General features: G+C 44.1%; 1 long non-coding RNA gene across 1 annotated transcript; it reads left to right on the top strand.

Annotated features, from left to right (window-relative positions):
- Positions 1 to 43,833: 43,833 nt before the first annotated feature.
- On the top strand, positions 43,834 to 65,995 carry LOC138923693 (uncharacterized). Its single transcript, XR_011437681.1, has 3 exons — positions 43,834 to 43,937; positions 46,578 to 46,704; positions 60,796 to 65,995. It is a non-coding gene; the product is annotated as an uncharacterized lncRNA (long non-coding RNA).
- The last annotated feature ends 6,094 nt before the right edge of the window (positions 65,996 to 72,089 follow it).

Below are 72,089 nucleotides of genomic sequence, written 5' to 3'. Positions count from 1 at the left end.
TATTTCAATAGAAATTTGGAAAAGGACAGGAATTCACAAAAGACAAAAACAGAATTAAAGAAAAATAACTCAGATTCTCTATTAACATTTTTAAAATGCCAATTGAAACAAAGGAAATTTTTTCCCTAACTACTGAATGGCAAAAATTGCAAACAGGACTAGGGAAATGAGTATTTTCATTTGTGTGTAAATTGAGACAATCATTCTGATTAGACATTTGGTATTATGTTATCAAAAAGTCCTAAAAATGTGTCTATTCTAGAATTTTTTGCTCATAAAGAAAAACTTGAAATAATTTTATCCCAAATGTAGAATGAAAGCTGTGGCGTCCAAGTTTCTGAAGTGAACTGCTGACTTGGAAAGGACTCCTGGTTCCTTTGAAGCGAGTGGCTGACCCAGAAGCTTCCATGAGATGGCGTGCTGCTCAAGGAACGCGCGAGGCCTTCGCTTGCTGCTGTAGTCTGAACAAAGTGTTTGGGTCTAGAGTGCTGGAGTGGGGATCTGCCCTCCTGGAAGGGTTATCAGAACAATTTCCATCATGCCTCAAGTCTGTGTTTACTGTCCCTGTCAGAAATGCAAGCCCCCTTAGTCGTCTGTTAACAGCCATGTTTTATGTCCCCAGACCTCCCCATCCACTGAACTAACCAGTCTTCCCATCCCTCCAAAACTGTCCCGCTGTGTCCATCACGGAGGCCAGTGCTTGGCAGAAAGCTGGCTTTCTCTCAGGTCCCTCCTGCTTAGGGGCCAGGCTTGAGCAGCTGGACCCACCAGAAAGAAAGGGATCCGTGCTTTCGTGCAATACTCTGGAATGGTTGTTGAACCCTTGGCTAGAGCCATCCGAGTGTCTTGTCAAGATATTTCTCAGGGCTGGAGGTCATCCTGGCCTCTCCTTGGATAAGCCCTTCCTGTTCTCTGTTGCTGATCCTGTCCTTTTGAATAAATATGTCTTGTGTTTGATCTCACTATTCTTACCTGATTTGTAAATTTGGGATACTAATAATTTAGCCTTAACAATGCCTAGTTGTGCGTCTTTGCTTTGTAACCTTGTAACTCTCTCAACTATTCAAATCTAAATATTTATCCTTAAGGAAGCTGTTTTTACAGGCTTTGGACAGATTTTTCATTTTGCCATTTATTTATACCGTGTAACCAGCTGTACCTTTCTTTATTCAGAATTTTGATGGAGTTGCTGTTAAACCAGAAGATGGAAGGGAAAGTTTGGGTTGGGGACTGAGGTCCCACACTCAGTGTATATTTGTATCTATTTCCAGTGCTATGGGCCAGGCCATCATTTCCTGCTGAGGCTCTAACGCCCAGAGATGATTATTGTGTTTGGTATCACCTAGTGGGACTGGCTCTAGGGTCCTTTTAGGATATATTTATGGTGCTGCTTGGCCCAGAAAGAGGAGGTGCCCTTTGTTGTGCAGGTGAGTGCTGTCCTCTCATGATAACCCTTCGGAGGAAATGTGAAAGGGAACACAAAGTCCTGTGTTTCTGTCAGGCCATTTTGCAGGAAGGCCTCCCAAGCAGCCAGAAGGTGAAGATATGAATGAGACTGCAGGTGGGAGCTAGAAGTTGGTCCTGCTCAGATTATCTGTTGGGTGTTATTTCTTCCCACAACCAAGTCCTGAGCTGCAGCCCTTGAAGCCAAGGATCTTCACCTAGATGAGCTCCATGTGCATCTGTGAATTCTCAAAGTGGCAAAAGTGGACTTGGAGGTTTTTTAGGGCAAATAGTACATACTTTTCATCAAAGAGTTGGTTGACTTCCACAAAGATGAAAATGATTGTTTTAGAGCATTTTTGAATAAGCAGAGGGAGATCATTTTAAACCTTATCTTTTTATTTTGAATTAATTTTAGACTTGCAGAAAAGCTGCAAAAACAATGCAAAGAGTTCACATTTATCTTTTACTCAGCTTCCCCTAATATTAACAACTTACAGAATTATAATACAATAATCAAACCGGGAAATTAGCATTGGCTCAATATGCAATAGTAATACTTAACAGTAAACTACTGGCTTTATTTAAATTTTACCAGTTTTTCCCCTAGTGTTCATTTTCTGGTCCTGGATCTGGTCTGGGAGCCCACATTGCATAGCGTTGTGTCTCTTTAACTTCCTCCTATCTGTAGCATTTCCCCATTTTAAAGAAGAAAATAAAATCTGTTGGTAGTGATGATGTTAAAATGCAAGATAAATGTACGGACATACAAATGATCTGCTTCCTTCTCTTCCGTTTTTCCTTCTCATTCATTTTCCTTTCCAAGCAAACCTGAAAAATTAGCTTTGTTCGTATTTGCTGTAACTGAAGTAAAAAATAAATAATGATTTTTATTTAAAAAAAACGCAGTTGATAGTTTTAAAGGCTTTAAAAGCTTCAACCACATTTCAGAATAGTGAAACATATTGTACCCTGCCACTTTACTGTATTCATTAATTATTTCTAATAGTTTTTTGGTGTATTCTTTAGGGCTTTCTATATATAGAATCATGTCATCCACAAATAGTGACAGTTTTACTTCTTCCCTTCCAATATGGATCCCTTTTATTTCTTTTTCTTGCCTAATTGCTCTGGCTAGGACTTCCAATACGATGTTAAATAAGAGTGGTGGGAGTGGGCATCCTTGTCTTCTTCCTGTTCTTAGAGGAATAGCTTTCCGTTTTTTACTATTGAGTATGATGTTGGCTGTGGCTTTGTCATATATGGCCTTTATTATGTTAAGTTACTTTCCTTCTATGCCCATTTTATTGAGAGTTCTTATTATAAATGGATGTTGAATCTTGTCAAATGCTTCTCTGCAGCTATTGAGATGATCATGTGATTTTTATTCTCCATTTTGTTAATGTGGTGTATCATGTTGATTGATTTGTAGATGTTGAACCATCCATACATCCCTGGAATAAATCTCACTTGATCATAGTGTGTGATCCTTTCAGTGTATTATTGTATTCACTTTACTAATATTTTGTTGAATATTTTTGCTTCTATGTTCATCAGTGATATTGGCCTATAATTTTCCTTTTTTGCATTATCTTTGTCTGGTTTTGGTATCAGGGTAATGTTGGCCTTGTAAAATAAGTTAGGAAGTGTCCTCTTCAAGTATTTGGAAGAGTTTGAAAAGTATGGGTATTAAATCTTCTTTGAATGTTTGGTAAAATTCACCAGAGAAGCTGTCTGGTCCTGGACTGTTGTTTTTTCAGGAAGGTGTTCATTACTGTTTCAATTTCTTCATTTGTGATTGGTCTATTCAGATTCTCTATTTCTTCATGATTCAGATTGGGGAGATTATATGATTCTAAGAATTTATCTGTTTCTTCTAGGTTATTCAACTTTTTGGCTTATAGCTTTTCATAGTATTCTCTTGTAATCCATCGTATCTTGGTGGTATATGTTGTAATTTCTCCTCTTTCATTTCTGATTTTATTTATTTGAGCCTTCTTTTTATCTTAGTGAGTCTAGCTAAGGGTTTGTCAATTTTGCTTATCTTTTCAAAGAACCAGCTCTTAGTTTCATTGATCCTTTCTATTGTCTTTCAAGTCTCTGTTTCATTTATTTCTGCTTTGATTTTTATTATTTCCTTCCTTCTGCTGACTTTTGGCTTCATTTGTTCTCTTTTTTTAAGTTCTTTTGAGTGTAGTGTTAGATTGTTTATTTGAGATTTTTCTTGTTTATTGAGGTAGGCTTGTATTGCTATACACTTCCCTCTTAGTACTGCTTTTGCTAAATCCTGTTAGTTTTGGTATATTGTGTTTTCGCTTTCATTTGTCTCCAGGTATTTTTTGATTTCTCCTTTAATTTCTTCTTTGATCCAATAGTTGTTCAGTGGCATGTTGTTTAGTTTACACATATTTGTGACTTTTCCAGATTTTTCTTGTATTTGATTTGTAGTTCCATACCATTATGGTTGGAAAAGATGCTTGATATGACTTCAATCTTCTTAAATTTATCAAGGCTTGTTTTGTTTCCCAACATATGGTCTGTCTTTGAGAATGTCCCATGTGCACTTGAGAAGAATGTATATTCTGCAATTTTGGATGGAATATTATATATATGTATCTGTTAAGTCCATCTGGTGTAGGGTTTCATTTAAGGCCAATGCTTCCTTGTTGATTTTCTGTCTGGATGATCTATCCATTGATATAAGTGGGATCTTGTATGCAGTCTCTGCTGCTTGTAGGGCTGATGTTGGGGGTACTGCCACTGGAGACTGGGTCATGGGCACTACTGTGGCTCCTGAAGCCTCAGGTTGCAGGTGCCACCTGCCACTGCTGGGGGAAGGTGAGGGGCTGAGCAGTAAGTGCTGTTGCTGCTCCTGCAGTCTCTGGTCTCTGGCTTCAGTGTGCTTTTTGAAACTTCAGGTCAGGGCATGACTGCCCCTGCTGGGACTATCCACATTTTGGATGTAGCCCTTGCTGCTGGAAAGAGTGGGGTGGGAGTCACCATTGCCTGGGAAGCAGGAGGGGGCTTGGTTGCTGGCACTGTTGTGTTTCCTAAAGCATCAGGTTGGGGGTGCTATCTGTCACTGCTGGGAAAGGGGCAAGGGCTGAGCCACAAGTGCCATTGCTCCTCCTGCAGCCTCTTGTTGCTGGCATGTGCTGGTGCACTTTTGGACAACTCAGGTCAGGATATCACTGTCACTGCCTGGGGTATCCACATTTTGGATTGCTGGGGCAAGGGGCAAGGGGAAGAGGCTGTTACCCTAGTTCCACTCCCTCCCAGAGGTTCGTTCCACTCACCTTCAGATGTATAGCTGTTGGGATCTCTCAGGCATTCTGGTGTGCTGTGCAAGGAGTCCTTTGTTGGTCAGTGGGTGTCCCACTGGTTGTAACTTAGAGAGGAGAGACAAAGGGAACAACTCAGTCCACCATGAGGCTGACACCACTCTCAGTGGAACGTTTAAAATACCATGTTTAGCAGATGCTGTTGGTGCCCATCATATTCTCTGAGCTCACCTTAAGCTTCAGTGATAGTGTTCCCATCTGTGGAAAGCTTCCTCTTTCAAGAACCTGAGTTCCTTGGCTGGGGACTTTCTTTGGCCACAGGATTTTGCCTGGTCCTCTGAGTGTGGCAGGCCTTAAACACTGGGGATTTAATACTTTCAGGAGCCACCTTCAACCGAAGGGAATAGGAATTCATGGAGAAGTATACCAGCTTGCCCCCTTCTCAGCAGAAGGTTCTGAAGTGTGTTCTATACTCTCTCAGAGGCCCCAGTGGGCTTGTGCCTCATTTCCCCACAGTGGTAGCCCACCTTTCATGCACCCTTGATTGATGTTTCCCTCTCTGGCTAATTCTCCCACCTTGCCTGACTGTGCTTCCCAAACTCCTTGCCCTCAAGTCTTTGTCTCAGTGTCTACTTTCTGGGGGAGCCTAAAAGAAGACACCATATGAGCTAAGTAACACTCCCAATAGAACTATCAGTCTTATTGGGAGGTAAAAGCTCTAGGTGGGCCTCAAACCAACTTGAAGGAATGGGGATTAAATAAAATCAGTAAACCCCAATAGGAGAGGGTATATTACTAATAAATATGATGGACCAAGAGAAATGGTTGCAACGCTCCCCCCCTTCCAAATATTGGGAGAGAAGAGAGTATCATTTTAAATCAGCATTTACAATCACAGACTAAATACTAAAAGAATAGGGAGGGATGGAAAGTGGACTGAGATAAGCCCAAAATCATTAAAGTCTTACACTTCTGTAAAGGGCAAATAAAGTTTGGTGTGTTTATTGCTATTTTAAGACATATTGTAAATGAGGGCTATACTGTTTCAGGATAACAACCATGGGATCGAAACAGGGCTGTTTTCCTGCTTATCCTTGCCAAATGATGGAAGCAAGTGGGAACAAGCTCACTCATCTAAAGACAAGAAATGGATAAGGAAACATAAAGAATTAGGCTTGGATTGTGAATGTCCACAATCTGCATCCTCTGATGGTGAAGAAGCCCCCCCTCTCACCTCCCATGTTCCATCAAACGTTGTGTCCTCCCAGTTTGACTCTTAACTATATATTGGATCTGCTGCCTCTACCCCTCCCTCTCTGTCACTCCACAATATGTGAACTTTTCTATCTAGCTTTCTAGGTTAGGTTCCTAAATGTTGATTTGTCTGAAAAATACAATCCATGGGGCTGGCCTGGCAGCATAGCCGTTAAGTTCGCATGCTCCGCTTCAGTGGCCTGGGGTTCACCGGTTTGGATCCTGGGCGCAGACCTATGCACTGCTTATCAAGCCATGATGTGGCAGGCATCCCACATAGAAAGTAGAGGAAGATGGGCACAGATGTTAGCTCAGGGATGATCTTCCTCAGCAAAAAGAGGAGGATTGGTGGCAGATGTTAGCTCAGGGATAATCTTCCTCAGGAAAAAAAAGAAAGAAAATACAATTCATTGTGCTTATTAGGTATCCGATAGCTACTAAGCCATTGTGAATGCACAAAAGTGCCCAAGAGTGGACTTGGGAACAGTCCCAAGTCTGATGCTCTTGGAAATAGATGTGTCTATGAAGACATTTATGTATGTTATACATAATTTAATCCTCACAACAGCTCTATGTAGGAGGCAATACCATTCCCTCCATATTAGAGAGGTGTCCATCATGTGTCTAGGGTCTCACAACTAGTAAGTGGTCAATCTGGGATTCTGCCCAGGTCTGACTCCAAATGCCTTGCTCCTTTCAACTCCCTGGATTGTCTTTACGGGAAGTTCATTGGACTGCAACAGGTGTACCTCAAACAAAACAACCCAGAAAAGCTTTATCAAATATGAACAGAGGGACTGACGTGAATATCGATATTCAAAAAGCATTTTTTAGTCAACAGAAACATTTAACAAAATGGTTGTTACCATGAATATTAAGGACAATGTTTTTAAAACTTTACAAATTTTGTTACTTTGTGACATAAAGACATAACATTTAGAGTTAAGGAATATTTGACAAAATATGCTATTTAGAAACTTGAATTTATCTTTATCAGTTTATATCAGGTCAAGCTGGCGAACGGTAGGTATAGTTATAAAACAATGAAATAGAATGAATCAATAAAATCTGAGCTTTAGAGCTTTTCCAGTGTCTGAAATATTTACAAAGTCTTATAATTCATTATGACATAAAGAGAATCAATACATTGCAAAAAATGAAGAAAAATCTTACAGGCTATAAACCCTCTCCATAATATAGCAAAACTAGTAACAATGAATGTTTCAATAGGAATTACAATAGGAATTGTGCCTTTTGTAAACTTGCTCAATTCTCTCTCAAATAATAATTGACTAAAGTGGGAAATTAAAGAATATAGCAACATAGTGTTCATTAAATGACAACACTACATATAGAATTCTATAATATTTATCAAAGCAATACTCAAGAGAAAATTCACATATAATCTTTTTATCACCAATAAAGGAAAAAAAATAAAAGATGACAACATTCAACTTACACTTATTATAAAGGGTAATTCAAAGAAGTATCAGAAAAAAATAATACTAATAAAAGGAGAAATAAATTAGAAAACACAAATGCTGAAAATTATAAATCTCAAAAAAAACCAACTCACTAAAAAATCTAACCAAGAAAACCAGAGTAAGGTGGACACAGAATACTGTAATTAAGAAAGAGAATGATAAAGATATAATTTACTTTGTAAAATTATAAGCAAATATTATGATTAATTGTAATTCAAGTACTTTCGGGAAATTTGATAGATATTTAGGTGGCTTTGGTTTCATTCATGACCACCAGAGGGCATATTAGTTTTTAAATTTCCTTTTCCCTCCCTTTCCTTTCCTGGAACGTCTTTGATGAGTTCTGGGCTATTTTAGTGACAGACCCTAGAGAGCAAGTCAGCTTCAGGCTTAAATGCTAGAGTCCGGAAGGGATTGGAGATTCTGGCTTGCCCACCCTCCACTGGAGGGAACATCAAAATGAGAATCCTAGGGTCCTGATGGGAAATGAAGATGTGGGGTTTGTAGCACGAATTGGTAAGTTGCTATAGTTTCCAGGAAAAAAAATCACGGCTTTCTGAACAGGAAAAGGATGCTAGCTCAGATTGTTAAAGTTCCATGAGGAGCGCTAGAGAGAGAGGAGCTTTGCTTCTCTTCTCTGTGTTAACAGCGCTTCAGAAACCCGGAGCGGCAGAACTAACTGCCCCTATCATGTTGCCCGTGCCCTAAGAGGGCAAACAATCCTTCCAGAATAGCAGTGCTAAACTAGAAAAGAGGTTCATCAAAGTTCCTTTCCAGCCTAAGGATTTTCATTATTAAATAACTTCCAAGGACGATCTTTGGCCCCATGGTGGAAAGTGTGCAAATATAAAAATCACACACTCAGCATAGATTCATCATTCCGCAACTTTTGGCAGAGTGACAACAACACTCCCTGTGTCATGGAGCTGTGGAGGTTAATTCCGGTAGTAATCTTCCACTTTGTGAAAAACATAAAGCTGTCTGTGCACAGAAGAATTTTATGGTATCCAGTGGTCCTAGAACTAGTCTTTCTCCATCGGATATCCCACGGCACTTTGTCAGTGCGTATTTTATGATCCTTGTGCCTTTCTGTGCTGCATTAGCAATAACATACACGTCTTTTCTTGACTATGAGAGCAAGATCTTGACCCAGTGAATCTGTAAACTCTCTTCATTACTGAGCAGTGTCATACATGTAGCAGATATTCAAAGAATCTTTAGTAAATGAATATTTGTTCAACCATCCTAGTGCCTCTCATCTCCAATCTAACCCCCAGGGTAATCAAAGGATACAGATTGGAAAAGAAGTAGTGGACCTGCCATTAGTCACTGACATGGTTGTGTACATAGAAATTCCTATGGAATATAAAAATAAAACCACTGAATAGCCCTTGAATTTGGTAAGGTCACAGGACACATAGTCAATAAACAATTAATTATATTCATATATAATGGTAACAATTAGAAAATGAAATGAAAGTATTTTTTATAACAGCATCAAAACCATTAAATGTCTAGGAAGAAATCTAACAAAATACATATAAGATCTCTACACTAAAAGCTATAAAACATTGCTGAGAAAAATCAAGGTAGACCTAAATAAGTGCCAAGGTATACTATGTTTATGGGTTATAAGATTCAGTACAGTTAAGAAGGCATCTCTCTGGAAATGGATTCATAGACTCAATGGAATTCTAATCTAAGTCCCAGCAGGACTTTTTTGTAGACATAGACAAGCTGATTCTAAAACTTACAGAGTAAGGCAAAGGATCCAGACTAGCCAAAACAATCTTTAAAAAGAGGAACAAAGTTAGAGGACTTATCTAACCTGATTTCAAGAGTTTTTATAAACTAAGTAATAAATACACTGTTTATTGGCATAAGAATAGACAAATAAAGCAATGGAACAGAATAGAGTCAAGAAACAGAACCACAAAAATAATCAATTGATTTTCCGCAAAGGTACCAAATCAACCTAACGTAGGAAGAAAGTCTAACAAATGATGTTTAAACACTGAATATTCATATGGAAAAAAATGAACCTAAACCACTACCTCACTTCACACACAAAATTAAGATGAGTCATAGCCTTAAAATTAAAGCTAAGACCATAAAGATTCCAGAAGATTATATAGGAAATTATTTTTGTGACTTTGGAGTAAGCAAAAGTTTCTTAGTACACAAAAAAGCCACTAATCCCTAAAAAATGATAAAGAGGTCTTCATAAAAATATTTCTATTAAAAAATGGGCAAAGAACTTGAATGGATATATAGATGACCAATAAGAACATAAAAAGATGCTCAACATCACTAATCATTAGAGAAATTCAAATCAAAACCACATTGAAGGGCCAGCCCCATGGCCGAGTGGTTAAGTTCACACGCTGTGCTTCAGCGGCCCAGGGTTTCACCAGATCCTGGGCGCATACACGGCACCACTCGTCAAGCCACGCTGAGGCACCGCCCCACACAGCACAACCAGAAGGATCTACAACTAGAACATACAACTGTGTACTGGGGGGTTTGGGGAGAAGAAGAAGGAAAAAAACCATATTGAGATGCCACTTCACACCGGATGGGATGGCTATTATATATCTCTCAGAAAATAACAAGTGCTGGTGAAGATGTGGAGAAATTGGAACCGTTGTGCACTGGTGGTGGGAATGTAAAATGGCACAGCTGCTGTGAAAAACAGTATGGCAGTTCCTCAAAAAGTTAAACATAGAATTACCATATGACCCAGCAATCCCACGTCAGGGTATATACCCAAAAGAATTGAAAGCACAGACTTCAACGGACACTTGTACACCAATGTTTATAGCAGTATTATTCACAGTAGCTAAAACGTGGGAACAACCCAAATGTCCATTGACAGATGATGAATGGGTAAACAACATGTGATATAGACACACAATGGAATATTATTAAGCCTTAAATAGGAAGGAAATTCTTATACATGCCATGACATGGATGAACCTTGAAGACATTATGCTAAGTGAAATAGCCAGTCACAGAAGGACAAATATTGCATGATTCCACTTACATGAAGTACCCAGAGTAGTCAAATTCAAATAGACAGAAATTAGAATGGTGGTTGCCAGGGCTGCGGGCAAGGGCGAATGGGAGGTTATTGTCCAATGGGTACAGAGTTTCAGTTAAGGATGATGAAAAAATTCTGGAGATGTATAGTGGTGATGGTTGCACAACAATGCAAATGTATTTAATGCCACTGAACGGTATACCTAAAAATGGTTAAAATGATAAGTTTTATGTTATGTATATTTTACCACAATAATAAAAAAAGAGTAAAATATTTTTTTCATTAACACGATGTACAGATTTGTCATCACAAAGTTTGTGAAGGCAAGCCACAACTTCCGTGAAGCGTCTCTAAAGAACCCGGTAGAGGGTAGCGCATCTCTAATGGCACACTCCCAGCTTGTTTCAGGGTTCCTCAGAGGTGTCTGCAGATACGCACGGTCCTCTAACACTTGCTGGGGGCTGGGCCTGTGCGGGCCTCTTCCAAGTGCTCTGTGCGTGTTGACTTGTGTACCCTCTCCACAGCTTTATGAGGCAGGCAACTTTTATTACCCTCCTGAGAGGAGGGGTTAGTTGGGGCAGCCACAGTAAAGAGCTGGCCCATGGCCCCAAAGCCAAGAAGTGGCGCTGCCAGCCCCTGAGGTCCCTCCCCAGGTTCATACCTCTGACCACTGGACTTCCTGCCCCCTATGCCACCCCTTTCAGCTCCCTTGGTCACTCCTCAGGCTCTAGTTTCAGGTATCTGCTGTCCTCGTCTGATGCCGGCAGCCCTTTCCTCAGCAGACAGCATCCTGTCCTGTTCCAGAGGAAGGGAGGACCACCAGGCCTGAGCCCAGCTCCTCTGTCCCACTGCTGCCAGAGCAGGCCTCAGGCTCTTTTGAAAGCCCATGGAGTTTTCTTTTCGCCCAAGGTCCAGCACTCCAACCTGCTTGTCTTCTTGGGGAACTTGCTCCTTTGTACACCCTCTCATCTCCAAAGTTTCTTCCTTTTCTAAAGTAAAGATGTTTTTAGGATTAGAAGAACAATACAACATGTAATATAAGAATACAGAAAAATAAGAGGGAAAAAATTGTTACTAATTTCACTTCTATTTTTTGGATGCATTTTAAAGACACGGTGTGGTCATATTAGTAAATAAACATTTAAATGGCTATTAATTATAACATAATCATTGCCACACTGTTGGACATAAATTTAGGATGTTTCAAATTTGAAATTTAATGTAGAGTGGCTTTCTAAAGTTTTTTTTTTCCTGATTATGACAATTTTACACTAGTCTCTTGTTGCGTGGCTTCAGCTGCTGCCCCTCCCCCTAACTGAGGAGGTTTCTCAGAGGTACTCCTGCCCAGTTAGAGATTTTGGGTCGCCTCCATAAGCCGGTCCTGGCGACTTCCCGGGGCTCAGAAGCCAAGTCACTTCGGACTTCCTTCCCTGCCATGGAAAGCTTTTCTGCTGATGTGCCAGAGGGGACAGCCACGGGGGACTCCAGCGGCAACAGACCCCGTGTTCCCACATGGAGACATCTGTCATCTCCTTGAGCCGCCTTTGGCTCAGGCTTGGCGCCCCCAGTCAGATGAGCTGCTCTGTGCTCTGGGCATCTGGCGGTCCACAAGCCGGCGGGGGGGTCCCAGGGCAGCTCGCTGGACCCAAGTCACCATCTGGCCCGCAGTGATTTCCAAGAATTAAGAACGACGCTACCTAGAAGGCCGCCTAGCAAGCGTTTTATGAAGACAGACGCGTTAGCGGTGGAAGGGCGGACGCCGGGGCAAGGCTCTGAGCGCCCCCGGGCGTGCCCACGGCCTCAGACCGCTGGAGGGGCCCCGGCTGTGGACCGCGGTGCGTCGGTGCTGGGCTCTTCCAGCAGGGGGCAGTGCGGGCACGCTTAGGAACCTCTTTCCCGACAGCATGGGGCATTACCTTGCAAAATCGTTGAAAAGCTTGGAGAAGCCTGATCTTTGTTTATGGTCTGAAGTTTATTGACTTTAATTCCCAACTCAATCATTCCAATGTGAAAGAATCCTTTTAAAAAGCAGCAGCATAAATTACAATCAAATGGATCCGATGGAACTTGCTTTCCCCCTTGCTTTGGACATCTGTCACTCTGATGTGACAACGGTGGGGCCCCGGCCTGTATGGAGGGGAGGGGGAGGTGGATTCCTCCTGGTGCAGCCACTTGGTAGCGACTTAGGGTGCTAAACAGACTCGCAAATTGTTGGACATGCTTTGTAGTGGTCCAAATTTCCCAGTTAGACTTGGGTATGAAAGAAATGGGTATGAAAGTTATTTTCCGTAATTCCAGTCTAGTTTCTATTTTATGCCAGATAGAGATAAGTCAACCATTTCTTGGTTAACTCTGCCGAAGTGGTAACTGCTCAGCCATTTAGGTTTAAAACTTACTGGCTGCCCCTCGCCCCCCATCCTTGGGTTGATTCTATCTAGCAAGCACAAGGCTTGACGCAGCCACACACCTGGCACCATGGGGCGGCTGGCCCCTTCGGAGGCCTCTGTCTTTCCGCGGCCTCTGCTGACCTCTGCCTACTTCCAGCATATGTTTCACGTCCTCTGGGGCCATCCACAGAAGGAGGGCTCCAGGAGTGGCGTCCGTGGTCCCTTGATTCCCTGGGACAGAGGTCTACTGAGATAGTAGCAGAATCTTCCCCGGGGCCTCAGTGGAGACTGTCCAAGTGGGTTCCTTTGGTGCAGTTTCCAGATAGAGCCACCTGGGTATCTAACTCTCAAGTCCCACTTGGCCCTTGGGAACTTAGGGATGCCCTCTCATGCCTTTCAGGTAGGGGCCAGGTGGGGCTGTTATGATTCTTCTGATGCCTAGACACACCTAGACCCACTACTCCCTTGAGGCTGGACAACACAGGCCTCTCTAAAAGGCTTATTGCTGCTTCTTCCAGGTTGGTCTCTGGTTTCAGTCTAGATTAGATGCTCAGACTTCCAGGTAGAGTGCACTGTGTGTCCATCCCCCAACCTCCCTTACTCAGCCCAAGGAGGACAGAGGAGAGAGCATGGCCTGGGTGCTGGGCCTAAGTCTCATGCTTCCTCTCCCACCAATTCCTTCTCCAGCCCAGTTTGGATGGTGTACACACACTCACTGAGACATGGAGACACACACACACAGAGGCACACACTGACACATACAGATAGACACATACTGACACACACTGACACACGGACACATACCGACACATGCACACAGACATATAGACACACACCGAGACACACACTGATGCAAGGACACACACTGACACACACACAAACTAGATTACATATTTTCTTTAAATATATATAAAGAAGATACATCCTTAGCTTCTCATTTCACATAAATGGGTGCAATGTGAATGAGGATGATAGAGGGTGAATAACAAAGCTTTGTGTTTTTCTGCTTCATCGCCTTTCAAATCTTCAGTCTCAGACCTGGATGGTATTTTTTCAAGTGAGAAGCTAAGGGTGTATTGTCTTTGTTTTCTGATTTCACAGGGACTCCCTTTCCCCAAAGCACTGGACATGTCTGTGTCTAACTGTCTGGGGAAGGAGGCCAGAAGGAGCTCTTGGACCAGAAGGAGCTCTTCAGAGAGTGGAGGGAGCAGGCCAGCATCATCGTCCATATCCTCACGCCATCCTCTGTGCCTCATGGGGGATGGTCAGGTCAAGGGCCCAAGGCTTGACCTCATCTTGAGTGGAGGGGCTTCTCTTGAAGGGAGTGGGCCTTTATTGTCAATCATCTGGGGAGGTGGTGGATCCTAGGGCAGGACATGGGACTGGGCAGGTGTGGGTCTCTGAGCAGCTACAATAAGTACACCCCCAGATGCCTGAGTTCTGAACAAATTGAGAAATGTCCCACAAATGTGGCAGATAGAGGCCAAAGCATGGCCTTACTAATGCTGGTGGGTGGTCACCGCCGGCCACGCGGAGGGTTTCTTGACTGAGCTACGTACGCAGTTAGTCACTTGGCCCCTAGGACAGATGTGGGCTTACTTCTAAGTTATCCTCTGTTGTGCGTCCCTGGGCTTATTCCCAGGTCTTCAGGAAATTCCCACTAAAAGTTACAGCCCGAGCTCAGATTGTGGTGGTGTGTTGGGAGATGGGGAGGATGTCGTGCCTGTGGTTTTGTGAGCAGCACAGGGCACACTACCCACTTTCTGAGGACAGAGTCTCGCCTGCATGGAGGCCAAGAGCAGCTGTGCCCTGCGGACCTGCCTCGTGGGGGCTGGGGGTAAAGGGAGATGGGAGCAGTGAGAAAGGAAGGGAGGAGGAGAGCCTGAGTCCCGCTCTTGAGCCTCCTGAGATAGTTGTAGAAAGCGCTGGCGAGTGAGCCAGTGGGGCTCCCCATTCCTAATTCAGGGCCGAGTGGAATTGAACATTGGCTTATGTTTTGTGTGCCAGGGGTGTTATGCCCAGCACTTTTCTGTGCTCCAAGAAGGCAGTCTCCTCAACATGCCAGGCCCGGAGAAACCCCGTATTCCCAGATGGAAGCTTCAACATGGAAGTTTAGCCATGCTAAACTGTGGATGTGGATGAGGCAATGGAAACTAGTGTTTAAAGCTCATCAAGGGCCTTGTCAGTCCATGGCAGACACAGGGTTGGGTGAGCCCTAATACTCAGCCCTTCGCATGCAGAGTTCCCTTCCTGGGATCCTGGAGAATGCTGAAGGGGCCCCGGGCTCCAGCACACTGCCCCCTCCACAGACCTGCCTTGCACCCACAAAGGACCCATTGTCCCTACACAGGTGTCCTCCGTGCTGAGCTGCCCCTGTGCAGCTGTCATAACACTGGGATCTCCTGCCTCTTCCTCGGACAGTTTTGTTACCAGATCTGGGTCTTATGTTTGCACTTTATGCTTGACCCCCACCCCAGGCCTGACAAGGGGCTCTCTGCATCCCAGGCCCCCCGAAATCCAGCTGAAATGCACCTTGGGCTTCCTGGGGCTTCTGTCTGCACACACCTGTTTTGCTGTGGGAACTCTTGACCTGGATCTCAACCTGCCTGAGGGTGCTGGAGATGTCCGGGAGCCTGAGGTCAGGGAGAAACAGGTCACCCCCTGTTTCCTTCTTTCCTGCTTCCCTAGAGTAAATAGCAAAGGTTTGGGTTTTAAATTAGAGATGGTGGACCTTGTAGTCTTTGTAAATATCCCTTGGTCTGAGTACCTGACCCTTTTTCTGTTTCATTTTGACACCTGGGGATTTGTTGGTAGCTTCTGAAAGCCTGAAGCCATGTTATGGACTCTCCTCTAGGGTTTCCCGGTTTTTCTATTACACTCTGCATAAGTAGAACCAGACCTTTTCTTTCACCTCCCGTTCTCACTCCAGCCTGCAGGTCACAGGCTTGTGCATTCTCAGCATAATGTTGTGCAAATGTTGTTCATTCCACTGTCACATAACCTCCGTGAGATAGCAACATCTACTAGTGTTGTTCTCAAGGAAGGGACAGAGAAACAGGGAGGGGGTCAGGTGTTGTCCCAAGGTCATAGAGTCATGGAAAAGCTTAGCTCACTAGGTTCTCCTGGCTCTCAGCTCCGAGTCCTTTCAAAATTAATAGAAGCCCAGTGCTGTGTGGACTCACTGCGGCTTAGAAGGACTGTCATGCAGTGTGCTTGAACCAGCAGGTGCTAATGGCCTCTCCCTTCTCTGTCTCTCCAGGGTCTGGTCGAGGAAAGTCTGTGAGAACCCACTCACCTGAGAAAGGCTGTCTGTTTGCAAAACACCTTCAGTGTGGGGGAAAGCACTGAATAAGCAGCGAGGAGATCTCTTCCTTCCCTTTTCCCTTTTTCCTCCTCTCTAACAAATTCTAGGGAGTTTTGGAAGAGAGATCTTTTTGTCATTTGCATGACATCTTCCAGCACTCCTGTGAGCTGGTTACTCCCCTTTCTATATTTCCCGAACTGGGGGCCACTGCTTAAATTGAGCAAATGATCATTGCAGAACTCCAAGGGAGCACTATTCAAATTCACAGTCAGGTAGATCTGTATATTATTGTAGCAGTTTTCCAGCAGGTGGCAGGAAAGTGTCGTGAAGAACAGGTACCTTGTTCTCACTTGTGCGGCATCTCTCTGAGTTAGCAGTGGGCCTGCTCCAGGCACATCTCCCTGTTACAGCTCTCACAACTGACCTGGGTTCAAGATATGGAGTGGATGCCAACTAGATCAACAACAGTGGAAATTGGGGTGGGGGGTGAGAGGTGGGTGGGAAGGTCACTGGAAGGGGACAAGGCAACTAGGATGGAGAAGGATTCAGAATCCTGGGGAATGGTGGAAGGGGCAGAGTGTTTTCAGCCCAGAGAGAATTCAGGGTGAGGGTAGGGCATATGAAAACTTTCTTCTGATATTTGGAGTCTGTGTGGAGGTGTTAAGAGGTGGCAGGGGGTCCTAGAGAGAGCATGGGATCTGGAGAGCTTCCATTATTGGGTGGGGGATAAAGGTCTTTGAACCTGAGTTTTCCTGTCAGTTCCCACTTTGCAGAGTTGTGTTAGAAAGTCACGTATGAAAGGTACCAGCAAAGCTCCTCACATTGGTGAATGCCACCGCCATGAATGTGGTTGTGAGTAAATCGTGACAAATACCATGGTCTACAAGAATGGAAAACCAGTTTGGCAACTAAATGGGGGTGGTTTCAAGGACTGGGTTAGAGGACATGTACTATCATTCCACTCTTAGCTGTTTTATTTCATTAAAACAATAACAAATGCAATATTTTGGATAATTTCATGTAATTTGGTGCATAGAATGGAATTAGTATTATTTCCTATGTGACAGAGGATATAGCTAGGATATTGGAACTGAAATATTTATTATGCATTTGAATGGTCATTTTTATTGTAACATACTCATGTTGTGTGCATCTCTTTGGCTTACCTATAATCAGTAAATGGCCTATCACTTACTCCTCTTCAGAAACATGTGGAAAGATGAACAAAAACAACCACGACATTACAATATGACAGGGTCAGGGAATTTCAGAAATGGACAGGATGTTCGAAATGGTTCAGAGTGAAATTCAACATCTAGCGGGACTTAGCAGCCTCACGGGAGCCCCTCCTGGCAGTCTGCAGGAGTCTCCCATCTTGCTAAGGTGTCACATTTGGCACGCACTCCTGGAAATCTAGCAAACTTTTCCGTCTTTTTCAATTAAATTCCATGATGCTGTTCTTCTTGCCAACCTGATGTTAATTTGCCTCCCATTGCTGCACCTTCAGTGGTTTCCCATTTCCTTTAGGATACACTCCAAAGAAATTCACACTCTGGCACCAATACACCTAAGACTGTTACTTCCCTTCGTATGCCCTCATTCCAGTCTTGGCCTCAGTGTGAGCTCAGATTTCTGAGTCGGGGGCCCACAGTGCTCCCGGGCTCCGTGGCTGAAGGGCCAGGAGTATCAGCAGAGGTGCTGCCTTATCTTCAGTGCTCTGGGGTTCTACGTGACCTCTAATCACACTGTAGTGCAGTGGATGTGCGATGAGCAGGGAGGGAGGATCAATGTTACCAAACAACCATAAGCCTCTGCAAATCCAGCCAAGATCAGAGCAGCTTGCATGTCGCGGGCACTCAGTAAGCAGCTAATCCCACCCTTGGACAATCCTTTGTAGTGTAGGAGGCACCTCGTGTGTGCTGATCTATTGGGTCTTCAAATGAGAACCCCTCCTGTAGCTAAAACACAGCTCACAAGTCCTCCCATGTCACCTGTCAGCCAGTCTAAACATGCCTGCCGCCACAGACCCTCACAGGACAACTCCTTCCCCCTTCCTCGAAGTTCAGGTTGGCTCAATGTGCTCCTAAAGTGATTCTTTTCCCCACTTTTCTTAGTGTTCTTATTTTTGTCACAAGGCTATTGATTCAAGTAGAGGAAAGAAACAAACAATTCATTTTACAGTCAAATAGATCTAGACCAGCACTGTCTAGTAGAAATTTAATGCGAGCTACATATATAATTAAAAATTTTCTAGTAGCAGGTGAAATCAATTTTTAAAATATGTTTTATTTAACCCAATATGTCCAAAATATTATTCCAACACATAATATTAAAAATGATCAGAAATATTTTACTTTTTTTTTTCTGTTCCAAGTCTTAGAAATCTGGTGTGTCTTTTATACTCAGAGCATATCTCAATTTATACTTACTCTATTTCAAGTGTTCAGCAGCCACTAGTAACTAATGGCCGCTGTGTCAACACAGCAGGTCTGCAGAGCGGGCTAAAGATGGTTAGCTGTCGAGTCACATGGAGCTGGGTTTGAATCCTGGTTCTGCCGCCCATGGGCTGTTCAGCCTTCGGAAAATCCCTTCACTGTATGAGCCTCAGGTTCTCACCTATAAAATGGCTGTTGTGAAGATAAAATGAGATAATACATGTTCTAGCACAGGGTAAACATTTAATGTGTTAATTGCTGTTATTACCCTAGCTAGATTTTAAATTTGAACATTTATGTGTAAGACCAGCGATGTTACATTTTCTTGCATCAACTTCATTCCATTAAATACCTGTGGGTGATGAGGATAAGTTAACTTGCTTTGAGGACTTTTGTTGGTGGATGTTCTTTTTTTTATTTTTTCATTAAGATTATGATAGATTACAACCTTGTGAGATTTCAGTTGTACATTATTGTTAGTCATGTTTGGGTACACCACTTCCCCCTTTGTGCCCTCCCCCCACCCCCCCTTTTCCCTGGTAACCACTGATCAGTTCTCCTTGTCTATATGTTAACTTCCACCTATGAGTGGAGTCATATAGAGTTCGTCTTTCTCTGTCTGGCTTATTTCGCTTAACATAATACCCTCGAGGTTCATCCATGTTGATGCGAATGGAACAATTTTGTCCTTTTTTATGGCTGAGTAGTATTCCATTGTGTATATATACCATATCTTCTTTATCCAATCATCAGTTTCTGGGCATTTAGGTTGGTTCCATGTCTTGGCTATTGTAAATAATGCTGCAATGAACATAGGGGTGCAAGGGACTCTTGGGATTTCTGATTTCAGGTTCTTAGGATAGATACCCAGTAGTGGGATGGCTGGGTCATAAGGTATTTCTATTTTTAACTTTTTGAGAAATCTCCAAACTGTTTTCCATAGTGGCTGTACCAGTTTGCATTCCCACCAACAGTGTATGAGGGTTCCTTTTTCTCCACAACCCCTCCAACATTTGTCACTCTTGGTTTTGGATGTTTTTGCCAATCTAACGAGTGTGAGGTGATATCTTAGTGTAGTTTTGATTTGCATTTCCCTGATGATTAGCAATGATGAACATCTTTTCATGTGTCTATTGGCCATACTTATATCTTCTTTGTCTGTTCATGTCCTCTGCCCATTTTTTGATTGGGTTGTTTGTTTTTTTTGTTGTTAAGCTGTGTGAGTTTTTTGTGTATTATGGAGATTAACCCTTTGTCGGATAAGTGGCTTGTAAATATTTTTTCCCAATTAGTGGGCTGTTTTTTTGTTTCAATCCTGTTTTCCCTTGCCTTGAAGAAGCTCTCTAGTCTGATGAAGTCCCATTTGTTTATTCTTTCTATTGTTTCCCTCAACTGAGGAGTTATAGTGTCCGAAAAGATTCTTTTGAAACTGATGTCAAAGAGTGTACTGCCTATCTTCTGTTCTAGAAGACTTATTGTTTCAGGCCTAATCTTTAGGTCTTTGATCCATTTTGAGTTTATTTTGGTGTGTGGTGAAAAAGAATGGTCAATTTTCAATCTTTTGCATGTGGCTGTCCAGTTTTCCCAGCACCATTTGTTAAACAGACTTTCTTTTCTCCAATGTAGGCCCTCCGCCCCTTTGTTGAAGATTAGCTGTCCATAGATGTGTGGTTTTATCGCTGGGCTTTCAATTCTGTTCCATTGATCTGTGGACCTGTTTTTGTACCAGTACCATGCTGTTTTGATCACTGTAGCTTTGTAGTATGTTTTGAAATCGGGGATTGTGATGCTTCCGGCTTTGTTTTTCTTGCTCAGGATTGCTTTAGCAATTCGCGGTCTTTTGTTGCCCCCACATGAATTTTAGGATTCTTTGTTCAATTTCTGTAAAGAATGTCCTTGGGATTCTGATTGGGATAGCGTTGAATCTGTAGATTGCTTTAGGTAGTATGGACATTTTAACTATGTTTATTCTTCCATGTGCATGGAATGTCTTTCCATCTCTTTATGTCGTTGTCAATTTCTTTCGAGAAAGTCTTGTAGTTTTCATTGTATAAATCCTTCACTTCCTTGGTTAAATTTATCCCAAGGTATTTTATTCTTTTCGTTGCGATTGTGAATGGGATTGAGTTCTTGAGTTCTTTTTCTGTTTGTTCATTGTTAGTGTATAGAAATGCTACTGATTTATGTATGTTGACTTTATACCCTGCTACTTTGCTGTAGTTGTTGATTGTTTCTAATAGTTTTTCTATGGATTCTTTGGGGTTTTCTATATATAAGATCATGTCGTCTGCAAACAGCGAGAGTTTTACTTCTTCATTACCTATTTGGATTCCTTTTATTTCTTTTTCCTGCCGAATTGCTCTGGCCAACATCTCCAGTACTATGTTGAATAGGAGTGGTGAAAGTGGGCACCCTTGTCTTGTTCCTGCCCTCAGAGGGATGGCTTTCAGTTTTTGTCCATTGAGTATGATGTTGGCTGTGGGTTTGTCATATATGGCCTTTATTATGTTGAGGTACTTTCCTTCTATACCCATTTTATTGAGGGTTTTTATCATAAATGGATGTTGGATCTTGTTGAATGCTTTCTCTGCATCTATTGAGATGATCATGTGGTTTTTGTTTCTCATTTTGTTAATGTAGTGTATCACGTTGATTGACTTGCGGATGTTGAACCATCCCTGTGTCCCTGGTATAAATCCCACTTGATCATGGTGTATAATCTTTTTGATGTATTGCTGTATACGGTTTGCCAGAATTTTGTTGAGGATTTTTGCATCTATGTTCATCAGTGATATCAGCCTGTAGTTCTCCTTCTTTGTGTTGTCCTTGTCAGGTTTGGGGATCAGAGTGATGTTGGCTTCATAGAATGTGTTAGGGAGTACTCCGTCTTCCTCAATTTTCTGGAATAGTTTGAGAAGGATAGGTATTAAATCTTCTTTGAATGTTTGGTAGAATTCTCCAGAGAAGCCGTCTGGTCCTGGACTTTTGGGGAGGTTTTTGATTACTGTTTCTATTTCTTTACTTGTGATTGGCCTATTCAGATTCTCCATTTCTTCCTGATTCAGTTTGGGGAGATTGTAGGAGTCTAGGAAGTTGTCCATTTCTTCTAGGTTGTTCAATTTGTTGGCATATAGTTTTTCATAGTATTCTGTTATGATCCCTTGTATTTCATTGGTATCTGTTGTGATTTCTCCTCTCTCATTCCTAATTTTATTTATTTGAGGTTTCTCTCTTCTTTTCTTGGTGAATCTGGCTAAGGGTTTGTCGATTTTGTTAATTTTTCGAAGAACCAACTCTTTGTTTCATTGATCCTTTCTACTGTCTTTTTAGTTTCAATATCGTTTATTTCTGCTCTTATTTTTATTATTTCCCTCCTTCTACTGACTCTGGGCTTTGTTTGTTCTTCTTTTTCTAATTCTGTTAGGTGTCATTTGAGGTTGCTTATGTGAGCTCTTTCTTGTTTAGTGAGGTGAGCCTGTATTGCAATGAATTTCCCTCTTAGGACTGCTTTTGCTGCATCCCAAATGATTTGGTATGTCGTGTTCTCATTTTCATTTGCCTCCAGATAATATTTGATTTCTTCTTTAATTTCTTCAATGATCCATTGTTTGTTCAGAAGTGTGTTGTTTAGTCTCCACATTTTTGCACCTTTCTCTGCTTTTTTCTTGTAGTTGATTTCTAGTTTCATAGCGTTATGATCAGAAAAGATGCTTGATATTATTTCAACTCTCTTGTATTTATTGATGCTTGCTTTGTTTCCCAAAATATGGTCTATCTTTGAGAATGTTCCATGCGCACTTAGGAAGAATGTGTAACCTGCTGTTTTTGGATGAAGTGTTCTATATATATCTATTAAGTCCATCTGGTCTAATTTTTCATTTAATTCTATAACTTCCTTGTTGATTTTCTGTCTGGATGTTCTGTCCATTGGTGTTAAAGGTGTGTTGAGGTCCCCTACTATTATTGTATTGTTGTTGATGTCTTCTTTTAGTTCTGTTAAGAGTTGCTTTACAAATTTTGGTGCTCCTGTGTTGGGTGCGTATATATTTATAAGTGTTATGTCTTCTTGGTGGGGAGTCCCTTTTATCATTATGTACTCTCCCTCTTTGTTTTTCTTTATCTGTTTTGCTTTGAAGTCTACTTTGTCTGATACTAGTATAGCGACACCTGCTTTCTTTTGTTCATTATTAGCCTGGAGTATTGTCCTCCATCCCTTCACTCTGAGTCTGTGTTTGTCTTTGGGGCTGAGGTGTGTTTCCTGGAGGCAGCATATTGTTGGGTCTTGTTCTTTGATCCATCCTGCCACTCTGTGTCCTTTGATTGGAGAGTTCAATCCATTTACATTTAGAGTGATTATTGAAATGTGGGGGCCTACCGCTACCATTTTATGTCTTGTTTTCCAGTTTTCTTCAATTTCCTTTGTTTCTTGTCCCGTGGTTTAATCTGTTTTGATGGAGAGCTGCTACTCTCTGTTGTTGTCCTTCTACTTATCTCCTTTGCTCTTGGTTTTGTAGCCCCTTTCCTTTTTTTGATTTTTCAGGAATGAGGGTTTTCCTGAGGATTTCCTGAAGAGGAGGTTTTGTGGCAATGAACTCCCTTAATTTTTGTTTATCTGGGAAAGATTTTATTTCTCCATCGTATTTGAAGGATATTTTCGCTGGGTAGAGAATTCTTGGCTGTAGGTTTTTGTCCTTCAGATTTTTGAATATATCATTCCACTCTCTTCTAGCCTGTAAAATTTCTGCTGAGAAATCTGCTGATAGCCTGATGGGGCTTCCTTTGTAGGTTAATTTCTTCTGCCTGGCTGCCCTTAGTATTTTCTCCTTGTCATTGACTTTTGCTAGCTTCACTACTATATGCCGTGGGGTTGGTCTTCTTGCATTGATAAAGTTTGGAGATCTATTGGCTTCTGTCACATGAAGTTCCATCTCTCTTCCCAAGTTTGGAAATTTCTCAGCTATTATTTCTTTGAACAGGCCTTCTGCCCCCTTCTCCTTCTCTTCTCCCTCTGGTATACCTATAATCCTTATGGTGCAGCTCCTAATTGAGTCAGATAATTCTCAGAGAGTTTCTTCATTTCTTTTTAGTCTTAGTTCTCTCTCCTCCTCTGCCTGCAGCATTTCTATATTGCCATCTTCCAAATTGCTAATTCTTTCCTCCATATTATCGGCCCTACTGTTCAGTGCATCTAGATTTTTCTTAATCTCCTCTATTGTGTTCTTCATTTCCAGCATTTCTGTTTGGTTCTTCTTTATAGTATCAAACTCTTTTGTGACATAGCTCCTGAACTCATTGAGTTGTCTATCTGAAGTCTCTTTTAACTCATTGAGTTTTTTAATGATGGCTGTTTTGAAGTCATCGTCCTTTAGGTTATATATTTCATTTTCTTTGGGATTGTTTTCTGTGTATTTGTTATTTTCCTTCTGTTCTGGAGATTTAATATATTTTTTCATATTGCTTGATGTTGTAGATTTGTGCCTCCACGTAGAGATAGAGTTTAGTTACTGCTTCCACTTGTTTCTACTGGTGTGGTGGGGGAGCAGCTGTTTATACTGCACCAACCAGGAACCCTATCAGCTGTTGCTAACTGGGCCTGGGCCGCTCCTCGTAGTCACAGTGGTCCTGTGGGTTCCCTCTTCAGCTGTGGGGGCCGTCACAAGGGGGCTTCAGGCTGCTGGTGCCTACTGTTGCAGACCACCTAGACATGCTCCCTCCTTGGGGTCTGCAGTGGTGTTATGGGCTTTCCCAGCGGCCAGGGGCAGGATCACTTATATTTGCAGCTCTGTCACTGTCAGCACCCACAAAATCTCACTTGTCCACTATGGGTCACAGCAGAGCTATGGGCATCTTCTGCAGTCTGTGGTTACCTCATGTAGCTACGCCTCTTTTGTCCCAGGGTCTTCCAGCCTTGTGACTGCCGGATGGGTGCTCTCTAATAGTGCTGTGCAGAGGCTTTCGCTGAGGCTGCTGTGAGACTGTAGGGTTTCCCCCTGGGCTACGGAGCCAGGTAGCTGGAACTCCACCCAGCCCCAGTCCTCTCCCCCAGGATCTCAGGGAGCCCCTTGCCCTGTCTGGGGGATAGCCGGAGACCTTGAGTTCAGTGGCAGCTGGCCGGCTGCTGCCCTGCCTGGTATTCTCCTCTCCGGGACCCTCCTGGTGTTGTGGATGCTGGACGGAGCCTCTCCGCTAATGTTAGGTAGAAATTTTGCCTGCTGCCGGGGCGGAACTCTGGAGTATCCCCCCCAGGCCACTGAGCTGGTCGCTGGAGCTCCACCCAGCCCCAGTCCTCTCCCAGGAGATCTCCGGTAGTCCCGAGCCTTGCCCAGCAGTCGGTGGGGCCGGCGGCAGCAGCTAGTGGGCTGCCACCCCATTTGGGATTCTCTCCGGGACCCTCCCGGCATTGTGGTTGCTGGGCGGAGCCTCTCCGCTAATGGGAGGCAGAGACTTTGGCTGCTGCCCAGGTGGAACTCTGGAGCTTCCCCCCTGGGCCGCGGAGCCGGCCGCTGGAGCTCCACCCAGCCCCAGTCCTCTCCCAGGAATTCTCCAGTAGTCCTGAGCCCCGCCCATCAGTCAGTGGGGCCGGCAGCGGCAACTGGCGGGCAGCCGCGCCATCTGGGATTCTCTCCAGGACCCTCCCGGCACCGTGGTAGCTAGGTGGGGCCTCCCCACCAATGGCAGGCAGAGGCTCTCCCCGCGGACTCAGGTCTGTAACTCTGGAGCTTCCCTCTGGGCTTAGGTGTAATTGCGGGGGGCTTAGGTAGGGCTCTGGTCACCTGTTTCCACCATCGCTCCTCTGGTGTGCGCTCCCTCCTGCCCTAGGTGTGTGTCGATGTTCTGGGGGCGTCCGCTGGAAGAAAACCACTTGCAGGTACTGGGCTGTTCGGGGTCGGGGTTGGAGCGTTTTCACCTATCTCCACCTCCTCCCAGAGGGAAGTCCATCTGCCTTCCGATGTATAGCAGCGTGGGTCTCTCAGGCGTCCTGAGATGCTATATGGATACCCTTTGTTAAGCGATGAATGTCCAATTAGTTGTAGAAATGAAGGGGGAGAGACAAAGAAGACTACTCACGCCGCCATCTTGGATCTTCCTCCTTGGTGGATGTTCTTAAAGCACACATCCATGAAGTTGGTTTTAAAAATTTGTTTCTTTTAAACATTTTTATTATGAAAATATTCAAACAGAAAAGGTGAAAAAATTATGCGCTGAACACCTGTATACACCCCATCTAGACTCTATAATGAACATTATGGTCTATTTGTTTTATTAAATACCTATCCATTTTTCTATCCCTTTATCCATCCATAAATCCATATTAATGAATTTTTTTGAATTTTTATAGTTATTTGGGCCAGTGTTCATATTACAAAAGTTAAAAAGTCTATTGAGATACATTAATCATGTGGGTTTTTGTATGTCATTCAGAAAATTGCCAGAATATTGACAAACTGTGTAACAATGTAGATGATTTGAATAATACAATTAATATAATTTGTCTGCTATAATATTTAATTAAGATACATGTTCTTTTCCAACACCCATGGAAATTTTGACTATTATTACAAAAATAAGAAATATACATGCCGCACTTTCTGAAAGGCAATGACTAAAAAAGAGTCCCTCCAATCTGATCTGTTTGAAAATAAAAGCAAAACCAAGGAAACAAAGTCACTTTTCTAAACAACTCTTGGCTATAGAGAACATCAATTAGAAAGTACAGACTATTTAGAAATGAAATATTGTGTCTAACTGCAAGTCAGAAGAATGTGCCTGCCTTGAAATATATTTCTTAGATAAGAAAAAATAAGGACTCAACTCAAGAGAGAAAAAAAGATAAGAAAAACAAATTTAACAAAAACAACATTAGTAGGAAGGACTCGTTAAACAACAAAAAAGCGCAAGTTAATGAAGATTAACAAGTGAAATAAAAAGGATAATTCTTTGAAAATATCAAAATGGGTCACCTCTTGACAGTAGTCAGGAGAAAAAGAGAAGAATGAGAAACTCAGTGTGGTTCATGAAAGATAAGATGTTTTAAAATAAGAAATCGTTTATGAATGTGTTTAAACAACCTAGATGGAAAAAAAAATTCTGGGAAACTAAATTTCTAAATTTGATTCAAGAAGGGTCCAAAAAAATCCCAATAACTATGGAAGATATTGAAAATGTGTTCTCAAATGTATTACTAAAATAGTCACTATCTTTCAAGGAACTGATAATTTCTGTTATTTAAATTGTTTCAGAACACAGCAAAGATGAAACAATCCTCATCTTTTTCTAAACTGTGAACATAAACCTGATCCCACATTGGAAAAAATCAACAGCATAAAGAGGAAAACGTATAGGTTAATCTCACTCATAAACAAAGAAGCAAAATCTCCGTTAAAATGTTAGCAGATTAAACTGTTCTTACAGAGCAGTAGGTCCGGACCAAGAAGGGTTTGTCCAAGCCGTTCAAGGATAGTTCAACAAAAGGAAATCTGTTAACATTATTCAGCATGTTACTAAGGTGGAAACAAACAAAATAACCTTGTAATCTCCTGAATGGATGGCTGAAAACACACTTGAGAAGCTGTAGAACTCTTCCCCAGGAGCAACTGCTGAGTGCGGACCTTGAAAAGGTAAACAGATGCCCCTAAATAGATGTGACAATAGTCCTTCACTCTTCCCGGGAGAATAAATGTTTCCAGGGTTAAATTAATGTTTTCTTTAAGCTCTGATTGTCTGAGTGATTCTGCCTAAGTCAGTTAAGAAATATCTTACTTTATCTTCAGCTCTTTATTTATATCTTGGAGATATGTATGTTGTTTTTTGAATTTTAAACAAAAAGGTACAGGGCCCACAGTTGTTGTCACTCCGCTCTAGAAGTGGAGTCACAGGTTCCTGACACTCCAGGAGTTGCGTGCATCTGTGCCGATAGCTCGGAGGCTCCGGGTTCAGCTGGGAGAGCTCTCATTCCAAATGGAAGAATGTGAGCCGGGCCCCAACCCATACATCACACGTGGTCATACTTTGACCTTTCTCATTAAGTGGAGTAACTGGAGGATTCATATAAATGGTGTTTTAATCATAGCATAAGTTATTAATTTAAACCAGACAAAATCCCCTTGGGGCTTCTTCATTCTGTGTAGGGGTTTTTATAAACTTCTATGATTTTTCACCTAATTCTCCTTTGTTTACTTTTGTTGAGACATTGCACTATTTTATAATTTAGACTTTTTCACCTTTGGAAATAAACCAGACTTGGAAAAAAAATGTTTTCTCAGAATTTTGGATGAATTTAGAATGTTGTGTAATTATGAAATCAGGACTGCTAATTTGAGGAAGTATGATGGATGGAGCGTGCCCTGGGTCTGGGTCAGCACTGGATCTCAGCCCCAGGCGCTGGGAGTCCGGGGCCTCCTGGGCCACGTCTCCATTTTGAGCCCAGTGGACCAATCAACCTGGACTTTCGTGGTACCCAGCACAGAAACACTGGGCTGAAAGGGACAGGTGAGAAGCCCTCACATATCTATTTATATCACATAACTATTTAACTGTTATAACTAATATAACTATTATAACTATAACTATATAACTCTTTATATAACATAAATAGATATGTTACTATCTCTCTGGATATTTAATTAGATCAGCAAATGGTTTCTGACAGAATAGCTCACTGACCACCCTTTGGGCAGAACTGGCCCACTTGCACGTGGCAAATTTGTCTCAAAGGATCATAGACTGTGTGTATTGAACACAGTTAATTAACTAGACAGTATTTGTGTCCTGAAAAACCCACTCAGGGAGACAGCAGACCCCGTGGGGAACGATTCAGCCTCTATTATCGCCCACATTCTCTCTTGAACTTTTCCCTGTTTCCATCTTCTACCATTTGGGATGAAGCTGTACCCGTCCCAGTTCTTGCTGCGGATCAGCCCCGGCTCTTGCCCTGGCCATACCCTCTGAGGCAGGGGTACAGAGCGTGCAGAGGTGGGACTTTTCTAGGCGAGAATGAAGAAGCCTGTAGTCTGCTTTTTCATAGGCAGCCAAACTGCAGTCACGAGGAGATGGAGCTCCCACTGTGGCAGAGAGAAGGGACCTTAGAACTTTATGACACTGGAGAGTCCCTGAGTCAACCACTTCTGAAGCTGTCTTCGCTTGGACCTCCAGTTACGTATTTTACTTGTTTTTAAGCGGGGCTGGGTTGGGCTTTCTCTTATGTGCACTGTGAAGCTCCTGAGTGATACAGAATGACAATTATTCTCTGTAATTTCCTGTGCAAGACTTTTACTTCCCTTTCTGTGGATGCCCCCTCACTTACGATCTTAAAGTCACAAATCTCTCAAACTATTTCTTGCTTTGAATGGCTGCTTTTACATAGTGTCTTTAAGTCCCAAATCATGTAGTAATAGTAGTAATAGCTGCACTCACTATTTGTTGGGCTCTCTCAGAAGCATCTTATGTGTATAGCTTGTAATCTCTACAATAATGCTCTGAGGCCAAGACTGTCAATTTCCCATTTTAAAGAAGACGACGACTAAGGTAGAAAGAGATGCCTAAGGTCACACTGTTACTGACAGGCTTTGGAACCAGGTGCAGCTGGTTCAATCCCAGGGACTGTGCACTTCACCACCCCCCTGTGTAGATTTAATAGGACACAACTGGGCACGGCTGCATCATTCTCCAGGAGACTCACAGGAAGCTGAGCAGAGGGATGAGTTTTATGGTAAACATTTGGAATTAACATTTCATTTTCTTTTTGTAATTGAAAACATGATTGATATAAGTTCCCCTAAAGCACTATTCTGAAAATAGACCACAAAAAATAATGAGAGTGCTTCTGAACCAAAGACTGAGTATATTTTATTTAGATCCTTAATATCTTCATTTTAATGTACTTTATCTATTAAAAATGTCTATTAAAATAGATATGTTAAAACCTCTCAGGACACTGGTTTATTCTATTTTGTTCTTATAATTCCCGTAAGAGTTATTTTATGTGTTGACTAATCACGTTATTTGGGCCTGGAACCATTGCGCGGGTCAAATGTTCTTTTTGATTATGCCTCCCAACATCATGATATGATCCTTTTTATGCCTTTGCATCTCTTTTTTCTCCATAGAATTCTAGGTTGTGTGTGTTGCATAAAATTAAAAAGAAAAAACAATTGAAAGTTCTTAATTAAATCTTTAGTAACAGACCAAGAACAAAAGCGCAACTTTGGCTTCTGTAAAGGATTGTTTATTCCTCATTTATTCTTTATTTGCCAGCAACAAACAAGCAAACAAACAAACAAATAAAAATGAAGACATGGAAGGCCAAGGAGAAGAAAGAACCTGAGATATTTCATGGTGCAACGGTAATATGAGTGCTTTGGAGGAGCTCACAGGGAGAGGAGAAGGAGACAGGGGTGGCCCTCAGGGAGACCCAAGGTAGAGTGGTCCATTCTGGGTGGCTGGCATGAGATTTTCATCTCCTGATCTGGGTGTAGTCGAGGCATGCAGTGATGGCTGGGAGTCTGGGCCATCGGTCTGAGTTGGGCAGGGAGGGCTGTGTCCCTTCCTAAGTGTTTGTGAGGCCTCCAGCCACGTTCTACACCCACCACTTCCTCCCTGCCACCATGTTGTCCTCCCCCACTTGCTATGCTCACTGCTTGCCCTGTTCTCCAGGTCCCTGAACCTCACAGCCATCTGTCCTTCTTTGCATTACCTTTCATTTCCCCCTCTCTTCCCTGCACCTCCTCAGGCCACAATCTGTTCTTAACATTTGCAAATACTCTTTCACATAAATGAACTCATCCTACTCACACAGATACTTTTATATATATATGTATTTTTTTTTTTTGAGGAAGATTGGCCCTGAGCTAACATCTGTGCCAGTCTTCCTCTATTTTATGTAGGATGCTGTCACAGTGTGGCTTGACGAGTGGTGCTAGGTCTGTGCCTGGGATCTGAGCCTATGAACCCTGGGCTGTTTTGCACCAACTTAACTGCTACGCCACTGGGCAGCCCTACAAATACTTATATTTTACTTATGGAAATAGCTATCTACTTTACAATTTGGATTTATCACAAGCACTGTTTTTCAGACTACTCCTGATCCAGAGGGGCAATCCAAGCAAAGTGTGGTGAGTAGAAATGGGGGTAAAATGAGTTGAGGATTTCTCAAAAAATCACTCTCTTGCACAGTTTGGTATTATTATCACGACCTCTGCTTTCCTTTGATTTGCGTTTGTCCCTCCTTTGACTTGTAGGTTTTCTGAGACTTCATTTTAGGGATTTCTTTTACATTGGACTTAATTTTTTCTTTTTTGCCAAAGTATTCATGACTCTGTGATTCTAAATGATTTTTCCTGGTACATCAAAATCTGATCTTTTTAGTTGCTGTTTTGTTTAAAGCCATGGTAACATAGTTGAATTACTGGTGGGAACAGCCATTTCGCAGAACGTTTAAAAATATTGAGCCAAATCTGTTTGACATAGCACTTTACAACACTAGGATTAAATCCTCTTTGACAAATGTTTTAATTGCTGACAAATGAAATGTGGGGAGGGGTCTGGAGGAGTTTTGGCTGGTGTCCCTGTGCCTGCTGTCGGGCGCTCACACGGCTGTGAGGAGCTTGTAAGCAGGAGGTCCTGGCAACCAGAGCTGCCGATGTGGTGTGTGACTTCTGCAGGTTCCTGAATGGTCCTGTGCCTCTGTGCCCTCAGGTGCAGGCTCTGCTCCCCAGAGCTGGGTGCCAATGAACTGAGGGAGCCTTGGTGAGGGGGCGAAGAGCTTGAGACAGGCTTGCCCCCTCCCTCCCCCAGCACACACATCATTAGTCTGCGCAATTGGTCAGTCTTCTATTTAGAATTGCTTCATGTATTCAGTCCGGAATAAGTTAACTGTCGCTTGAATCAAAGTTGTTTCATTTTAACAATTAACATACAGTAAGTGTGATTTTTGGGGGGCTGTACATTTCCATGAGTTTTCACACATGTATACGTTCCGCTACAGTCAGGACACAGAACCATTCCATCCCTCCAAAAACTCCCTGGTGTTGTTCCTTTACAGTCACACCGTCCCTTCACCTCCAGCCCCTGGCACCCGCTGAACTACTCCCTGTCACTGTAATTTTGTCATTTTGAGAATGTCATGCAAGTGGAATCACAGAGTACATAACTTTTGAAACTGGCTTCTTTCACTTAGCATAATACTCCTGAGATTCATCCAAGTTGTGTGTATCAATAATGTGTGTCTTTTATTGTTTTCTTTTTAAGATTGGCACCTGAACTGACAACTGTTGCCAATCTTTTTTTTTCTGCTTTTTCTCCCCAAATCCCCCCAGTCCTTAGTCGTATATATTTTTTTAGTTGCGGGTCCTTCCAGTTGTGGCATGTGGGATGCTGCCTCAGCGTGGCCTGATGAGCAGTGCCATGTCCACGCCCTGGATCCGAACCAGTGAAACCCTGGGCTGCCGAAATGGAGTGTGCGAACTTAACCACTCGGCCACGGGGCTGGCCCCTGTGTCTTTTACTGTATGGGTATACCACAGGGTGATTATCTATCTAACTGCTGAAGGACATTTGGACTACTTTCAGTTGTTAGTGACTGTGAACAGACATGCCATAAACATTCATGTGTAGGTCAAGTTGTTTTTAAGAAGTTCCTTTCTAATTGCTTTTCTTTTAAAGAGCTTCCTTTTGAGTATTATTGCTTCCTGTGGAGATTTTAAAATGTAGCTGCAAATTCTTTGACCCTCTTCCCATTGAGAGGTGGTGTCCTTGTCCCTTCCCCTTGAATCTGAGTGGGCTGCTATGAACAATGATATATAGCAGAAGTGATGCTATGTGACTTTGAGACTAGGCCATAGAAGGCCATGCAGTTTCTGCCTTATTTACCAGAACACCTACTCCTGGAATCCTGAGGCGCCATTTGAGAAGTCCAGCTAGTCTGGGACCACCATGCTGGAGAGAGCACGTGTGGGAGCTCCGGTGGCAGTCCCAGCTGAGCGGTCCTCCATCTTTTCCAAGTTGCTATAGATGTGTTAGTGAAACCAGCTTGGCCCCTCCAAAAGGGCCCACCTGCCAGCTCAGTACCAGCACGTGATCTCTGCAATGCCATGTGGCACAGAAAAATCACGCAGCCAAACTTTACCAAATTTCCTGAGCTGAGAAATTGTGAGATATAATGAAGTAGCGATTGTTTTTACCCACCCGGTTTGGATTTGTTTGGTCCACAGCTGCGGATAACCAGCACACTCCCCAATGAGTGTGTAAGCTTCATGGGAACAAGGATCACAGTGTCCCCTGACAAACCTAAAACTTTGCATGCAGCGGTGCTCAACAGGCATCATTTTCTTTTTTAAGGCTATGATTTCCACACCATGCTTGGCAAGGTACCTTATAAATATTGTGTGACAGTGATGACAAGGAAGTGGAATTACCTTGATAATTACCTCAGTGATAAGAAAATTACCCAGTAGCTATCAAATGCTGCTAAGTATGTTACTCATGCACTCACCAACTGCAGGATCTGGAAAGGGGGTTAAAGACCGTCTACTTCAGCCCTGCATCAGGCAGGTGGGCAGTGAGGCCCGAGGGGCAGCTCCAGCAGGAGGCTGACATCTGGTTTCTGACTACAAGCCTATCCATCAAGGCCTCTGCTCACAAACATGGGTGGGCCACAAAGGGCCACTGGGTGGCTCTGTGAGCCAGCAGTGCAGAAGGACCGGGCTAGCCAGGCAATCAAACAAAGGACCCCGGCCCAAATAGCGCAGTAAACAGAGTGTCTTTACACGACAGTCTCCGAAGGTGTTCGGGAGCCACTGCTTTGATTAAACAAAAGTGTAGACAATTATGGAAAAAGGACCAGCAGGAGAACAAGAGAGTGTTCTCGGAAATAAAACTGTCCACAATGGCCCAAATTAAAACAAAACTCAGTAGAGGTAACGAGTGACAAACAGATTCTAAAATCTAGGGCAGAGGAGTGTAACTTGAGGGATCCTCACAGATCAGAGCAGAAAGAAAAAGTGGTGCGGGTCGGCCCAGTGGAGCAGCTAAGTTCACGCAGTTGGTTTCGGTGGCCCGGGGTTCACCATCTCGGATCCCAGGCATAGACCTACGCACTGCTTATCATGCCATGTTGTGGCAGGCGTCCCACATACAAAGTAGAGGAAGATGGGCACAGATGTTAGCTCAGGGCTGATCTTCCTAAAAATAAAAAAGAAAAAGTGATGGAAATTATAGGAAAGAATACATAAAGAAGGAGAGAATGTGAAGAGAGACATGATTTATTATTTAATGCATTTATTGAACAAATATCTATTGAAGCCTTCCTCTTGACCTTAGCAGTGGGCAACTGCAAGTGAATAAAAGAAAAATCCTGGCTTGCTTAGCTTCTGTGCAGTGAGGGGAGGGGTGGGGATAAACAAGTAAACAACTTAAAATGTATCAAATGGAAGAAAGTCATCAGAGCTCTGGAAACACAGTGGGAACAGGAAGAGGAGTTGGGTAGTGAGGAGGGAGGGAGCCCACGATTCTAAATAAAGTAGCAAGAAAAGCCTGCTGTGAAAGTAGCTTGAGCAGAAACCTGAAGGGATGAGGGACAAGCCAGGAGGAGACCTGGGGGAGCACATTCCAAGCAAGGGGACATCTCTATGAAGCCCTGAGATAGGAGCCCAGACCAGTGTGGGTGGAGTCAGGCTAAGTTTCCACAGAGGAGGCCATGGCTGGGGCAGATGGTGAGGGACTTCAGGCCATGGTCAGTATTTGGGCCATTTTAAGGCCTTTGAGAGGGAAAGGCATTGAGGGATTTTAGACAATGGAGTGACATGATTTCACTTGAGCTTTGAAAAGATTCTTCTGGCTGTTGTGTTGTGACTAGATTGGGGGTGGGAGCAGATGCCAGGGCTGAAGCAGGGAAAAGAGGCTCACGTTATGATTTGGGGGAGACGGTGGGGGTGTGTGCAGGTTTGGCCTGGCCTGATAGTGATGGAGGTGATGAGAAGTGCCTACATTCTGGATTTGCTTTAAGTGCAGCCCAACAGGATTTGCTGGCATTGCTTTGGAACGGAGGAGAAGGAGGGTTGTCACAGATAAATGAGATTTGTGGCTAAGCAACTGAAAGAGACTGCCATTTACTGGGGAAAAGAAGATCCAGGGGGAGCTGTTTCTTTTTTGTGGGGGGGGATCAGGATTTTGCTTTTTGCTTTCCTGTTTAAGATTCAGCGTTTGAGAGGAGCTTTCTGGTAGAATATTGGAAATGCAAGTATGGAGTTGAGGCGAGAAGTTCCATGTGAGAGGAATATACTTTGATGTATATAGGTGGCGTTTAAACTGCGAGAGTGGACAAAATCCCCAAGGAGTGCGTGTAGACAGAGACAGAGTGTAGGCAGAGAACAGGACTAAAGCTGGGCTGGCCTGTGCCAATGGGTGGCTGTGCTGGGGGCAGCTTGTGAAGGGCGGGCCTGTCCAGCGCCCTCTGCCTTCCTTTGACTCACTGCAGAAAGACTGTATAGCAAGTAGGCCAGGCTATTTTACATAGTATTGACTCCTTTGCATAAAGTCTTTGCAGGGAAGAGAGAACCAAGGCCTCTGCTGTCTAGTATAGCTCCTCACATACCCAAGCTCTTACTGGACTCTGTGGGGAATGCCCTTCTCCACCTCCACCTGGCCCATTTAACTCTTTTGCATCTTTCATGACTCGGTTCAGTGTAAACCGGTTCACCCCATGGATTTAGAGGGACGATGTCCGCCAGGAATCCTAGACCCTCTGGAGAGTTGGGATTTGCATTTACCTGTGCAGATCATTGTTGGGAGCGCTCTTTTGTGCCCCCAGGTGCGCACCCCTGGCCTGGTCTTGCTATGGGAAGAAGCTGCTCTCCCATGGGTCAGCAGGGGCTGCTGTGGGAGGGGAGTGTGCTAGGCCCCAGGAACCATGTCCTCGATGGGCCCATGCTTCATTCACCCAAAGCTGTGTCAACCTTGCTTCTCTGTCCATTGTGAACACTGCATGCTCCTTCCAGGAGTGGCGGCTCGGCCTCGCGCTTGTTCCTGTGAGCTAGTCCTAGAATTTCGGGAGTGTGCATCTTTGATGGAGACTGAGAAATTAACCACGCCTCAGGGCAGGAGAGCTGTGTAGGGTCACAAATCCAAGGTCTGATGTCAGATGGGGAAACTGGCAGGTGGGGGGACTGGCTACATGGCACGTGGTGGCTGCCAGGTGCTGCGCGAGGACGGCCCACGAGGAGTGGAGGTTCCTGGTTCCCTCTTCAAGTCTTGGCTGCTGCCAGAGCAGGAGGCACCTCCATGCCAGGTTGTTCTGCAAGGGATCCTCTGTCTGTGTGGATCTGTCATTAGGTTCCAGGCAGAGGAGTGCATGGGAGCAACATCTCTTGTTGACCCCGTGCACTCTGTGGAAGCCATACTCCTTGGGAAGGAAGCATGGGTCGTGGTTTTGGAGTAGGAAAAGGAGAAGGAAGCATTTGAATGATTTTAAAAGATACTCTTTTATTGTGGTAAAATATACATAACATAAAATATACCATTTTAACCATCTTTAAGCATGCAGTTCAGTATTAAATACATTCACGTTGTCGCACAGCCATCACCACCATCCGTCTTTACTACCTTTTCATCTTGTAACACTGAAGCTCTATACCCTTTAAACAATAACCTCCCATACCCCCTGGGATGGGAAGCCCCTGGCAACAACGATTTTACTTTCTGTCTCTATGAATTTGAATACTCTAGTGTTATAGACTGAATGTTTGTGTTCTCTCAAAATTCGTACGTTCAAACGTAATCCCCAATGTGATGGTATTTGGAGGCAGAGATTTTGAGAGGTGATTAGGTCATGAGGGTGGAGCCCTCATGATTGAGATTAGTGCCCTTATGAGGGAGACCACAGAGAGCTCCCTTGCCCCTTCTGCCATGTGAGGACATGGTGAGAAGCTGGCACTCTGTGAACCATTGGTGCCTATGATGCCAAATCACCCAGCGCCTTAATCTTGGACTTCCCAGCCTTCACAGCTGTGAGAAATAAGCTTCTGTTGTTTATAAGCTACCTATTCTGTGGTATCTTTGTTATAGCAGCCTGAATGGACTAAGACATTTAGGTTTCATATGGGTGAAATCATACCATATTTGTCCTTTTGTGTTTGGCTTATTTCACTTACGATAGTGTCTTCCAGGTTCATCTAGGTAATAGCATATATTAGAATTTTCTTGCTTTTTAAGGCTGAGTAATATTCCATTGTGTGTATGTACCATATTTTGCTTATCCATTCATCTGTCGATGGACATTTGGGTTGTTTCCACCTTGTGGCTATTTTGAATAATGCTGCTATGAACACGGGTGTACAAATATCTGTTCAAATCCTTATTTTCAATCTTTTAGGTATATACACAGATGTGGAATTGCTGGGTTATATGATAATTCTATGACTGATATTGTGAGGAACAACCATACTGTTTTTCACAGTGGCAGTTGCATGATTTTTTGAAAGCAGCATATCTTCAACACATTTTTTAAGGTAATATTTTGGACTAAATGGTTATTAAGACTATGGTGTGGGGCCAGCCCGGTGGCTCAGTGATTAAGTTTGCGCATTCAGCTTTGGTGGCCCAGGGTTTGCCGGTTTGGATCCCAGATGCGGACATGGCACCGCTTGGCAAGCCATGCTGTGGTAGGCGTCCCACATATAAAGTAGAGGAAGATGGGCATGGATCTTAGCTCAGCGCCAGTCTTCTTCAGCAAAAAAGATGAGAATTGGCAGCGGATGTTAGCTCAGGGCTAATCTTCCTCCAAAAAAAAAAAAAAAGGACTATGGTGAAGGGGTGCAAGACTCTGGGAAGATGGTCAAACGGTGGCATTGTTTTTCATTCTTTCTTCTTGTCTTCCCAAGGCCCATGCCTCTGATATTGGCTTGGCATCCACCTGGAAGCTAGGAAGGGGCCCAGACCCAGCACTCTAGGGCCTAGCATGCCCTTTCCTATAGTGTCTGCTCACTTTTTTCCGAAAAGAATTATCATTTCCACATGGGTCTCCCTCATTCTCCCAATGGCTCTCACACTAAGTTGAATGGTTTTTGCTTTGCATTGGGGGATATCTTAGGAGGACGCAGAGGAAATGGCTATAGACCAACTGCTCAATGAGAAGGAAGGGTCATGAACTGCTAGAAATTGAGGGCACAGAGTCTCTCACAGTCCTGGGCCCTATTTGACAGATAAAGGAACAAATACTGCTGCAAGGAGAAGAATGTGGAAGAAGATGGTTCCAAGGAAACCGAGCCCTGAAGGATGTGCTTACAAATCCTGGAGGATGAGAACAGCATCAGTAGTCCTGAGGTCCTCGGGGCCCAGGGCCACTGGGGGGCACTGCAAGCTGCCTGTGCATGTAGACATTTCACATTTTCCCGTTTACGTCTTAGATGACCCGACAGCTTTGTTCTTCTCTATCTACTGAGGCAAACTGGGAAGTTTGTCTATTTAGCATTTATCTACTGTGTGTTGAAAGAGAGTTGGGGGTTCAAGATTAGGAAACCTTGAAACAAAGCTTTAAGGAGAGCTATTCAACATTAGTTAAAACTGAAGACAGATGCCTGGTAATCTAAGAGTCTTGCCAATTCCCATTACAACACACATTGCGACATGCCTCTCTTCTCGTAAATGTCTTTTCAAGGTCATTCCAGCCCTGTCTGATCCCTCTCCCCTTGACCTTCTGCCAGCGCCCCACCGTGAGTCAGTAGGGCCGTCTGCTTTCCCCTTCTTGCTCACCTGCAGCTGAGAGCTGGTCAAGAGACTGGAGAGTTATGCTGTTGGTTCAAGGACCAGTGTGTGGCCTTCATGCTCCACCGCACACAGGACTCTGCCTGGCAGCTCTCCTTTCTCACTGAATGACCATTCTACCGTTACCACTCTCCTCCAGTCCCTCTCCGCACTCCCCCGGCTCAGCGTCTGCTTGCACCTCCTACTTTAAGGTAGATGAGACTTCCTCCAGCTTCCTGCCCCCAAACCCACAAATGTCCTTCCCTGCTGTTCTCGGGGCTCTGAAGCAAAGGGGCCAACCTTGCACCCAGGGATGATTCCTCCATCTCAGATCTTGACGCCTTACCTCCTTTTTCCTAGATACTTTGTTTCTTCCTGTAATTGACCCCTGCTTTCCTGAGTCCTCAATTTTTCCTTCTTTGAATCCTTCCCTGCAGATTATGAGCATGTGCAAGCTTAAAACATCAACAGCGGCAAAAGGGGGAGAGAACAAACATGCTCTTGCTCCGAAGCCTGTGTGAAAGCTGTCTGTGTCATCTTTGCACTCGAGGTTCTGGAAGAGAACCTGGCATATGTTGCTCCCCTTCCAATCTCTTCTTTAGTCACTCAGTCCAGCTCCTACTTCCCAAACTCCACGGGAACAGGGCGGGCAACCATGCCCTAAGATGAGGGCAGACAGGAGATTTTCAGTCTCTCAACTCTTTTCTTTCCAGAATCTGAAGGTGTGACTTTGCATTCTTCTTTGACAATCCTGGTGCTGCCGTCATCGTAGAAAGAACATGTGCTTTGCGGTAAATTTGAATCACATCTCTGCCATGTAACGGCTGTGTGATGATGGACTAGTCACTTAACAGCTCCGAGGCTCACTTTTCTCACCTACAAAATGGGAAGACTAGCAAAGATTGACGGTCTTCGAGAAGACTGACGAGGCTTTGGAGAGAATGCACTTGGCACACAGAAAGCGCCCTGCTGCTGATGACTGCAGGGCTTACCAGTCCGCTCTTCACTTGCTCTTTCTAGATTTTGGGATGTTCGACACAAACCAGATCTTCTTTCTCTGCACACATCATATACGTTTTCATTCTACAAACTCAGTAGGGAATATGTGTTCCACGTAGCTCTGCTCTCTGCTAATTTATCAGGTGCTCTTTCTGTGTCACTCAAACCCCTTGGGTTTTCTTCTGCCATGGACCCTGATCCTGACTTCCAGAGGAGTCTAGTCGAGTAGAGACCTGTATTGGACTGTCCCACGGTCATGATCAAGACTGAACTCATTTCCTCCCTGGAACCTGCTCTTCCTATTCCCAATCTCAGTCAGAGACACCACCTTTGGCTCCGGCTCCTCAACCCTCACACTGGGGTCACCCTTAATGCCTCAGCTCCTTAACCTCATTATGCAAGGTCTTTGGCATTCACTCTCCTTTCTTAGCTCTTGTATTTTTCCCCTTTCTCTATTTATATTGTTACTTCCTAAGTCTAATTCTTCAAGATCTTGGCATTTGCATGAGGAATTTCCTCTCTCTGAACTGCCTTTCTCTTTTTCTTTGCCCAGCCAATCCCCTCCTGTCCCCCTGACCCCTGTTCAGTGTCCCCTCCTGGGCTCGCTGGTCACCCTGGTGCTTGGTGGCTCCCTTGTCTCTACATCACACATGGGTTGTGACAGTCAGTCCCCAGGAGTCAAACTGTTCAGGTCTATAACGGCCTCTGTTCCCAGTATACATGCAGCATCCACAAGGGTTCATGGATTGAATCATTGTTTAGGAAAATAGGCCTCTGAGTAGTGCATTTATCTCAAACAATATTCAGTAAAATAAAAATTAGATTCCCTAAGGTAAAGGCAATCTCTATGGCCTTTGACCTGTGACATTAACATACATGATAACATTATCTGTCGAGGCTGAAAAGGAAGCTCTGTTTTGATGAGCTTCCAGCACCATCAGTGATAAATTTGCTTGAACAGGCTGAATAAATGATGTTTATGTACCGAAGTCCAGATCTTTCTGCTCAAGGAGAATGCCGGGTGGCCAAAGGCCCTGTCTGGCAGGGTCGCGCACAGTGAATGGCACAGCTGTGATCCAGGCACCACGCTGTGGTAGAGAAGCAGGACCCTGACCATTTAGAGCACATGGAATGGACTCCAGGGCCCCTTGTCAAGGCTTATCAAGAGCAGGTTTTAACCTTTGACCTTTCCTGGGTCTCCCCCCACTGCATACATTCCCAGGTCAACCTTTGCTACACCCCTCATCCCCTCTCCCAGCCACAGTCTGCTCTGGCCTCCATGCTCCTGAGACTTCTTTCTCTCTTCTCCAGTGTGCTTTCAACATGTAGGATTCTTCTTGGTGGCTGAATGGTCAATGTAAACGGTGGTTTGGGGACAGTCAGCCCTCTGGTGACAAGCAGAGGGGCTGGGAGGAGGGGAGCATGCACGATTGACTCTGACCTGGGACCGACACTCCTGGGTGCCCCAAACTTGCCCTTCACCCTCTCCTCTCATTAGCTCCCCTCAGCCACTCTCTGGGTTTTCCCCTTGGTGCCCATGCCTCCTCCTTAGCGATTTTAAACAGTAAGAAAGCACTGACAGGAAGATTATTGTAAAGAAACAGTATAATACATACCCTGACTATGGTCCCATCGGACTACCTCATTCCTCAAAAGAAATAATTTGATCACAATATGAGGACATGGTTGCCACCAAATAATGATGGAGTCCCAGGGAAATCAGTGTGGAGGTTAGTGCGTGTATGGAGAACTCCCAGTGATTAAAACCCAAGCAGGAAGCAAGGAGGAGATTCGCAAAGCGTTTGCTATAAGTAAAGGCACAGTCCTACCAAAGGGCAAGCACCCAGCCTGCCATTTTAGGAAAAAGTTGAAACCAGAGTAGGTTTTGGTTTCTCCAAACCCACGTGCATTTCTAGAATACTCACGCATGCATTCTGGATATCCTCAGCATCTCTTCTTCCTCACTTGGGGTTTAATGGTTTTTTTTCCCCTTTTTTGGGGGGTTTAATGGTTCTTCAACTGAGAATATGAAGGCAATATAGGAGAATTGCCGTCTCCTGTTTTTTTTTCTGCTGGTGGAACTTTCCCACCAGGATAAGGGGACTGCTGTTTTTCTCTCTAGAACTAATTTCTTGGGGATACCTAGGCTCTCTCTGTCTGTTGGCCTTTGTAAATGGCATTGTCTTGTCAGAGTTTTTTTTTTTTTTTTTCTTGTCAGAGTTTTTGACTCCTCCTTGCACTTACTCTGCCGGTCGGAAAGAAACCCCAATCCTGTCTATTGGCCTCACCTTTGCAGCTCAGCGGATTCAATCACACCCTCAGAGGCCTCCCGCCTCACTCAGTTCAGTCCACTTTCCGCATTGCCACTAGAATGTCCTCAATGAGACACAGACCTGAGCATGTCAGTTTGTGGCTCTCATCCTTCCCTGACTTCGCTTTGCCTGTGAAATAGCATTCAGACTTCTGAGGCTGGAGTTTGAGGACATACCACCGTCTGGTTACAAACTACACTTCAGCCCCTGCCTCTGAGAATGTTCACTACAGGAAGCCCTGCCATCTTCAAGTCCCACCTCGGAACTCACTTCCTCTGTAAACGCTCTGACAGCCTCACACTAGCCTGTTGTAGAGTTATTTATGGGTCTGCATTAGCTCTCCCAGCAGTGGGAGGCCTCAGCAGCAGGTTCTGCTGCATCTTATTAATTCTTAATTTCCCCATGGCAGCTAGCACGGCACTGTGAGTGTGTGTGAGTGTGTATGTGCACATGTGTGCAGGCATTAATTCTCTAGGCTCGGTCTTGAAAGTTTTGAAGAAAATTAATTCTGACTCATCAGTTTATTCCAGATAAATTGAAAGGATCTCAACATGCTTTTCTGCAATCCAGAAAATATTTCCAAAAGAAAATAGTATCATTCACACTTGCTCTTTCCGTTCATAATAGAGGGAAGGCTTCCGATAAAGTTTAATGACAATTGCGCTGAGGAAAGGAATCCATTGTATGGACAAAATTACATTTTATCTGAGAAAATTTTGTTTTGATTTATTTTGAATTTAAAGATGTAGTAATAAAGATGCACAAAAAATTTTATGCTCATTGTGTATTATGAGGTGGGTATCTTCCACGATTTCATTGAACAATTATTTTTTAGTTAAAAATCAAACCTTTTAGAATGTGGCTCTTACTATGCGTCATATTCTAAAATAGAGAAAGAGAGACGTTCCCGCACCAAGGAATCACCCCCAGGCCAAGTGGGAGGCTCCGCCATCCTGCCTGTGCTGTGCCTGCGTCTGCCAGACGGGCAGCCCCCATCTCCACAGGCTCTGTGGCCGCAGTGTGCCCCCCACCAGAGGCCCTCGCTGATGTGACGGTTAACCCCTGCAGGGACTGACTGTCACTCTTCAGGAGAAGCATGTTGTCTTCTATTTCAGTGCTCCCAGGAGCCAGTTCCACTTTGAGCATCTGCCCTTTTCCTTCATCACATTGGTTTCTCCTGTCAAAAGAATTTCTCCAATGCCTGAAAATCCCCAGTTCTACCTCCAGCACACATAGCTGTGGCTATCTGAGAAGTTTTAATGTCTATGTGAAATGTGATAATAAGATTTGAGTTTAATAGACTCAGTCTTCTAGACATGACTTTATCAGTGTTGATCATCGCTCAAGTCAAGCTAGCTGCCCTCAGGACTCCAGCAAAGTCAATGCCTCTCCTCCCCTCCCCTGTTCTCTTTCTTGGCTCCACTCTCTGCACTGACTTACCCTCTCCCTGAAGTGGGGAAGGGAGGGCATGGCTGCAGAGGACCAGGCTTAGGTCATCCATGTTGGCAAATCTACAGGGAAGAGAGCATCCGACTTCTGAGTCCCAACACAAAGCCTCAAAGCAAGACTCCAGTTGGCCAGGCTGGGGCCCTGTACTCACTGTGCACTGACTCTTGTACCCTGAGGAGCAGAGTCTGGTCACTTACCCTCTGTGGTCCTTCCTCGAGGAAGGCTGGTGTCCTTACTAGAAGAGTAGTGGTATGAGGCAGAGAAAGACAACAAGTGCACACTGTACCAGCTACATCCTACAAGATATATGTGTTCTCAAAGTCAAAATATTTGATTTTTTAAATGAACATTTTGTAAAATTACTGACTTTAAAATGGAGGGCAGTGGAGGTTAATAAACAATGTCTTTTTTCTCCACCTGGACAGGGTTGGGCCACCGCAAGCTCTCTCTGCATATCTTGATGATGACTGCTTTTTGGGGAAGGGGTCAGGGTGTGCCCCTCCACGGGGACCCTGAGATAGTTTCTGCACAGTTTGAACCCAAGCATTCTTCAGGGCTGGCTGGGAAAGGAGAGGGGAAATCCACAAGGCCTCATTTTCTGTGGTGATCAGCAAACCCTCCAGGCATTATTATTTCACCATTCCAGGCCAGAGGATTATGTAAAACACTTACTCTGGCCAGAATGACTCTATGAGATTCTGTGGAGACTCTGACCCACCCCACCCAACCCATGCCACTCGCAGAGGCCTGCAAGGCAGTAGCACATGAGGTTAACACTGAAATGGATGGAAAAGCGCTGGTGCATTTACTTCCAGGTTGGTGTGCATATGCTGTTATTGTGGTGTGTCCATGTGTGCAAAAATGTGTGTTTTATGTGTCTCGTGTGTCAGGATGTGATTGTATGCAAGTCTGCACGTGTGTTTGTGGGTCTGCATTTGCGGGTGTGTGTCTCTGCGGTGTTTGTGTGTGTATGTAGGAGTGGGTCTATGAGCTGAAGTCGTGTTTACGTCTAGACTGTGTTTGTAGGTGTGTCCGAAGAGCTGGAGGAGCAACATTCTTTTACTTACATTTACCAATTTTGTCCTTAATCTGCTTAATTTATGAAGCCACCAGCTGCCGTCCTTCCCACTCCCCCCAGCCATGCAGAAGGCAATTTGCTCCAGCTGTCTTGCTGGAATGCGTTCCGCTCTTCTTGAGCATGCTTTATTATTATTATTTTTAAAGCTTTTGGAAGGCTGTGTGAGAGAGGTGCTGGGAGTTCATCACAGATTATTTTTAATAACAGAATTCTAGAGGGAAATGGAGAGCCGTATTTTATTGGCAAGCTGTCTTCTCCATCTTTAAAGTAAACAAGACTCCATTTTCCACATTATTTACTGTGTCCTCCTTCCCTCCCTCCCCTTTCTAATCATCCTCCAAATGGACTCACGAGGCCCAGCCCAGAGGCACGGAGCCCGCTCTGTGAGCACGTGTGCATGGCCCTGTGGGGAGAGGGGCCACCCAGTGGAGTGTCTTGAGGATCCGAATCTGACACGACTTGGGTCCTCCATGGGTCCCCGCTTAGAATAGCCGGCCATGCAGAGCCCGCCTCTGGCGTAAAGCTTGTGTAAAGCTTGGGAAGAATCAGAACACGGGCAGTGGAGGGCACCGTGCTATCTACAGAAACTTCTGCGAGGTTCTGGTGGCAGCACCCTGCTCCCAAACTGCCACTTGTCATTTCAAACCAACTCAGTTTGATCCAAATAAACATGTGGAACACCTGCTCTGTCCCAGGCGTTGTGCTAAGCCTCTGTGCGTGTGTGTGTGTATGTGTGTGTGTGAGTGAATGAAAGCCGAGACCCCTATTGCCCCTTGAGAATGCTGATATGTTGATGTAATTGGCCCAAATCCCAACTCTTCAGGCTGTGATAAGACCCTGCGCATCTGTGAGCCCTGCTGCTCACAGGCAGAGCCATGGCCTCAGGTTCGTGACAGCTTTGCTGCTCTGCCGCGGTCGTGGGTAGGGAAACCTGCTCACTGCTGGTTTCCACAGCTCCACGTACAGCAAGCACTGCGTGATTTCTGCACCCTTGTACCGATGGTGTGAAGCCACCACCCGGATGCCTGTCCCCCGGCTTTGCCCATCTTGTCTGCTCCCCATTCCTGTCCCCTTCTCACACCCATCCCTGCATAGCCAGCCTTTGTGTCCAGGCAGGACCATCCCTCCCAACTTTAGATGCCCCCCAGACACTCAGCTTTTTACCCTTCATGGGCTTAGTAAGAAGCTTTTTTCTGAATAAATAGGAATTTTGAGTATCACATTCTTCTGCCTAACTACGTATTTAAACTCACAGCCAGGTAGTAGTTTTTTGGTTTTTTTTTTGTTTTGTTTTGTTTTTTGTAGGATGTGCTACTCTGAAGAGAAGAACTTATTGTATTTCCAGGATTCCAGGCACCGCTGAGGAGTTCACTATACCTGTTTCTCTCAAGCGTCTCTTTCCATCCTTCCTCTTCCTCTTCTTTCCTCCTCTTTCCCATCTTCTCTTTTCTCTCCTTGTCATGGAAATGTTGAAGCATGTTCCCTGCATCATGACAATTCATGAGACCAGCTCACACAGCTAGTAGGAGAGCTTGCAGAGCCCTCATGCTTCAGTCACTCTCAAATCTGCTGCATGTCCAGGTGCCGGGAACAGTGCACGTGCTGAGGGACTGTCACTGCCCTCGGGGGGCTGGCGGTCTCCAAGGGAGGACGACACGCTTACAAATGACCATAAAGGAAAGTATGGAATGTGCTGGGAAACCAGAGTCTGGAGGAGATTCCTCCAGGCTGAGGCACAGGCACAGCTCCCTGGAGAAGATGGATTAAACCGTCCTTCAAGGCTGAGTGGGATTTTGACAGAAGCCCCGGGAAAGGGATGGCCGATGGTGGTGCACACAGGACTAAAGCTTCACGTTACAGGGACTGAAGGGACCAGCAGGGGATAGATGAGAAAAACGGGCTGAGTCACACCTAGAAGGCCCTGAGGGTGAGAAGCAGGGTTTGGATGTTGTCATTGAGATACCTTGAGCACACACGGCTACAGGCTGAACTTTGTGCTAATGGGAAAAATAATACACCACTTTCTACAGTGACTAGAAGGCGGCCAGAGAGAATCACCAGCACACCACCAGCACTCTGCTGCTAGTTTACAAAGCCCAGGCTCATGCCCAGGTGTAGACTCAGTTCAGTGACCGACTTAACATTAAATATTTTTTAGTATTATTAATATCAGGGACATTATCTAATCCTCTTTGTCTCTTCTAACAATGTTTTGTTTTGTTTTTTTTTTTGCTATATTTGTACTTTATGCTTCTTTACCCCCATTTCTTTGCATAACAAAAATACATTTGATAGGTGGGACAAGTCTGTGATTTTTTAAAAAGTAAGATGACTTTTTTTCTTTCTTTTACTATGGGTTTGAATTTCTGTCTTTCAGCTTCTGCAGTATCTTGCACAGTAGGAAGTTTTAATTTTCGTCCAGTGTAGATGTGCGTCACTGGCACGCAGTGTGAAGATGGGCAGCTTGGAAGAGTGGAGCATAAAGCACAGAGGTGTGTTTGCAGGTGGGTCCCCTCCTAAGTCCCCCGCCCCGCCCGTATCTTCACCTTTCATCCACTCTTCGAGCTGGGGACTTTCAGAGCTCGTGAAGTCGCTCCCCCTTCTTTAGGCGTGTCTAACCTCCCTTTAAGGCGGACGTGGCATGTGCTGTCGAATAGTTCCAGATGCCCCAAGAAAGAATTATTCTCTTCTGAAAGCACATGCAGAATCTCTCTGTCCTGACTGCTCCAGGAGGTGGGACAGGAGCAGGTTGGGGACCCTCTGAGCTTGGACAGTGTTACTGAGCCCTAAGGGACCAGTGAACTGCGCGTGGGTCCTTTTGTTTGGAGCCAGTGGCGCCAAAAGAAGGAGAGCCGGTTCAGCAGAGCAGCGCTGAAACGTCATCGTTGATCAATGAACGGAGGAGCAGAGATCAGTGCCCAAACACCTTCTTTCCAAAAGGGAAGGTGAACAGGGTTCTTATGGGACGTGAAAGGGGAGGGGTGTCCGTGTCATCGCTCTGGGTGGGGGCGTTTGGGGCATGCGCAAATCTCCTTCTTGCGCACTGCACCATTTGCACGAGTTTTCTTTTGGTCACGGTCCCCCACTGCCATCTTGGACCTTTCTGGTGTGGACCGATTCCAGTTTGGCCATCTGGCAGTGTTCTGCCTTGCTTCCTATAGGCAAGCACAACTTAAAAACAAACCACTAAACATGGAAAATGTTTCAGGGACGTCCCTGGGTGACAACTGTCATACGTGGGCTGGTGTCCTGGAGAGTGGGCTGCCCTTGACTGGTGGCATGTTTTTTCTTACCTTTCTTGAAGTAGAACCGGGATGGGAGAGTTTTTCTGCCAAAACCTCATCCTCCGGGCAAGGAGAGGACAGGGGGGCAGCGTGATGGTGCGTTTGCAGTGGCCCTGCAGAGGCCGGTGCAGTTCTTGGAGTGGCAGGTGGTTTCAGAGCACTTTGAGAGCATCCTGGCTCTTCTGCTCTTCCACAGCTCTTCTTGCCTGTTTCCCCTGATGACCTGGGCAAGGGGAAGGGAGAGACTTCTCGCCTCTCTGGCTCTGCTGTCCTCAGCCCTACAGAGCAGGGGAGAGTTCAGCACCCCTGCCTCTCCTGGCCACGCCCCCTCTCCCTGCACTTGCTCTGTAAACAGGTGGGGAGGAGATGGGCATCTATAAAGGACACTTTGGCAAGACTCGTGGGCCAGGGGAGTCTTAACGATCACACGACCACAGGTTGAAAGTCTTGAGGGGGAAGGAGGCATTGTCTTGGGTAGAACTAGGACCAGCGGCTGGAACAGATTCATGGAAGCAAGGCTTATGGGAGCCTCGGGTCCCTGCATGCTGAGGAGCGCCTGTGAGGATGGAGCCTCATGCTGGAGATGTTGCAGACGGGCCTTGGGAGCCTGGCCACAGAGTCAGGGTCTCACATCCTGTGGCCTGAGGCCTGCAGCAGAGTGAGGGCATTTCTGAGCTCAGCCATCACTGACGCTCTCCCTGGAGGAATAGCAACACCTCAGAATCCCCAATGGTCCAACATCAGCTCCACAGGGACCTCTGGGCTCCTGACGCCCTAAGCTGACTCTTCCTCTGCAGCCTGCTTTACACACCAGACTCCCCTCCTGGCCTCCCTCCTGCTATCTGTAGTTTCAGACAGCTTTGGACTGCTCCTGCTCTTGTGTGACCCGTTACATCCCAGCCCTGATGTTCCACATCAGCTTCTAGTCCCAAACATCTCAGCTCAAACTCTGAAGTGTCTGTACTTTCCTCACTGAGAACCCACTGTGTGCCAGCTCCTGGGCTCCATGCTGTGGGCAAAGACAACCAGACTGGCTGTGACCTGAGGCTATTTTAGCCCCGACTAATCTATCTTCCAACTTGTCCTTAAAATACACATGAAAGTACAGAAAATGACCAAAAACAACACGAAAACTCACAGGAACGCTGTCAACAATGGTTAGCCTTGGGAGGGGTTTCCATTATCTTCAGCAACAATGAGAGGATTTCAGAAGCACAATTGACCGCATCTGCACTGTTAGTGGCTCTGTTGGCCAGAGGTAAGCGAGAAGAGGCCTTGGTGCCCCTCCCACGAGGTCTAAAGAAGTCCTTGAAGCCAGGAGAGTACTGAACAGCACCCTGCCCACTGCGTCCGGGGTAGGTGGAGGGGGTGTGCATGTCACTACAATCCCGAAAGGCAGCCCCCAAAGGTGCCATGCTGCTGGCAGTGCTGAGGGAGGAAGAGCCGTGTTTCGTCTTCTGTGCGTTGTATCCCGTCAAAGAAAACTAAGCCCTCCCCATATTTACGAGGGCATAAATTGTCCCTAAGTGTGTCAGAGAACCGGGCTGTCCTCAGCCCAGCAGACAACGCCAAATGAGCCAAATGAGTGCCTGACACCAAAGCACTGACATCAGGACGGGGCGTGTACCGATTTCGCTCTCCGGCTTCAGCGGTCCAGGGGGCATTCCCCAGGGCACCGGGGGATTCAGGAATTGGCCCGAAGGGTAAAACTGTGCTGCATGTCTTCTGTCAACAAGACCTTTATGGAGGATGAAAATACAGAAAAATACCTTTATGGAGGATGAAAATACAGAACCGCTAGCGAGTGAACGAAAAAGTTCTGAACTGAGCACACTGACTACATTTGAAAACATAACTTTTGAAAAAATTATTTTTAGGAGGGAATAAAAAGTGATTTAAAGACCCGTATTTCATGTTCTTAGTTAGCTGTAAGAATGTCTGAGATTATTAGAGGAGATCAGGATGTTGAAAAAGCAGTAGGCTGACATGAGGAGCGCAGAGGAAGGCAAGCATTGATCTAAGGGGGAGCCTTGAAGAACAGACGGGTAACGGCAGAGCTGCGGTCTGGCAGCGCCGCGAAGGGAAGAACGCAGCCAGCAGAAGAGCGCTGTGATGTTGAGGGCCAACTTGAATTGCTCTCCTGGAATTCACTGAAAGAGGACAGGAGGACCAAAATAGTAAGAAGAAATATCACAGTCACAGAGCCTAATAAAAGTAAATCGACCCTGAGTAGTATGGCTATTGTGAGGAAGAAATGAAAACAAGTGGAAAGAGGCAATAATCAAAGATAGAATGTTGGAAAACTTTTCTAAGCTGGGAAAAAATAAACTTGGTTTGTAGACTGACTTAAATAATGATATTTAGGGCAAATTTGCTCAAAAAACAACCACCAAACATAGATATATCCTAGTAATTTTATCAGTGATTTAAAAATAGGCATGGAAGCATTCATCTGAGAGCACATGTTACTCAGAAAGGAGCCAATCACTAATGTTAGGTATTCATTCACAGCAGTCAGTTTTGGAAGATAATGGGGCAACTTCTAAGTTTTCAGAGAAATCATGCTTATTGCCCCCAATTTAACTTGTATGTGTTAAGACAACGAAAACATTTTATATGCAAGGACTCCGAAAGTCTGCTAAACCTTATACTATCATGACCGAGAGAAGAATCAGACATAAGGACTCAGGGATGGGTCAATTGATAAATGTCTGCATGTTGCCATTTTGAGTGAAAAAGCCAGAGATCAGAACGAGGCTAAAGATACATAATAAATAAAAACTGTCACTTGATAATGGTGTGGCTCTTGAATTCTTGATGGATGTGTGCAGACTGAGAAGGGTCTCTGAGCAGGCACAGATCAGAAGCCCAGGATGAAGACAAATAGAAATCTTGGTTTTGTGAGGCCCGTACTCTAAATCATGCACTAGAAAATGAAGGCATTGATGAGACAATTTTCAGATGGTGATGAAGTACCAAGAAAATAATACAAAGTAATGGAGGGGGAGAATGGAGAGAGCGGAAGGCTGCCTGCACGGGGCGGTCAGGAGACCGCAAGGTGAGATTTGAGCTGCAGTGTGGGGGGCGAAGCTGCCATTCCTGTCATGATCCTGGGGAGGGACATTCAGGCAGCTGGGACAGCAAGTGCAACAACCCCGAGAGAGGAAGGAGGCTGGCACGTCTCAGAAGGAGAGAAGAAGCCATTGTGGCTGGAAGGCAGTAGATGTGGGCAGAGGGGGAAGGCAAGCGCAGATCACAGAGCCTTGGGTGTCATGGCGAGGTGTGTGGATTGTATTCTTAAGGCCACAGGACACTGTCAAAGGGTCTGAGCGGAAAAGTGACACCATGTGCAGGGCAGGCTGCCAGGGCCCACATGGATGCCGGGAGCCCAGGGCAGAGGAGTAGTAATGATGGTGGCTGGGGGCTGCGGAGATGTGGGCTGTTGTGGATCTTGCTCTGGAGAGACAGACCTTGTGATGGCTTGAGGGAAAAAAAGGACCGGGGAAGGTTTTTAGCCTTTTGGTCTGAGCAACAGTGGAGTCATGTTCTGAGGTGGGGGGTAGGGAGAGAAACAGGTTTTTGAGGGGTGAGGAATATTAAGGTTCTCTTTTGGACATGCTATGTGGAGATGCTAACGAGGATATGAGTCTAGGGGCTTGGAGGAGAGGTCTGAGTTAATATCACTTGGGTATCATCAGCTTGTGGATGATATTTTAAGTGTGGGATTTGTAGGCCTGAGCCCTATGTCAATCCAGTGTTTAGAGAAGGGAGAAGACTAGGGCCCAGCAAAGGAGGCTGAGAGAGGCAGGCAGTATGGTGGTCAAAAACAAGAGGTGGTCATGTCACAGAACTTTTTCAGTTAGAAATGCACTTGGCTTCTAGTAACAGAGAGCAAACATAATGATGGCTGGAATGAGATAGAAAGATGTTTCCCCCTGCCATGTAAAAAGTGAGATGTGTGCCCAGGGGTGACATGGTGGCCTCACTGTTGGGGACACAGACATCTATCTAAGTTTTGCCACTGTTAGCCTGCAACTTCATCTTCAAGGTCAACTGAGAGTCTGTAATGGCTGCTGGAACTCCAGCCATCACATCTGTATCCTCACCTCTAGAAAAAGGAAGGACAGGAGAGCAAGAAAGTCTCATGCCATTAGTCAGTCTCCCTCCTAACCTGCTTTCCTGGGAGTTGCACTCACAACTTCCACTTGTATCTCCTTGGCCACCTCTGACTCAAGGGAGGCAACATAATACACTTTTTCTGACTCTTACGATCCTCATCTGTGAAAGTAGGGAGTTCTTCCCTCATTTGTGCTTCATTATTCATGCCTGCGTTCGTTTATTCATGACTATCTCGAGCCTCAGGGCTGAACATACTGCTTTGATATGTGCACTTGCGCCTGGTGATGAGGCCAGTGTCCCTAGCCCTGACCACTACTGAGCACTGACTGTGTGACAGGCTAGGTGCACGGTGCTCTGGGTTTAGTGCTTCACTTTTGCTCACCGCAACCCTGAGGGCTGCATGCAGACAGCGGGCCTGCAGGGGTGAGCCCAGAGCTGGGGCACCCTGCTGCCTGGAGACAGGAGGTGTGAACGCAGCGCCATATGCGTCTGTGGGCTGGTGTGGTGAGCCTGCCTCCTCCCGCAGGCCCTGCCGCGGCTCTGCAGACTTGCTGACGACGGGGGACAGCGCTGTGCCGGGTGCAGGAAGCACCAGAACAATGAGTCGAGCAGGCTGGAGGTCTGGGCACGCCCACGGAGATTTCCCCTGTGTGTTACGGAATGTTTAGTGCGGTCGACCTTGCCAGTGATTTATGAAATACCTTAAAAATAGTTTTTACCTAGAGATAAAATGCAGCCCTGATTCTTGTGTGTACAATGACCATTGTACTTCTTGATGACTTCAGCTACAGTTGTTTGAAATCAGTATTATATTCACCCAGAATACTTAATAAAATAGTTTCCCCGGCAAGCACCCCGTCTCTAAGAAGAATTTCCTCTGGTGGTACAAGGAAACCATTCATGTCCTACCCTTAAGAGGTGATGGATAAAATTATCCTGATTACAAAGAGATTATTTGTCCAGTAAATAAAGCCCGCTGACTCTGTTGGGTAGATAGCCACATTTTTCTAAGTCTGACCTCACTCCGCGCTGGCGCAGCGATCACAGCCCCGCCTGCGCTGGGATGCCCCCTGATGTGGCCAGTGTGAGGATTTCCCCCATCTCCACCCGGTCAGGCCTTGTGTGGCTCTGGCCTGCACCTTCATCTTCCTGACTCTACTCCTCAACATATGGAAGGCACCTGATTTACGGTGTTTCAATTTCCGTTTCTCATTAATCAGCATTTCCTTGTGTGCAGATGGCCTCCACTTTTACGTTATCAGCAGACAGAAATGTGGCAGCTTGTGATGCCAGCTCCGTTCTGCATGTGGGGCTGGGCGAGTCCCTTCTCACATGTCACACGGGCACTCTGAGGGCCGCCCCATTGAGACATTCCCTTGCTCTCTGCTCAGAATCAGCCCAGAGACTGAGAAAGAGAAACTGCCTGTGGTGTGGAGGCCACACGAGGCAACTACGCAAAGGCAAAGCTAAGTCAGGGACTACTCATTAGAAGAGTGGGCGATGGACCAGACAAGACTGGACTCCAGATTCTAACCCCGTCAATCACGAGCGTGTGACCTTGGGCAGATCATCTGACCTCTTCAAGTGTCACTTTCTTTCTTTTTTTGAAAAAACAGATTTTATTTTTTTAGAGAAGTTTTAGGTTCACAGCAAAATTGAGAGAGAAGTACAGAGATTTCCCATACGCGCCTAACTCTTCCTCATGCACAGCCTCTCCCACTATCAACATCCCCCACCAGAGTTGTATATTTGTTAAATTGATGAACCTACACTGACACATCATTATCACCCAAAGTCCATAGTTTACATCCGGCTTTGCTCTTGGTGTTGTACCTTCTGTGGGTTTGGACAAAGGGGTAATGACATGTCCCCACCATGGCAGTATCGTCCAGAGTATTTCACTGCTCTAAAGCCCTCTGTGCCCCGCCTGTTCATCCCTCCCTCTCCTCAAACCCCTGGCATCCACTGATCTTTTTACCATCTCCTTAGTTTTGCCTTTTCCAGGATGTCACATAGTTGGGATAACACAATATGCAGGCTTTTCAGACTGGCTTCTTTTACCTAGTAATATGCATTTAAGGTTCCTCCACGTCTTTTCATGGCTTGATAGCTCATTTCTGTTTGGCACTGAATACTGTCCCATCGTCTGGATGGACCACAGTTTATTGCTCCATTCACCCAGTTTGGGTGTGCAGGTTTCAACCACGGGTTTCTTTATCAGCTGCAACATGGGGATTTGGGAAGCATTAAACCAGACAAGACACAACAGCATCGAGGACAGTGCTTGGTCTCGCGTGTGCTCCTAGTCCCTGTTCCTGACGACTACTCTTATTGCTCCCTTTCCTGTACAGTAGTCCCTCCTTATCCACGGTTTCACTTTAGATGGTTTCAGTTACCCGAGGTCAACTGTGGTCTGAAAAGATTAAGTGGAAAATTCCAGAAATAAACAATTCATAAGTTTTAAATTGGACACTGTTCTGAGTAGTGTGATGAAATCTTGAACCCTCCTGCTCTGTCCCACATGGGATGCGAACCATCCCTTTGTCCATCGTATCTGCACTGTGTACAGTATGTGCCTATTAGTCACTTAGCCATCTCGGGTATCAGAACAACTGTAGTGGCATCTCAGTGCTTGTGTTCAAGTGACCCTTATTTTACTTAATAATGGCCCCAAAGCCAACTTTATTGTTAGTTCTCACTGTTAATCTTTTACTGTGCCTAATTTATAAGTTAAACTTTATCAGAGGTATGTATAGGAAGAAACATAGTCTATCTAGGGTGCGGTACTCTCCGTGGTCTCAGGCATCCACTGTGGGTTTGGAACGTATCCCCCCCGGATGAGGAGGGACTGCTGCACTGATGACAAACAGACTGATGGTGACTGGAGACAGCCACTAAGGTTTCGTTTACTGGGAAGGGAAAGGAGTTTGAAGTAACATGACTTTCCAAAGAAAAAGAACACAACAAAATAACCATGTTACTCGGGGAAAGAGAATGCCCCCAGGAACTGTACAGTTTGTCCTTTCACGGACTCATGAGGGTAAGGAAGGCAAACAGGCCATGAATAGATTCAATTTGCCAACCTAACAGAGGGGACTAAGAGAGCGTCCACCGCCGGGGGAACCTGTGTACCATCATGACTCTCAGGGGTCTGACGCATGAGTCCTGTAAGCTACAATCAAGGAAAAGGTGACAGTTAAGAGAAGCATCACAGCGTGGAAAAGGGGTGCAAAGAGCCCTGAAACTTAGGGCCACGGTGGCCTTAAAGTGGCCTGGACAGCTCGCAGGGCTCTCCCAGTGCAGATCCCCCCGTACATCTGTGAGGGACACAGCGTGGAAGGCCTGGGCTTTCTAGTTAGGTTGGTATGAGTTCCAGTCTTGGCTCTGCTGGGTGGCTTTGGGGAAGTTATTTAACCTCTCTTATCCTCAGCTGAGAGATGGCATTATAACCCCCACCACGCAGGGTTGTGATGGGGGTGAAATGAAGTAACATTCATGAGGTCCTTTGAGGAGCGTGCAGTCATGGTAGACACAGCAGCACATCTGGAAAGGCAGAATCGGCCTGGGCCTTGCGTTGTTGGAACCCATCCTCACTGTTACAAGTGTGTCGCTATCCTAAGCTGATTCAGTCTCCTGGTAGCTAAACTGAAATCAGTGCCCCAGGACACAGAGAACATGGGACCAGAACATGTCTGACTCCTGCTGTGCGAGGTGTTTTGAGAAGTTTGACAGTGATGACAGGTTCTTTCTTTCTCCATCCTGACCATGCCCTCGCCTGGCTAATGTGTCCTCAGCGCCTCCAAGCACCCCTCGTGTGAGAAGAGGTGGTTTTGTCAGTTATCGAGCCTGAGATCAAGAACTGAAATTTGACAAATGAAAGCGCAGTTACTTATTCAAAGCAACAACATAATGATGTCAACTGTATCTTCTTATTATGGATTTTTTTCAGCAACATTCTCCCAACATGTGTTATCTTATTTGATTCTCATTAAAGCCTTATGAATTAAGCATGGGAATATTGTCATCCTTTTTGAAAAAACTAAGAAAGTGATGTTCAGAGCAGTGATTTTACTTGCCTAGGGAGTAGAAGGATACGGGACTAGCACCAGGTCTTTCTGCTGACTCCCAGTCCAGTGGTCAGGCTGTATCCAGTCATGTGTCAGAGGGCACGTGGGTTATGTCCCTGTCCTGGGAGAGTCAACAGTGCGTGAACAGCAGGTACCAGTTCTGCACACGATGCCATGACAGGTGCATTTGTAGGCTCTATAACTCTGTATCTGGAGAGACACAGCAAATATGGCAGAAGTTCCTTAAGACCACTTTCAAAGCTAAAAATCCACATGTTCAAGTTGCCATGGAAGCTTGGGAATGGCCAGATTTACACTGGACACAGAAGGCCTGACTGGTCCATTTGGGGAAATGGTTATCAAATAGGGTCGAGCCAGGTGGATCTGGATCTTAAATAGGGCTTATAGAATTGACCCATATGGTGACAGGATGGAGGGAGGCACAGAAGGGATGGGGCTTGGGAGGGAGCTGGAATGTTAGCTGTGAGCTGCCTTCCAGTGGTGGTGAGTGGACTAGGGGCAGGGTGACACAAGGCCAGATAGCCAGAGCCCCCTTCTAAAGTATGTTGGCCAGGGGCCCCTATTAAGCAACTCAAGAGCAAGCAAACCAACTTATAAACAGCATCTTGATAGGCTGCACAGCAGGTCTGAGCTGTGGTCAGATGTGGTCTGCTAACTGAACACGTGCAGGGAAGCATGCAGTTCTCCTCTCCAACGTACAAAAGATTTAAAGCCCACCAGGTCCAAAGTCAATAAAATGATGCCATCAGAGCGGGAGCAGGAGGGGAAGCGGAGGGGAGAAGTGAAACTGGAAGCATGATTGAGTAATTCTGGAAAGAACACGCTGCGCAGGACAGAGCAATCATTCCAGTGGGCAGTGAAAGAAAACAAAAGCTTAAAATCCAAGAGGGATGTTGAGGCGGGAAAACGAGAAAAGAAAGGAAAGTGGAAGCAGGTTCTAATTTGTTCTGGAAGAAAGCACAGAACTGAATTGAGGCGCTAATGGGATGGATTTTGAAAACGAAACAGAATCTTAAGAGAAGTTGAGAATGTCTGAAATGGTTCCTGACCCATCAGTTTTGAATTAAAATTTTGTACATAAAATTAAGTTATGTTTAGCCCTTGCCGACAGGATGTTTGCTGCTCCGGGGGTTTACAAGGATAATAGAATTCAAAGTAAGTTGCCATTTCCCCCCCAAGGAGGGAAGCCTGGAAGTGATTAGGATGGACTTTTCTTTGGTTGCTCCACGTAGCTAAGAGAGAGAAGAACAGAACTGGGACAAGAGACGTCTTCCTTGTGTGTTGGAATCTCAGTGGTTTCACCAGCTCTTTAGAGGCAGAGCTCCACGGGCAGGGGGTGGAGTGGGCACTAGAGAAGACAGCTGACCAAGTAGGGGAAAAGTGCGGGAGAGGGCCTGAGGTCCGAGGAGGACGAATATCAGTGATGGGGTTGCAGGGTGACAGAATGACTGTGGCTAGCATGGGAAGTTACCAGCTCTGAGAGACACCTACACTGGTGCCAGCTTGTATGGGGACGTGAATGCCAGACCAGGCTTTTGAGCATTATGCCAAGAGGTGGGAAACATTAGAGGCATTGTAGCCAAGAGAAGTCTCCATCAGGCTTGCCATTAAGAAAAATCACCATATAACTGTATGATCAGTTTTCTTCAGAAAAAAAGAATCAATAGGATAATATATATAAGGAGATTTTTATAGGAATTGGCTCATGTGCTTATGGAGGCCAAGAAGTCCCATAATCTATCTTCCATCTACAAGCTGGAGAACCAGGAAAGGGGGTGGTATAATTCAGCCCGAGGCCGAAGCCTGAGAATTCAGGGTGGGAGGGCTGATGATGCAAGTCCTCGTCTGACTCTGAAAGCCTGGAACCAGGAGCATCGATGTCCTAGGGCAGGAGAAGATGGAAGTCTCAGCTCAAGTTGAGAAGTGAGTGCTCCCTTTCTTCACCTTTTTGTTGTATTCAGGCCCTCACAGATTGGATGAAGCCCGCTCATATTGGGGACGGCCATCTGCTTTGCTCAGTTCACCAATTCCAATGCTGATCTCTTCCAGAAGCACCCTTATGGGCACACCCAGAAATGGTAGTTTACCAGCTCTCTGGGTATCCCTTAGCCCAGTCAAGCCTACACATAAAATTAACGACCACGATCACTCTGGCCTACCCCTTTCTAAATTATACTGCCTTTCTGTCTTAACAACCACGTCAGTAATAAACACTTCCAGGCCTCTTTGTAAATTTGGGGAGTTGAGCAAAGAGGAGAAAGATATTTTCCCCCCTTTGACACTGGAGATATGTCAGTACTGCAGAGGCACAAACAGCCCTTAAGACTTAGACTGTCATCCACTAAACCTCGGATTCACAAGGAGCCTGAGATTTGGCCTAATTAACCCTCCTGTAAATCTGGAATTAACTCCACAGTGTTCTCGTGAGGTAGTTATCCACATCTTCTAGCAATGGGGTCGTAGCCCATTGTGGGCAGTCCCGCTGGTTAGCCACACGTGTATCCCCAGTGCTTGATACACAGTCACGCTCAATGTCTACTTGTTGAATGAATGAGTTTAAGAACACTCTCTTTGTTGAGCTGATCTCAGACTCCCCCTAATTCCACTCTCCAGGTTTTTCTCTCCTCTGAATCACACACAAATATACACCGTTCATCCAGAGAAAGCTTAGATGTGTGGTCTTCAAATTGGGATACACCTATCCTGGGGATGCACAAAGATTTACAAAAGGATATGCAAGCATAGATAGTTTTGACAGAATGAATTCCCACATTCATTTGTACATTTCTCTAAACCAATGTTCCTAAAGTTGGACTTCAATAAAGGTCACACGGGGTTCCCTTCCCCACTCCCCTTGTGCAGCTCCCTTCCCCTGTCACAGGGGCCCTTTGTCAGTTTACCAAAGGAAGGGGAACCTCTCACTCGTCCCAGATCTTCCTCTGCTGCACTGCCTGGTGTGTAAATATCTCAGTTAAGTAACTGAACATTGAGAAAAAGAATTGTTTGAATGAATGGGTAATACATGCTTTTGCAGGCCACATAGTTTCCTATTCTTTGTTTTCAACAAAATTGGAGGAAAATTGAATCAATTTGTCAGCTGACAGATCACTGAAAATAATATTTGATGATAGATTATTGTTTAATTTTTGGCAAATAACTAGGAACGATTCAAAGAACTGAGGGACATCTCTATGACAAACCTCATTCTCATCCACTTATTCAAGAGAACAAAGTTTCTCAAGGCTCAGATTTAAAAAACTGAAGAATAGTTAATACTCACTTTTGTATGCATGAAGTAATTTATAAACATCCCATTCATCTCATTAAGCAATAAATTTACCATAAAATTTTCCTTCTCATGGGGCTGGCCCCGTGGCTGAGTGGTTAAGTTCACGTGCTCCGCTGCAGGCGGCCCAGTGTTTCGTTGGTTCGAATCCTGGACGCGGACATGGCACTGCTCATCAAACCACGCTGAGGCAGCGTCCCACATGCCACAACTAGAAGGACCCACAACGAGGAATATACAACTATGTACTGGGGGGCTTTGGGGAGAAAGAGGAAAAAAATAAAATCTTTAAAAAAAAAAAATTTTCCTTTTCATGTACTTTGATTATCCAAATTTAAAATATATTTATGCTATTTTCATGAATTGCATACTAATAATAATTATAATGATGATTCAACTAAAAAATAAACATTCTTAACACCTATTAGAGCCTTTTAATCAGAGGCAACGTTTTAAAAAATCTGTATTTCAATTACATACAAATTTTTGCTGCAGGGAAGTGAGATAAAGTAATCAATCATGGGCTTTCAGCCATAAAATATATTAGGATAAAATTCAGTGGTGGAAATGGGAAATGGAAATACAATTAGGAGAAAAAGGAACATTGTTAAATTTCCAGCTCTTAAAGAGCTAGGTTCAAATATATTTTTAAATAAATGATAGTATCAAATTGCAAGGCATTTAAATTCCATTAGATACATTTAAAATAAGTGTTGTAATATTTTTGTTTTAAATTGCAAATATTTGTAATATGCAAATTACATCCCTTGCAATTATAAAAATATAAGATCAAATAATTCAAATGTCATCTTTAAAATGTGCATCATTTTCATAATTCCTGGGGCATATGCAAAACACCACCACCACCACAATCCACGGGTTTGAAGTCCACAGCTTTGGAGGATGTGTCAGGCCTCTGCTCCCCATCTCCTCAGCTAGTTCCCTCTATCATGTCCTTGCCAGCTTTCACCTGGACCAGAGGCTGAACCCTCCAGGGTCTCTCCTTGGCTGTGCAGACTTGAGCTTGGGGCGAGGGGGCCTCCCTACAATCTGCTCATGTGTCTCCTTCAAAATCTCTGTTGGGTGTCGTCCTGCCTGTGGTTTGATGCTGGACCAGGTCAACTTTTACAGGGAGTCATTAAGTGAGAGGGACTGTCGGAAAGTATTGACTTGGACTGTACTCTTTCTTTCTCAGTCAAGATTTCCAAGCTGTGATGGCGCAGGACAGAGCTAGCAGACTGACAGCCCCTGGGCCATAGCTGGCTTGCAGATGTGTTTGGTTTGAAATCCAAGACTTTAAAAAATATTTTAAAGGAGCAACACCAGGTCAGGCTCCTGTGCAGCAATGCAACTTGAGTGAAGTCGTCATTGTCCTTTCAGACGGGTCCCCACCCAGCCCGCCTCACTAAGTGTGTGCTGTTGTCCTGGCACCTGCAGGAAATTGTATTTGAGACCCTGAGACAGAGCTTTTCTATACAGCGCACTAACTATATGATATTATCACTGTATCATAGACATCTTAAAACATCTACTATTTTAAAAAAAATATGTGAGGTGGTGGGTGTGTTAACTGCCTTTATTGTGATAATCATTTCACAACGTATATGTACAGCAAAAATCACGTTGTACACAAATTTATACAATGTTATCCATCAATTATATCTCAATAAAGCTGGGAAAAAACTTTAAAAAAGCTACCATTAAGGTGACAATAGGAAAATAGTGATAAGGAAATTTAAAACAAAAATGCTCACATCCTGTTCCTCCCTAGAATTCGTCCTGGGTCATCACTAACTCCGGCTTCTGTCTGCTCTGCAGTGCCCGGCTGGGACTTCCCGGGCCAGCTCCAGAGGCCTGACTGCTGTGTCTGCGTGGGCCCCCAGGATGCGTGCAGACAAAGAGAACACCTCTGGAGGACTAAAGTGTCTGTGCCAAAACAGGTCGTCCTCAGAAAGAGCCTGACTAGAGAAGACACAAGAGCACCTTGAGGAACCTTGCAGCTGGGTCCGCCTGCACAAGGTCTGAGGGAGCGCTGTTCTCCCAAAGCATGTGGGATGGACGAGGCTGGCTGCATGTGCCCTGGGTCCGGGGAGCTCAGTAATAGAAGGTGGGCGTCAGGCAGACAGAGCTTCGTGGGAGCTGAGGACCCCAGAGGCCCCCTGGAATTTTACAGGTCAGCTCTGGAGGGTTAGTTACAGTGTATTCAAACTAACTTACCACCTGGATCTCTCCAGTGCTTGGGGAGCCTCAGCCAGCAAACCATTCTCAGTCCCCAGCCCCAAACGACTGAAACACACAAAAACAAAAGACTATCAAATTGAGGGAAACACAGTTCAACTTCGTTTAGTAACGAAGAAAACTAAGTCTAAGTGGAAAAAAAATGTGTCCGTGGGGGCCGGCCCCGTGGCCAAGCGGTTCAGTTCCAGTGCTCCGCTTGGGCGGCCCAGGGTTTGGATCCTGGGTGTGGACATGGCACCCCTCGTGAGGCCACGTTGAGGTGGCATCCCACATGCCACAGCTAGAAGGACCCATAGCTAAAATATACAGCTATGTACTGGGGGGATTTGGGGAGAAAAAAAAACGAAGATTGGCAACAGTTGTTAGCTCAGGTGCCAATCTTTACAAAAAAAAATGTATCCAAAGTTACAATTGAGAAAAGTGTGTATTTGTGTGTGATTCAGAGGAGAGAAAAACCAGGAGAGTGGAATTAGGGGGGAGTCTGAGATCAGCTCAACAAAAAGAGTGTTCTTACACTCATTCATTCAACAAACATCTAGTGAACATGACAGTGCCAAGCATTGGGGATGCATGTGAGGCTGACCAGCGGGACTGCCCACAATGGGCTACGACCCCATTGCTAGAAGAAGAAGTGGATAACTACCTCACGAGAACACTGTGGAGTTAATTCCAGATTTACAGGAGGGTTAATTAGGCCAAATCTCAGGCTCCTTGTGAATCCGAGGTTTAGTGGATGACAGTGTAAGTCTTAAGGGCTGTTTGTGCCTCTGCAGTACTGACATATCTCCAGTGTCAAAGGAGGGAAAATATCTTTCTCCTCTTTGCTCAACTCCCCAAATTTACAAAGAGGGCTGTAAATGTTTATTACTCACGTGACTGTTATGACAGGAAGGTGGAAGAGCTTTTTTACCAGGACCAGGAAATCTCTGATGTCTAACATGGGTGATTCTTATAGCACCAGTGGCCACAGGCTGTGGTTGTCCAATTCAGTGGGTACAATGGTTGCAGATAGTTGGGAAAACACAATCGCTGCTTAGCTCTTAGTTGTTTGGAGGCAATTAGAAGATCCTGTACAATCATACTCAGCAATGTCCTCCAGAAAGACTGAGATATTTTCGTTGCTCTCTTGATTAATTTCACACTCCAAAGCACACCAAACCAGCATCATTTAAGGTGCCTGAGTTGGAGATGGCATATGTCACAATCTGTTTCCACTAGACAAGTGTGGAGAAAATTCTTGTTTGTAGCCCAGGGATTTTCAGTAAAACAGCCTCCAGTCTGGATTTTCTCACATTTATAGCAGGAGTGTAAAGCAAGAGGGTGAGAAAGGACTGGAACATGAACCAGCTTGGACCCAGCAGAACTGAAATGATTTTTGTGGCCTCCAGTCCTCTGATGACACTTCAACATGATCTTGCATATTTTTCCCCTCACCCTCAATTCCTGGGAAATTAACCTATCTGACGGCAAAGATATGCATCTCACTTTTTTTTTGGTATCCCAACCATGTGGCTATCAATTTGCAGATTTTCAGGTCTAGGAAATCCAGTGGCAGTCATCTCATCAACTCATTTTTGCTGTACACCTGCTATGCTAGGCAATGTGCTGGGCAGTTTGAAGCACATAAAAATGAATTCCTCATGGGCTCAGCCTTTGAAGAGCTGTCAGGGGTCGGCATTATAAGTCATAAACCCAGGAGCGCAAACAAAAACATTAACCGTGAGAAGCAGGCAATTGATAAAGATCAAAGTTGGAATTAATGATGTTAAAATGGTAGAAATGGTAAACAAAACTGAAGATAACTTTTATAAAAGACAAATTAAATATGCAAAAGCTGGTTTTTTTAAAAGGTGAATTAAATATACAAATCCCTAATAGATGATCAAGGAAAAGGAGGGAAAGCAAGATTAACCACAGATATATAAAAGAGAGATGAAAAATTATAAGTAATATCATGTGTAACTCAATGACATTAAATATGACAGGCATAACAAATCAATGATTTTCTAGAAAAAATTTAAACCACCAAAATTAACCCAAGAAGGAGCAGAAAACCAAATAGATCAAAAGTCACAAAAGAGGTGGTTAAAGCACTTTGATAGCTTCTATTAAAAAACATCCAAGTGGATTTTGAGAGGTGATTTCTAATTATTCTTTTAAGATTATATATTACCATCTCTGGTTTAAACTGTTCTAGACCATAGAAAAATTTGGAAAGTTCCACAATTTGTTTTATAAGACTATCAAAAATATAATTCAAAAATCTGTAAAAAAATTAGACTATTTCCACTTATGATTATAGATAAAAATTCCAAATAAATTAAGTACACTTATCTAGCTGCATATTTATAGCGATACAACATAATCTAGTAGGATTTTTTTTCATGGAATAATTATTACTGAAGAGGAGAAAGAAGACAGGGCTAGAAAAGTACTCAAAGAAATAATGGTTGAAAACTTCAAAAATTTGGCAAGAAACACAAACCTACAGATTTAAGAAGCTGAGCGAACCCTAAACAGGATAGATAAATAGATCCAAATAAATCCCTACCATGACATACTATAGTCAAACTTCTGAAAACTGAGACAAAGGAAATATCTTGAAAGCAGTGAAGGAGAAATATCTCCTTACCTATGGGGGAAAAATAATTCAAGCTCAAAAGAAACCCAAAAGAAGGGGGGAAAAACCCCAAAGGAAAAGCGGGAGATTGAGATGTCCCTAGGAGGTTTTGAAAAGCTCTGATATATTCCTGGGAATCTAGAAGGCCACATGTAAGCATAGAGTTGTGCACATGCCCAGGCTGTGCATATTTTTAGAGCAAGAAAGCTGTAAGCTCTCACTTCTGGCTGACCTTGAGGCTCTGAAAAGCAAGAAGTGGAAGCTAAGGCAGAGTCGTCAGCTTCCTGGCTGAGTCTTGAAAGCAGGTCCTGAAATGCACACAGAGCCCCTTTGCAATTTGCAAATTTGGATTTATCAAAATCCAAACCACAGAGACCAGAAAAACGTAGCACAACATTTTTCAAGTGCTGAGAAAAAGGAACTGTCAAACCAGGATCTTATATCTAGTGCAATCACCCTTTAGGAATGAAGGGGAAATCAAAACACTCTAAGATAAAGGGAAACTAAAAGAGTTTGTTGTTAGCAGACCCACCCTAAAAGAATAGCTAAGGGAAGTTTTCTAAACAGGAAACAATAAAAGAAGAAATCTAAGAACGTTAGGAAGGAAGAAACAACATGGTAAATAAAAATATGGTTAAATACAATAGACTTTTCTTCTCCTCTTGAGTTTTCCAATTTATGTTTGGCAATTGAAGCAAAAGCTATAACTCTGATGTAGTCCTAAGTGCATGTGGAAAGGATGTCAGTGGGAATGGTGGGGTAAGGACCTCAGAAAATCCTCTTCTCCATAAAGTCAATGAGAACACTGCTAAGAATTATCAAAATCAACTTTTTCAGTACTCTGGAAATTAGCAAAAGGCTTGCAACAATCCAGGGAGCATTCATTCAAAAAAAATATGAATCTTGGTAAGAACAGCTAGCTTTATGGCATTTTGATTTGCCGTATGCCCATCACCTCTCTTCAGCTTTGCACTAGCCTTGGAAACCAACAATCCATAGCAAATGTGAGAAGGAGCAGCCTAACAGCCACTAGAGTGGGCAGAATGGGGTTGGAGCTTCTCCAAAGACCCATTCGCAGAGAATTGTCATTATTTGACCTGTCTGGTCATTCTACACTCACAAGAGTTGCCTTTGTTTGACTTGACTTGGAGCTTGTCCAGTGCAAACAAGAGGCATTTGTCAAAAACAATCAGGAGTGATGGTTTAGCATTGCAGCTGCCTGATGTGGTGACAGTGGTTGGGGCAGACAACTGACCAAAAAACCCAAAAGAAGAGGGAAAAAAAAAACCCAAAGGAAAAGCTGGAGATTGAGATGTCCCTAGGAGGTTTTGAAAAGCTCTGATGTATTTCTGGGACTCTAGAAGGCCACATGTAAGCATAGAGTTGTGCACATGCCCAGGGCTGTGCATATTTTTAGAGCAAGAAAGCTCTAAGCTCTCACTTCTGGCTGACCTTGAGGCTCTGAAAAGCAAGAAGTGAAAGCTAAGGCAGAGTCATCAACTTCCTGGCTGGGTCCTGAAAGCATGTCCCGAAATGCACACAGAGCCCCTTTGCAAAGAGTAGGAGATTTATTGTTTCCAGGCCTTTAAAGAAATCTAAGTACAATCATTGACCAATCACTAAGCTAACTGAGCAGGGACTTCTATGGCCAGATATAATAAAGAATAAAACTTTACAGTATTAGCTCAAGAAAGTCACTAAACAAACAGCAGCAGCAACAGCCACAACAACAAACAGCAACAAAAATAAACTCTGGGGAGTGGGTAGAATCTGATTTCCAGAACGGCCACATTATATTATTTAAAATGTCTAGTTTTCAGCATGCAAAGAAACAAGAAAATATGGTCCACATACAGGCATGTTTCACTTTGTTACACCTTGCAGATATTTTGTTTTTTACAAATTGAAGGTTTTGTGGCAATGCTGCATTGGGCAGTCTATTGGCACCATTTTTCTGACAGGTTTTGTTCACTTCATGTCTCTGTGTTACATTTTGGTAATTCTTGCAATATTTCAAAATTTCATAAGTATTATATTTGCTATGGTGATCTATGATTAGCGATGTTTGATGTTACTATAGTAAATGTTTTGGGGTGCCGTGAACCACACCCATATGAGACAGTGAACTTAATTCATAAATGTATGTGTTCTGACTGCTCCACTGACTAGCTGTTCCTTAATCTCTCTCCCTCTCCTTGGGCCTCCCTATTCCCTGAGACACAATATTGAAATTAGGCCAATTAATAACCCTACAATGGCCTCAAAGTGTTCAAGTGAAAAGAAGAGTCACACATCTCTCATTTTAAATCAAAAGCTAAAAATGATTAAGCTTAGTGAGGAAGGAATGTTGAAAGCCAAGACAGGCCAAAGACTAGGTAGCTAAGTTTTGAATGCGAAGGAAAAATTCTTGAAGGAAATGAGAACTGAAACTCTGGTGAACATATAGATGATAAGAAAGTGAAACAGCATTATTGCTGATATGGAGAAAGTTTAGTGGTTTGGACAGAAGATCAAACCAACCACAACCTTCCCTTAAGCCAAAGCCTAATCCAGAGCAAGGCCTCAACTCTCTTCAATTCTATGAAGTCTGAGAGAAGTGAGGAATCTGCAGAAGAAAAGTTTGAAGCTAGCAGAGGTTGGTTCATAAGGTTGAAGGAACGAAGCCATCTCCATAACATAAAAGGGCAAGGGGAAGCAGCAAGTGCTGATGTAGAAGCTGCAGCAAGTTATCCAGAAGCTCTAGCTAAGATAATTCATGAAGGTGGCTACACTAAACAACAGATTTGCAGTGTAGATGAAACAATCCTATATTGGAAGAAGATGCCATCTAAGACTTTCATAGCTAGAGGGGAGAAGTCAATGCTTGGCTTCAAAGCTTCAAAGGGCAGGGTGACTCTCTTGTTAGGGACTAATGCAGTTATTGACTTTAAGCTGAAGCCAATGCTCATTCTGAAAATTCTAGGGTCCTTAAGAATTATGCTAAATCTACTCTGCCTGTGCTCTATAAGTGGAACAACAAAGCCTGGATGTCAACACATCTGTTTACAACATGGTTTACTGAATATTTTAAGCACACTGTTGAGACCTACTGCTCATAAAAAAATATTCCTTTCAACATATTATAGCTCATTGACAGTGCACCTGGTCACCCAAGAGCTCTGACGGAGATGTACAATGAGATTAATGTTGTTTTCATGTCTGCTGACATGATGTCCATTCTGCAGCCCATGGGTCAAGGACTAATTTCAACTTTCAAGTCTTATTATTTAAGAAATACATTTTGTAAGGCTATAGCTGCCATAGATAGTAATTACTCTGATGGATCTGGCAAAGTAAATTGAGAAACTTCTGGAAAGGATTCACCATTTTAGATGCCATTAAGAACATTTGTGGTTCATGGGAAGAGGACAAAATATCAACATTAACAGGAGTTTGAGGAAGTTTATTCCAACTCTCCTGGTTGACTTTGAGGGGCTCAAGACTTTAGTGGAGGAAGGAACTACAGGTGTGATAGAAATAGCAAGAGAACCAGAATTGGAAGTGGAGCCTGAAGATGTGACTGAATTGATGCAATCTCATGACAAAACCTTAACAGATGAGGAATTGCTTCTTGTGAATGAGCAAAAAAAGTGATTTCTTGAGATAAAACCTACTCCTGGTGAAGATGCTGTGAAGATTGTTGAAATGACAACGAAAGATTTAGAGTATTACATAAATTTAGTTGATGAAGCATCAGCAGGTTTTGAAAGGATTAACTCCAATTTTGAAAGAAGTTCTGCTGTGGGTAAAACGCTATCAAACAGCATGGTGTGCTACAGAGAAACTATTCATGAAAGAAAGAGTCAATAGATGTGGCAAACTTCACTGTTGTCTTATTTTAACAAATTGCCACAGCCACCCCAACCTTCAGCAACTATCACCCTGATCAGTCAGCAGACATCAACACAGAGGCAAGACCCTCCACTAGCAAAAAGATTATGACTGGCTGAAGGCTCAAATTGATAGTTAGCATTTTTTAGTCATAAAATAATTTTGAATTAAGGTATATACTTTTTTTAGACATAATGCTATTGCACACTTAATAGAGTACAGTATAGTGTAAATAAAACTTTTATATGCACTGGGAAACCAAAAAATTCATGTGACTCACTTTATTGCAATATTCACTCTATTGTGGTTGTCTGGAACCGAACTTGCAACATCTCTGAGGTACACCTGTTTAGGGAAAAAAAGCAGTCAACAGAACTTCCTTTGAGGAAGTCTGTACATTGTACTTACTAAATAAGATTTAAATCAGCTTTTTAAAATACGTTCAAAGAACTAAAGGAAACTACATCTAAAGAACTAGAGGAAAGTATGAGAATGATGTCTCACCAAATAGAGAATATCAATTAGAGATAGAAAAAAACCAAAAGAAATTCTAGAGTTGAAAATTACAATAACTGGAATGAAAAGTTCACTAGAGAGGCTCAACAATAGATTTGAGCTGGCAGAAGAAAGAATCAGTGAACTTAAAGATAGATCAACTCAAAATATGTAATCTAAGGAATGGAAAGAAAAAAGAATAAAGAAAAAAGAACAGAGCCTAAGAGACCTGTGGGACACTATTAAGCATAAAAAATATACGTAATGGGGGTGGGTCACAGATGGAGAAGAGAGAGAAAGGGACAGAAAGTCTATCTGAAGAAATAATCATGGAAAACTTCCCAAACTTGATGAGAAATATTCGTCTATACCTCAAAGAAACTCAATGCACCCTAAGTGTGATAAATTCAGAGATCCACACTTAGACACATGATAATCAAACTGTCAAAAGCTGAAGACAAAGAGAGAATCTTGAAAGCAGCAAGAGAGAAGCAACTCATCACATACAAGGGATTCTAGATAAGATTACCAGATGATCTTTTTTTTCATCTGAAATGGGGACAGAAGACAGTGACATGACATGTTCAAATGCTGAGAGAAATAGTCTGTCAACAGAGAATTTTATACAGTGAAACTATCCTTCAAAAATGAAGGCAAAATTAAGACATTCCTAGGTAAACAAAAACTGAGGGAGTTTTTCATTAGTAGACCTGCCCTACAAGAAATGCTAAACGAAGTCCTTCAGGTTGAAATGAAAAGACACTAGACATTAGTTCAAATTTATGAAAAAATAAAGAACACCACATAGATAAATACAAAAGACAGAATAATTGTTTTTTGTTTCTAACTTTTTTCTCCTTTCTCATTTGAAAGACAACAGCATAGGGAATGATGTCAGCATCATGGCAGAGTGAGCTCTTCCCTTGGACTCTCCTCTCTAAACTACAACCCAAAGGACATTCACACACCAACAGAGGACATACACACAACACAAAAGATGTATGAGAGACCCATGAAACCATACGTCTGATGGTGGTGGTGGGGCTGGATCCTTTGGAGGAAGTGTAAGTGGATCAGCAGGAGCTCCACAGAAAGAGAGGGGCTGTGGCTGGGGAAGTGCACAGGTGAGGCAAGGCACCCCATCCCCACCTGGCACTCCAGCCCCATGCTCGCCCTGAGTGTGGCACAGAGACAGAGGGGCTGCTGCTGGGGGAGGTGTGCAGGTGAGGAGAGGTGCCCTTTTCCCGCCTGGCACTCCAGCCCCATGATAGCCCATGACAGTGCAGAGAGAGAGGCAGCAGCTGGTGGAGCCCTGTGAGTGCCCAGAGCACCATGCAGAGAGAGAGGCAGTGGTTGGGGGAGGCACACAGGTGTAAGAAAGTGCCCCTTCCCCTGCCTGGCACTCCAGCCCTGTGATTGCCCAGTGTGAGATGCTGAGGCTGGGGTAAGTGCAGGTGAGGGAGAGCACCCCTCCCCCTGCCTAGTGCTCCAGATCTACCATTGGTCAGAGCATCACACAGAGAGAAAAGCAGTCAGTGGCTGGAGCTGGGGAGCCCCTGATAGTGCTGGGCTCAGAATACACAGCACCTGATCCCCATCCTGTGGAGGCACATGGCAGCTGCAACCAGATAATAGCACCATGCAGAGGCAAAAATCCACACCATTAAGCAGTATGAGAAAGTATATTAAATCTCCAACCCAGAAGGAAAATGACAAGTACTCAAAAACCAACCCTGAAGACACAGAAATCCATAACCTAAATAACAAAGAACTCAAAATAGCTATCATAAAAGAACTCAATGAGTTACAAGAAAACACAGAAAGACACACATATATATGTAAACACACAGCACTTACAACAGGGTCTGACACATACAGGTGTTCCATAAATAGTAATTGCTTATATCTTGAATTGTATTAAATAGTACAAGATAGCAAGTACAAATAGCAAGACTGTGGGCCATTTGTGGCCTGTTTAGGCCAGAATGGAGACAGGGAGACAGGCTGAAAGATACTCCTGCTGGATGGGGATTGGAGCCTTCTGCCGTCTGCTCTTCACGTGTTTTCATGAAGTCTAGAGCAGTATAAAGTCTTCAGCCTCTCCCTTTCTCTCAGTGGAAAGAGCCTTGGGCTGGGGAAAGGAATACTGGTAAGTATTTATCTACTTCCAAGAGTTTTAAATGATAGCAAAACTACTTGTTTTCCTTTACTCACAGTGTTATGATGAGGGTAGCAGATGCTATTGAGTACCACCCAGATCGCCCTTCAGGACTGAGGAGGTCTGTGTTGGCAGCTGATAGTTCATAGCTAAATCCCTGTCTGGGAATTGCCCTCTGCCTTGCCTAAGGTTACCCACTTCCTGTGGGCAGCCTGCATCCAATGACTGGTTGATGATTGGAGGTGTATCAAGGCCCAGACCTCTGGCCTCAAGAAGAAAGAACACCATTCTAGCCATTCTAGCTCCAAAGATTACAAAAGGATCAGCCGAACTTTCTGCTGCGACTTCCTGGCATTTCAACTTCTTCCTCTGTTCAGTCTTGCTTCCCTGACCCATTATAGATGTGATTCCCAAGAGCAATCCTAATAAACATTTTGTATGAAAAGCTCAGAACTTTAGAGACTATTCTTTGGTGATATTTGACATTTGGTACCAGAAACGGTCCTAGGAAACAAAATCTAAAATTAGATCTTGAAGATAGACCACTCATTGGCCTCCTGGCAATCACTGGCATCACTGGGGGTGGGTGGAGCACTGATAGCCCCTGACGTGAAGATGTGGCATATTTATTGAATTTTTTAGAGTGGTGAGCTGAGATGGGGTACTGGTGGGAGGAAGCACAGCGTCAGGTGCAATGTATCAGGTGGTTAAGAGTTTGGGTGGGGGTGGGGTGGGTAGTCATTGTAAGGACTTTGGAATCAGATGGCTGTTGCTGGGGGCCATCGACACTTTGGAGAAAATAATTAAAGCCTGAGGGTGATTAATTACCAGTGTAAAGTGTAGAAGTCAGAGCGTCTCCTTAGCAGCATAGTGGGAGATTCTCCTCTCTTTAAGCCAGAATGCAGAAAGGCCAAGGTGAAACAGAGCTCGAGAGAAAGTTCAGTTGTCAGCATTAATAGGTGCTGCATCACCATATTGGACAACAAAGCTCCAAACTGTCTTTAAGTCTTTTGCTGAATTTTCAATTGGCCTGGTTTTCTTTGCTTGTTGATTTCTAAGGAATTACTGTATATTTTAGCTGTTTGCTTGCTGTATGTGTAGCATTGTTTTTCAATTTGACTTTCATTTTTGATCTTGCTTATTTTTGGGCTATATTGGTGATTGATTGGTAGGCGATTTTAATTTATATGTAGACAAATTTATTTTTTCTTTTTAGCTTCTAGTTTTGCTTTCATAATCTAAAGCCATCAAAACTGTGTTTACATTTTCATTTTTGTCGTTAACTATTTGATTCTTGTAAATATTATTATTATTTTGAAGGTTACTTCATCACCTTTATCACTGATTAAAGCCAAGATAGAGGATGTAGCTTTAGGTCTGTTAGCCAAAGGAGCTTCTAGTTCTGAAGCCAAGAATTAAACGGATATTCCCATCAGTCCCTGGCCAGAGTGCACTGGAATGAGCTTCCCTAATTATGTGAGCGTCAGAATCACAAGGAATGCTTGCTAGATTACGGCTTGTTGGGCCTCAGACCCAGAATGTCTGATTTAGTAGGTGTGGGGTGAGGCCCCAGAATTTGCATTTCTAACAAGTTCCCAAGTGATACAGATGCTGCCAGTGTGGAGACCACACTCTGAGAACCGCCGGCTCATGTCATAGAGGAACACAGGTGAAATGTGTACTCTCTGCTGGGAGACTTGCTCCTGAGATAGAAAAGGGCAGAGCTGAGCT

This window comes from Equus caballus, chromosome 1, assembly GCF_041296265.1.
Source record: "Equus caballus isolate H_3958 breed thoroughbred chromosome 1, TB-T2T, whole genome shotgun sequence".
Classification (NCBI taxonomy): domain Eukaryota; kingdom Metazoa; phylum Chordata; class Mammalia; order Perissodactyla; family Equidae; genus Equus; species Equus caballus.
The sequence above is the reverse complement of the archived record's forward strand: the minus strand, read 5'-3'. Positions and strand labels throughout refer to the sequence as shown.